This window comes from Podarcis bocagei (genome assembly GCF_964188305.1).
Source record: "Podarcis bocagei genome assembly, chromosome: 1".
NCBI classification, from domain to species: domain Eukaryota; kingdom Metazoa; phylum Chordata; class Lepidosauria; order Squamata; family Lacertidae; genus Podarcis; species Podarcis bocagei.
This window is the reverse complement of record NC_138125.1, coordinates 77536640-77601633: the sequence shown is the minus strand read 5'-3', so window position 1 is coordinate 77601633 and position 64994 is coordinate 77536640. Positions and strand designations below refer to the sequence as shown.

At 44.1% G+C, this 64994-nt stretch overlaps 2 protein-coding genes across 6 annotated transcripts; both read right to left on the bottom strand.

Moving 5' to 3' along the window:
• Window positions 1-2129: 2129 nt before the first annotated feature.
• Window positions 2130-28521, bottom strand: IFITM10 (interferon induced transmembrane protein 10). 5 transcript variants are annotated; one of them, XM_081205784.1, is made up of 3 exons: window positions 28285-28521; window positions 26525-26957; window positions 2130-3207 (listed from the first exon to the last, which is right to left on the bottom strand). In XM_081205784.1, exons 2-3 carry the CDS (start codon window positions 26735-26737, stop codon window positions 3058-3060), a joined length of 363 nt encoding a protein of 120 aa, XP_081061910.1. In that variant the 5' UTR covers window positions 26738-26957; window positions 28285-28521; the 3' UTR covers window positions 2130-3057. The 5 variants fall into 5 exon arrangements, with proteins under 5 accessions (XP_081061910.1, XP_081061911.1, XP_081061912.1 ...); XM_081205785.1 differs by lacking the exon at window positions 28285-28521 and adding an exon at window positions 27990-28207; XM_081205786.1 differs by lacking the exon at window positions 28285-28521 and adding an exon at window positions 27570-27690.
• A 5109-nt stretch (window positions 28522-33630) lies between these two features.
• Window positions 33631-62357, bottom strand: CTSD (cathepsin D). The gene is made up of 9 exons (XM_081206168.1): window positions 62145-62357; window positions 58274-58430; window positions 44650-44773; window positions 42062-42180; window positions 40085-40284; window positions 39017-39139; window positions 38560-38704; window positions 37226-37324; window positions 33631-36618 (listed from the first exon to the last, which is right to left on the bottom strand). Exons 1-9 carry the CDS (start codon window positions 62204-62206, stop codon window positions 36448-36450), a joined length of 1200 nt encoding a protein of 399 aa, XP_081062294.1. The 5' UTR covers window positions 62207-62357; the 3' UTR covers window positions 33631-36447.
• Window positions 62358-64994: the final 2637 nt, after the last annotated feature.

Sequence of the window (64994 nt, the reverse complement as noted above, 5' to 3'; positions counted from 1 at the left end):
TCTCATCATGCAACTGCGTATGCTGGTCGTGTATCCATTTCTTCATTCTGCTGACTCGCTTGTGCCTGCGGCGCTGCTGCCTGTCTGTTATATATTTGATTTCCTTCCGTTTGTACAAGCACGGCTGCCTCTTACTTAAGGTGCGTAAAAGGGGGACAAAGTATGTTAAAAATACAAAGGGATAACACCAGCATGAATAATGCCTTCTGCTACCCATTTTATATAAGGTCGTGGTAAATGGTGAAATTTCACTATAGGGACAGATTGTGCAAGAGGGATTCACACCAAATTGAATGGTCCTCAGTGGCTTCTGATGCTGCTGATGTGGTACCTGGTCTCACTTCTACCACCACTACTAATTTTATTATTTATTCCCTACCCATCTGGCTGCGTTTCCCCAGCCACTCTGGGCGGCTCACAGCACATTAAATTTTTTAAAACATTAGACATAAAAAATTTCCCGATAAGAGGGCTGCCTTCAGATGTCTTCTAAAAGTCAGATAGTTGTTTATCTCCTTGACATCTGATGGAAGGGGGTTCCACAGGGAGGAAGCCACTACTGAGAAGGCCCTCTGCCTGCTTCCCTGTAACCTCACTTCTTGCAGGGAGGGAACCAACAGAGGGTCCTCAGAGCTGGACCTGTGTGTTCATTATTTAAGCCCCATACTTGTCAATGGCTATGTTCTGATCTATAGCCAGCTGTTGCCTAGGCTTGAATTATATATTGCACATACATTGGGAAGGGGATGGAGCTCACTGGTAGTTTCCATGCAAATGATCCTAAGTCCTCATGGGAAAGTTCTCTCGGAGAGCACAAGTCAGTGTGCAGACAACACTAAGGCAGATAGATCAATGCTCAGATCAATGGTAAGGCAGATGGCTATGTTCTTTCTCCAAGGCTGCCTGCCACGCTGCTTCATGAAATGGTGAAAACAAACAGAAGGGGGAGGAGCCAACAATTGGCTATGCATATGTCCGCAGAGCAAGACCCTGACTAATTCCAAACCCTTGGAAAAGAGAGAGTAGCAGCTGGTGGTATTGGGGGGGGGGGTGTCTGTGTTGCCATGCTGGCTTTCTAACATCAGGCATTGCTTCTGGTTACTGGAATAGGAAGGGGGCAAGGCAGCAGGGAGCTCAGCATGGTGTGGGGGCACAGCAGCAGCCTGCATCATGCTGAGCTCCTAAACTGTGCCCCCTTGCCAGACCACAGCTGGAATAGACCATTTTCTGGCAGTTGCTAAGTACCTGTGAAAGCTTCCATGGAAGAAGAAGGAGGAGGAGGAGGAGGAGGAGGAGGAGGAGGAGGAGGAGGAGGAGGAGGAGAGAGTTTGGATTTGATATCCCGCTTTATCATTAGCCCAAGGAGTCTCAAAGCGGCTAACATTCTCCTTTCCCTTCCTCCCCCACAACAAACACTCTGTGAGGTGAGTGGAGCTGAGAGACTTCAGAGAAGTGTGACTAGCCCAAGGTCACCCAGCAGCTGCATGTGGAGGAGCGGAGACGCGAACCAGGTTCCCCAGATTACAAATCTACTGCTCTTAACCACTGCACCACACTGGCTCATGGAGGCAAACAAACGAACTACCCATGAATCAAAGGTACTTTTAAGCAAAAGGACCTTAGGAAAGCCATAGAGGGTGAGGCTTGGCTCAGGATGCGGATCCGCTGACTTCTCCAAAGTACATCCAAATAGTTTGGGCTATACTAACAATAGTGAAACAGCTGCAATCTTTTGTATTTCTCTTTTAAGTGCTCTACTGAAGCTAGTTTGGTGGAAGGACACAATTCCACTATGAGGAAAGAGGCAAATTCTGTTGTCCATTAGAGTACTCCAGCCCCTGGCCCCTGTGGAATGAAAGTATTTATCAAGTGAACAATACAAATTGTCTGTAGGCTTACTAAATTGCTGAATGGCAATGCTATCTTGGGGCAGTTGGGAAAATAATATTTACTTTTGCACTGTGATACTGACCTAGATATTGTAATATTTAAAAAGAATGGTTCCACTTGTTTCAAAAGCGATATTAAATGAAATCCTACCATCTTTAAATTGGTCAACAAAGCCCAGCTTTCTCCTGCTGTGGATGGCATTATGAGGCAGAAACATGCAACCTGTAGTATACAGTGTCTGATGGTTAGAGGTATTTTTATTGAAAGTTGACAGAGATACAGGATCTATGCAAATTTTCCATAAGTTGTCTACATTCTCAGTGTTTCCATGAGGTTCCAAAGAGGACCATTACTTTTTCCCTCCCCTCTGGGATTTACCCTGGAAGGCTCCAGGATTCGTCAGGAGAGGCTAGCGTAACCTGTTTAGAACCCAAATTTCCTGATTTATAAACATTTTTGCAAGCTATTATGGGCTTCAATCAAATAAATATGAAAACAGGTAAAAATGTAGACGGCAAAGGTGTGTGTGTGTATTGGGGGACACAGAGTGGGGAGCGGAGAGGGAAAGAACTTGGAAGCAGTCTGAATGCAACTGATATGTTCTGCAAAGGCCATGCCTAACTCTTAGCAGCAAGCTTTTTATTTTTTAATTCCATTCCCTCTCTTGAGCTTCTGAAACTGTGTACAGACTTAGGGGTATATCCCGAAAGAGGTCTGCCTTTCACCATGCCCAACAGGGCAATCTGCCCCATCCTCTCAGTTCAGCACTCTCAGGTCAGTTATGTTGCCTTCATCTTGGGATCACTGGTGTACTCCTTCCATTTCTCCTCCACCGCAGTCCGCCGTCCCCTCCGATTAAGCCGCGTCGTTTCCATCTCACCATCAAATCCTATTTCTTTATCATGAAAATAAATACTTTGTGTACAAAATGTAAAAGTAAAACTCTCTGCTACGGAAGTTCACATACCAGTCAGGCTATTTGAGGGGTGGGGGTGGGGGAGAGGAGTGTAAAGGGGAGTCCTGATTGTTTCTTCGATCTGTTTGGGGTGGCGATTGCCATTCGGAGGGAGTTGCATGGGTGTCGTCTTATTTGTTTGCATCCCTTCTGTTAGAAACTCAATGGCGGCTTCTGGCACGGGAATTTGGGCAGCAACTACTGGCCACGGTCTAGTAGTTGGTGAGTGGGTATCGCAGAAAGATGAAGACAAGGATGATGCAGAAAGTGGCCAGTGCCGAGCTGGTAATGTTAAAAAGACGGGCAGTCTTGGCGTCTTCGACAGCACCATTCAGGTCATTGAGGAGTTTTTTATCCCGAACCTGGAAAAAAGAAGAAGAACAACCATTGGGTGACATGTCCAAAATGGAAGCCAAGTAATCGGGCTACAGCAAGAGCCACAACCTATGACAAGATCTGCCCAGTGATTTCTGGTGCTTCAAAGAATGTGAGTGGAAACATCTAGTATTTGTTCCTACTGCATCATATGCATTTATTTCCTCTGCCTGGGACTCCCAGCTATCTCCTTTACCTTTAAAGGATCAGGACAGTACTACTGATATACTTCTTCCAGCAGGGTGAACAATAGCACTGCAAATGTGATGACGGGAGCAGGTGAGTCAGCGGGGGGGGGGGGAGAGATGACAGGTAGGTGCTAATTGGCTTTTCCTTGCGAGCACAAAGCAGTATAGCATTATGTGTATAGCTGCTTCCTCTAGGAAACTATGTCTTTGGTCTATCCATTGGTCGCAAAATTTGAGATTCAAATAATGGGGAGGGGAAGATGGAGTGGAGATGACTGGGGCATTAACCGTTGACACGGGCTGTGTGTCATGCACTGGAGGAAACAATCTGTACATAGTTAAGACATTTCATTTCTTTAACAGCTAATGGCAAAAATCCGTGGTCTTCTAAGTTGACACTTCACCAGGTTCGGCCCTGTTATGTGCTTCCTTTGTGACTGCAGCCAAGTTAATTTCCAATGCTCCTTCTGAGCAAAGCACATTATGACAGGGCAATACACAGTTCAGAGTAGGGGTGGTAACCCTGCCATGCACTCCTATTTCAACTGGATCATGGGTATTTATGGGAGTTGTCAGTAGTCAATTGTATATGTGTGTGTGTGTCCCATCCCTCCTAGTGAAATCTGGCACAGGATTCCACTGCAGCAAGAAGCTGTAAGTATATTAATATTAATAGGGTTAGGCTAATGGAGGTCTTATGCAGATCCCATGCAGTTTAACCTATAGCCACTGCAGCTAGACTTCAGGTTTCATTACTACAGAACAGATCCTGCACATCATTAGTACCAGTAACATTGCAAAAATAAAGCAGCATGCTCTGGAGTAGCCCTGCTGGTGCCTCTGTATTCTGGAATAGGTGACTGAGAGAAGGTGGCCTCTACAGAGAGAATCCAAAAGCAGTGTCACTAAGCAATTCTTTCAGGTGTGCAGAAGCTGTAGACATATGGCTCAAGCTTGACGTGACTATAGTTACATTCTATATGCTAAAGTTATTCTGCTATAGTACTTTCATGGGTTATTAGAGTACCCTTCATCAGGTGCTTTTCTTTGATTTGTCAGTGGGTCTATATACACATGGTTGTAGAGCAGTGTCTCTCAAACTTTTTTCTCTGGGCCACACTTACAGAATAAAAAATTGCTTGTGCTACACTGATTTTTCTTTTTTTTTACTGATAAGAAATAGATTGGAAAACACAACCAGGATTGTTCTCAGTATCACTTGATGCTCCTGCTCTCATTTTGAAACGATACCTATCCATTTCCTGCAAATATTTAAAAAAATGTTTTGACACTATACTACCCTGAAATATTGAAATGGTTCTTTGTCCTTGAATCTTCCCGCCACACTTGCCCCCCTCTCCTGCCACACCTTTGAGAACCACTGGTGTAGAGGAAGGATGGGGGGGGGGGGAAACCAATGGAGTCCCATGACCATGAAATGCCAAAAGTACAGCTTGTGACAGTACAATTAAAGTTTAAATGTATGCACAAAAAACAATGGAATCAGTTACAACAGCGGTAATTTGTGATAACTTAATCATCCTTCCTTTGTTGGAGAATAGCAATGTTCAAATCAGCATTAGGAGAGAGTCCTGGGAGACTGAAATGTTCTCTCACGAGTTTCTGAACGTTGCCATTCCTGATATCAAATATGTGATCACCATCATCATCATTGCACAGAGACTGACCTGAAACTCAATTACACAGCAAGTTTAAAATAAGACGCCGGTATGAAACTACTGAATTAGAACTGAATAAGAAGTTTGATTATATCAGTTCTGAGCATAAGTAGAGACTATGGGTTCTTGTCCCACTACAGACATTAATAAATTTAACAATGATTAGGGTATCACTAATTACTGCTGTTGTGAATAGTCACTGAGTTTATTTTGCATACAATTTTAAGCTTCAGTTGAATTTTCATAGAGTGTACTATTGGCACTTCATTGCCATTAGATCTCATTATTTACAAGTGTATATAGTGAAGTGGACTCTGGTCCACGAAAGCTTATGCCATAGTAGCTGTGTTAGTCATTCAGGGGCCACAAGACTATTGCTTTTGCTGCAACACATGAACATGGCTAATTCATACTGCAGGGAGTTACTGCTTTAGTGCACAGGGAAGGCCATGTGATGCCCTTCAGATGTTGTGGTCTACAACTCCCATCAACCTGGACTGTTGATGGTTAGAGCCTTCAATATATAGAAGACACTACATTAGCTACCTCTGCCTTACCGACTCACATCAGGTCATAAGATTGCAGTAAGAAACGGAAGCCCACTTGCAATGAACCAAGCTAAACACCAGGTGTCAGTGGTGAACTATGTATAGCAAACCTACCAAGCTGTAGTGCAGCAGAGCTGCCTAGAAAGAGCTAAACGTTTTAATTGACCAAGTGTCTCCAGAAATCTTCCATGAATTCATGTAAGTCATTTTAAAAAGTAATTTCCTTTATAAATCCCTGAGTATTTACTGCCTTGTGAACTTGACATTGCTCAATGAAGTGATGGCAATAACAAAAGCCACAAGTTCAAATATTCGGTCTGTGATTCCAGCTTGCCAATTTCCAAAGCCTGCAGCTTATTTCAGGCCACGCAGCAACATCCCGTGCATTCTAAATACATGAGATCTTCCATTTTGCTCCCCTTGCAAGGCCGTTCTTTTACAAATACACTCCTTGCTTATCACAGACTCTGCCTGCTGCCTGCTTGCTGGCACAGTTGCTATTGAAGGAAATTGCTAATGTTGACTGAACTGTAAAAGGCGGTAGGGAGAAACTGCCTGTTATGCAAATGCATATATTAACTCCCTAAATCAACTTCTTTTAAGAAAAAAAGCAGCTCCAGAAAGGATTGGCTTTCAGCAGAGAAATAGATGGATGTTTAACCCTTTCCCCACCCAGTGCTCTTTCTCAGTATCTCCTTGTTGGGGATCCAGATGTGTGTTTGCTGCACACATTTCTGGGATTCTTTTGAAAAAGCATATGCTTTAAATATATGGTGTGGACAGTGGTATCACTGCAGGTGGGGGAGTATATTTCCATTTCTGCATTAAATTTTGAAAATTGACAATCAGAAAATGAATAATATGCATTCTGAATATATTAAGAATAGTAGCATATCATTTGTTTTCATTATTTAGTTTATTCCACTTGCAGTGTCTCATTTTCTTGCAAAATGTATTTACAGTGACCAAGACTGCAGAAGTGAAGGGATTTTGTTTGTTTGCAGATAAACTTCAACAGAGTCACAGAGATTTTACAAATGCAAGCCCTTCTATCCCGAACTGTAATCATATTCTTTTCTTGAAGAGGCTACATGAATTTGGTTCTAATCACCAAGACATCAATGATTATTTATTATTTACCCTGCCCTTCCTCTGAACAGCTTGCAGCAGCGTACATACCTCCTACTTTTTACATTCACAACAACCCTGTGAGGTAGGTTAGACTGAGCCACAACGACTGATTCAAGGCCACCTAATAAACTCTGTGGCTGTGGGTGGGTCTCCCCAGTGTAAAGCAAACACTACTACAACTCACTGGAAACAACTTCAAAGATGGTCCCACTGCATTGCTTTGGATGGGCCTGGATTTATTTAATGAAATTGTATTGTGGAAACCCAGCCATTCCATCTGCCTCTAGCTTTGGCCCATAGTCTTCCTTAGATTCACCACCTTTCAAGAGTCTCAAAACAATCTTTGAGGTCAAGTTTTCTTGCCATGGAGATAGCAATAATGGGGAAAGAGCCACTTGTTGACTAGTACTTGTTGCACAAATACAAACAGCACATAACTTTTACTTATCCCCAAAGCAGAAGTGGGGAACCTGTGGCCTTCAGGATGGTGTCAGACCACCACTGCTTTCATCCTTGAGTGGCTAAGGCTGGTAGGAGGTGGAGTCCCAATTTTTTTTTTGGAGGGCAGCAAACCCCCCCTCTTTCCAGTGTAGCATCATGTCTGGGGCGGGAAGCTCCATGGGGGGGCATCATATGACTTCGCACAAAGAGCTCTGGGAATTGTAATTGTGAGAATTCTGCTGGAGAACCATAGCAGCGTAATGCATGGCATCGTATCCTACATTTGGTGAGTTATAAATCAATTCATTGGGGGGCAATTCCTAAGAGTTTAAATCCTTTTAAGTTTGCGGTGAAGACAGATCTCTTGTGCGTAGCTCACAGCCGCTGCACAGTAGCGGCAGCCATCTCTGCAAAAACGTTTTTAAAACACCCTAAATAATGTATTAGCTAGCATTAGTGTCAATTATTATTAGTTACATTTGTATCCTGCCCCTTTCCCCAAGGACCTCCAAACAACATCTGTTCCTCCTCAAAAACTGAGATAGGTGAGATTGTGAGGCCAAGGTAGGCACTTGGCCAAGGCTACCAAAAAGAGCTTCATAACTGAGTGCTGGTTTGAACCTGGGCTTCCCACATCCACCCCCAATCCTATAATCATGACTACACCATCACTGAGGGCTCCTCCAGGTGTCCTTTTCATTGCACATCCATCATGATTTGTGTTCAGGTTGGCATTGGGGCAGTTATCTGTGATCTTGCTTTCAGCACCGTAAAAGTTTGGAGTCAAACGTGCGCCATTGCTTCCAACGGGTGCATGTCCCACAGTTTTCTGCTGAAACCCCCAAACTTTTCATACTACAAAGTCCCAAGGATTTTTGGTCCCACTTTTGTGCCCCCTTCAGATGACAATGAGGTGGTAACACTGGGGATGCGTCACACAACAACTAATAAAATGGAACAATGTGTGAGTGATCCAGTATAAATCCACCACTAATAGACTGCTATTGCATCACTGATAGGTTGCAGAATACACCCACAAACACAAACACACCCACACACATACACATACACACTAGTCTGGAGGGGACCTGCATGATTTCCAGGTGAACGTGCTAATTTCCTTCCATTGAAAAGTGTAATGATTCAGGTAAAATAAAAGCTCTGTCTGTGGTGTTCCATTTGTGATGGCTATTCCACCTATTCAAGCCATCATTTGAGTAATGGATTTGCAAGTGTAGTGAAGATGTTTGCACAGAGTTGCCTCTGTCTGATTAATACATTCTAGCACTATGTGCTTCTTTGCAATTTATTTATTCTTTTAGATCTAACAAAAACCCTTTTAAAAAAATGTGCATCTAGAAATGTATGTGTGTGTTTGGAAACAAATGTGTCATAGAGATTCACTTATCTGAAATCTAGAACTGGTTGCAGCTTACCATCCAGTTTATACTTTGTGGCAAACCTAGGATTGCTGCCACACATTGTGTGAAAAGGTCCTTTGTCTCATTCTCTGTCTGAATCTTCTACACCTCTTCTTCCTATTGCTGTTCTTCTTTCTCCCACATTCTCTATCTATACCTTTCCTCTAACACCTGCTTCTCTGTTGTCAGACTGCTATGTCAAGGCAGTGGGTAGGGGCCAGCCCTGAAGCTATTCCAAAACTGTAGCCAGCTTGATTTTTGCAGTGAAATGCAGACAAAATCTCATCACAAGTCTCTAGGAGCTGCAGGGGTACAACACTTTTGATGAAATAACTGAAAAGAACAAATGAAAAGAGCAGATCATTTAGGACTTGCAGATGCTCATGATAATTAGGAGCATTTAAATGAAAGTGTTCTAGGAATGTACATCTCCCAGGAGCACCAGAATGAACTTTCTCCCTCCTTTTGATCTGCATCTTTGTCATTCCCTCCTGTCCTCCTTTCCCCCACTTTCCTCACATTGCTCCCTTTCCCCACTTCCTATTGTTTTGAAGATTAATATGGATTATCTACCACACTGAATGCTTTTAGGTGAAATAGTGCAGGGTATCAGCAGGGATTATAACAGAGAAAGCAGGCACTCTTTAATCAAGCTGACAATACCTTGCGTACTTTTACATGCCCTTCTGGCAACCCATGTTAAAGAACTATATGCTGCCTCCTGTCACAGCAAAGCTGTTCACACAGGTCTCTCTCATCCTCTTTTCTTCCCCAACCCCCAAGCATATTAGGAGTACAATTCTGGCACCAGCACCTGCTGCTAAGTTTTGTCTGACAGGCAACCAGAGCACTGCACTATTGCTATTACACTGCTACCTCTTGTGATTCCTATTTAACTAGCCATGGCCTCATGCATGCTAATCTATGCTTCCTTCCAGGCACCAGACAGGTGTTGCGAATGACAGCCTCAGGGGACCAGATTCAAAGGAGAAAGAGGCTCCTGTGAGTTTAATAGCTGCTTGGATAGAAAAGGGAATTCCTGGAAGTGCAGGTGGTCCTGCAGCGATGAGAAAAGCTGCCCTTGTAAAATTTCCTCTTTGAAGCTTCTTTAACCTTTGGCCACTCCAGGATGTCCTATTGTTATGATCATTTTGTGGTGGTTGTTTTTTTCGGGGTGGGGGGTAAATATATATTGAGAGAATGCATTTTTAATCATGCACATCTTGCTATTAAGTGGCATTCTAGGCATTTAGGAGAATGGCCCCCTGCTTTCCATGTGGTTCTGGTGGTGTGCCAGTTTGTGATTATGTGGGGGTTAATAGATTCACAGCTGTGCCTTTTATTATGCAGAACTCCTGGTCAGCAGCATTTCTCAAGGTGCAACTATCTTTCTTTCCTGTTCTCATTTAGCCTTGTGTTGCTGTTCTTTCCCTCTCTGTTAGCTGCTGTTGCATAAGGATCGATAAAGGAGATCTTGGCATTGTGCTCTCACCAGGAAGATTCATGGTTTTCCTGGCACAGTGTAGACATCCTGTCCCGAGAGTTATGCACACATAATGTTTCTGCAGCATTTACTAGTAGAATAGCTGCCACAGCTGGGCACAGGGCAGGCTGCTGACAGATTCTCAATTATCTCTAGTGAACTACTTCTGTCCACTGACTCTGTCTACCTGATATAACCCTATCCACCCAGACATAAATGCAGCACAAACCAAGGGTTTGTTCCACACAAACGAAATTATACACCCCCCACCCACCCAATCTCCATCCTTATCTCACCACATTCATGTTATCAAACAATATAAATAACCATAAGATCACACCATAAAAATAATTAAAGCAACAGTCATAGCCAATCGATATGTCAACGCACACACACAATATTAGCCAACGCAACACAAGTAAAAATCCTATTTGGGAAAGTCTGCCTAAACAAAAAAAACACTCTCATGCAACACCCTAGCAGGGATGCACAGTGGCAGATCTCATCATGATCCAGAATTAAGGGGCCACTGCCAAGAAGGTAGGACCATTTACTGCTCTCATAAAGAGGAACCTAGATGATCTTAAAAGGTAAAGAGATTCCTAAGGGCAGAGATGATCTGAGATATACCAAGTCCAGGTCATGAAGGACTTTGTAAATTGAAACCAGCATCTCTAATTCAAGGTAATAGGTAGTCAGTACCTCTGCTGCACAATTACCGTATTGGCCTGAATATAAGTCTCACCTTCTTTTTTTCAAATTCCGACCATGAAAAGTTAAAGTGCAGCTTAAACTGGATTTTATAATATTGCTGCTGAAACAGGCATACAGTAAAATGGGGCGGGTGTGAGTGCCTGCAGAATTTTAAGGGAGTGGCTTATATTTGGGTATTGTATTTTTTTCTTTTTTGCCCTTGAATTTTAAAGGTGCAGCTCATATTCGGGCCAATATGGTAGTTGAAAATTAGACTCCCACCTCCCTAACCCAGCAAGAAAGTGGACTGTGGCAATACATGTAAACTAAAGCCTCTGCGATATCATTGACTGTCCAACCTAGAACCATTAGATGGCAACCAACATTTGCACAAGATTCCAGGCTTCCATCCTGACTTGATCATGATAGTGCAATCCTGTATGGGTCTATTCAGAGTTAAGTACCATTGCTTTCAATGGGGCTTACTCCCAGGTAAGTTTGTGTATATAGGATTGCAGCCTAAAATATCTTGAAATACTGAATTCACGATGAAGTTGCTGTTTGGAGACAAGCATTCCTATGATCCCGGATCTCTCTCTCTCATATTATTTACAGGTGCTGCACAGATTAGCACAGATACATGTTTTCTTTTAATCACCCCTTTTCCCAAAATGACTTCAAATGATGTTATGCTACTAAGGGTGAACTCTTATCAAACCTCAAAAAACAACAACCCCAATATATTTGTCCTTGTAATAAGGCAATGAAAATGGAATGGAGAGCTGAGACACAGATTCCTAAGGCCAAATGTTTCCCAGAGCTTGTAACGAGATTGTGGTAAGTGCACAGAATTCAAAACTAGACCCAGACTTTCTGAAAAGGTACCATTTATTAAATAAATTAAAGTAAAACCTCTGGGGATCCAGTTTCCATTATGCAGCCTTTGGTGTGAGGTTTTCAAGAGATCAGCAAGCAGAATAAAACTATCAAATCTCATTTGATGAATCTACATCCTACTTAAAATGCAAAGGCACATCTGTATGAGAGCCTCACTCGCTTCCAGTTCAATGCTTTAGTGCCAAAAAGGAAGTTTAAAACTAGTCTGCTGAAAAATAAGAGAAAATGTTATAGAAGCCAAGCCAAGCCCCTCCCCATATCTCCCTGTTTCCATGACTTGTACAAACAATGCGTTAGAACTCCAATCTGCATATACATGCAGGTAGGGAAAGGATAGAAAACACATAAGAATGACCTTGCTGGATCAGGACAAGCCTATTTTCTGGCATTTTGTCTTCAAGGGTGATTGCTCAAGATAGCTATGAAAAGCTCACAAGCAGGACATGATAAAGATAGTCATCTCCTTTTATCTCTCATCTGTTGATCAGAGGTGAACTACCTCTAAATGTGGAGCTTCTGCTTTTAGTGTTAGCTTAGAAACTACTGAGAGGGCTTATACTCCATAAATTCACCCAATGCACTTTTAACGTTATCTGCAGTTGTCCTTATTGCTACATACTGTGCAAATGAATACCACAGGCTAGTTTTGTGTTACACAGAGTACTAGTCTGAAATGGTAGGAATACACCATTGCTTCTGTTTATTACAGGCATGGCAATAACCACATATGTATTTACTGAAATTCACCAACATAAGAAACACCAGGTGAAAATAGCTTCCCCACTGTACACAGAATAGATCTTAGAGCTCTGTTGCAATTAGTGTTCTAAATGCTAGCTTGCTGTGCAAATAATCAAACTTCCCTCTTTTCTGAAATATACCCAGAAATTATGTGTTAAAACTAATTTGTCTCTCCTGCTCTTCAAGATGCATCAAGTAGACCGCTTACTCGTTCACTCTTTCAAAATCCTCTCTTGGCTTGCTCTCATAATTCATTACCTTCCAACTACCAGTCTCTGATTTCAAGGCCCGTTGTGACTTACCATATTTTTCGCTCTATAAGACGCACCAGACCACAAGACGCACCTAGTTTTTGGAGGAGGAAAACAAGAAAAAAAATATTCTGAATCTCAGAAGCCAGAACAGCAAGAGGGATCGCTGCCCAGTGAAAGCAGCAATCCCTCTTGCTGTTCTGGCTTCTGGGATAGCTGTGCAGCCTGCATTCGCTCCAGAAGACGCACACACATTTCCCCTTACTTTTTAGGAGGGAAAAGGTGAGTCTTATAGAGCAAAAAATACGGTATATCTCTGCCCATCGGCTGATGATAGACTCCTCAGCCCTTTCTCCTAATTTTCTTCCAGTTTGGGACACGTGGGGTTTTCGTAGGCATGAAGGGGGCTTATATTTCACAAAGTTCTGTGCATTTTCCTTCTACATGGTACCCACACTGACTCCTTGATTTTTGTGATTGTCCCTGAAGAGTGTTGGCGGATCAGTGCTGATCAGAGTCAAAAGATTTGCAGCCACTACCATGGACAGCGGCACTAGAGGTCAAAAGGATAGGGTGATTGCAGGACTGAGAGTTAGATCAATGAGTTTGTGATTTGCCTGGTCAATGCCTCTGGTCCTTGCATTAGATCACTTAAGGGTTCTTCTGAGATCCCAATGGCATAAGGCATAGCACTCAGACCCCAGTCCCTGCTGGGGGCAGAGACATGGGGGCTGTTTTAAATTGCTCTCCAAGCTGCCAATTTATGTGGCAAGTTGTGTGTGCTGCAAATTACCATGTGGATCATTACCAGGTGGTGGAGAGAGGAATTTGTCCACATCATTGTGGAGCTGCTGCACTCAAAAAGCTTGACGCATGGCAAGAACTGCCACATGGAATGATTCAGAATGGCATTCACAGCACTATTGTTCCATGTTCACTAGACCTCAGTGACTTTGAGAATGGGATGTTATGAGTTGAGAAACAATTGGAAGCACGTGAGTGTGGCAGCCAAACCTCATGTTAATTGTGTTTCTGCATTTAACATGCAGGGCTGTTGTTTTTAAGCATCAGTGGTGTGTGTGATGATAATGATGATGATGATGATGATGATGATGATGATCATTATTATTATTATTATTATTATTATTATTATTATTATTATTATTTATACCCCGCCCTTCTGACTGGGCTTCCCAAGCCACTCTGGGCGGCTTCCAACAAAATACAGTGGTACCTCAGGTTACATACGCTTCAGGTTACATACGCTTCAGGTTGTAGACTCTGCTAACCCAGAAATAGTACCTCGGGTTAAGAACTTTGCTTCAGGATGAGAACAGAAATCGTGCTCCGGCAGCGCAGCAGCAGCAGGAGGCCCCATTAGCTAAAGTGGTCTTCAGGTTAAGAACAGTTTCAGGTTAAGAACGGACCTCCGGAACGAATTAAGTACTTAACCTGAAGTACCACTGTATTAAAATACTGAAATACATCAAACATTAAAAGCTCCCCTAAACCTTATTATCAAGATTGTAGCAGGCAGTGAGGAGGAACTGAACCATCTCATTCTTTCTTGCAGTCATAAAGAAAATCTCTCTGCTCTGAAGCTATTATTTGCACTTGAAATTTAATGAGTTTAATGCCAAGTTTACTTTGGCCCTGAATGGACCTATAATAGTGGAAGCAACCAAAAAACCCATAGGAGAACCCAACTGTCCCACATATATCAAACTATGTAACCCATGAAATTATCTATCATCATGCAGTCAGAACCAGATGCATGAAGAAAGGTGCATGTTTAAGCAAGCAGCTTCATATGGCTTGCACAGGCAAGGCAAAAAAATACTGCAAGGAAAAGCACTACTCCATGCTCCACCAATACCCTCCCATAGAGCTGCAACTCAAGCAGACCTGGGGGGGGGGGAACTACTTTCTGGTCTTCAAGAGGCAGATCCCGACCATCAGCAAAACACTTTCACTGAAAGCTGAAATACATGACCATCAGCATCATGTTACATGGAATTATATCACTTTGGGAGAAAGCTAGGTAAGAACCTTCTTCCTAAAAAAGCCAGGATTGGGGTTTTAAAAATATATCTAACCTCTTAGTGTTGAGGTCCGACAAACAACAGGGGACCTCTGTGCTTTTGTACCACATACCACCACAACCACCCCGTCCAAAAATCTTATAAAACTGCAGGTTTAGGACAAAAATCCAGCCTGGAGCTGCTCAGGATATGAAGGTAAAGGCTGCCATCATACAACATTTCTCTGGCCCCGGCACTCTTAAACCTCATCCCATATGTTGCTGCTGTGCTGATGCAAAGGCAGCTCACAGCACTAGGGTTTTAGGAACCTGTTGAACTTAATGTCCTATACTTTAGGGCCTATTTAAGGCAATAATTTAGCTATTCAACATCATTTTATTTTTTTAAAATTTATTTTAAGTTCTTAAATTATTTAAAGTTCCAAGAGCAAACTCTGGGGATCTTATAGCCTTCGGCATGTTGGCTACCTCTCAGCTACAATACTCTGAACTTACATTAACACAAAACAGGTTTTTTCTTCTTCAAGAGACAGCCTCTAGTTGTATTCGCAACTGAGGCCCCAATTAACTTTGCTTGAGCAAACATGTAGCCCCAGTGATGTTAGCAGGCCAAAGTTCTTCACAGAAATTGCTGTTGTGGTCTGAGTACTGCCTGGAGCAAACTACTTCTCAATTAATATACATTGCCCAAGCTTACACAGCACCAGGGGCTGTGTCAAGTAAATAGCCATGCACAGCACTTGATCTCCACTTATGCAGTTTCTTATCACTTTATTCCACTTTAATCAACTTTTGATTAATCTCAGCTGAACTGTGGTCATTGAAACATATTGTGTTTGAGATGACATCACACGAAATGAAAAGCTGTTATCTGTAGTGATCAATCTGTGATTCCCACACACAAGCTGTCACTTGAAGTTCAGTTAAATCAGTCTTAGGATGGTCTATAGTAAATTGGGACAGTGCTTCCGCTTTTCAATACCATTGTCAGGTTTCCCAAAAGATAAAAAATAAGATGTAGTCGTAGCTGTTGTTTTTGATTTAGATAACCTTCTACTGGTCTAGAAGTATGCAAGCTTCCCCCCCCCCCTGCCATGGAGGGGAAAAAGAGACAGTGAAGATTTCATATTGTCATTCAAGGCTGTAGTGCTGGGGTGCTCCTAGGCTTGTTGCTCAGTCTGGAGGGTTAACCTATAGCAGTGGTCAGACATGCTTTTCACCAGGTCCACCTGGTCAGACAGCTGGATATAGATCTGGTGACATGGTTCATGCCTTCTCTTTGTCACCGTACAATGTAATACACAGCACACGGCTGCCCTTGATAATTGTCAGAGAGTGCTAACTGCTGCAGAGCGAAGCCATCCCTTGATGAAACTAGGCAGCAGGAGCATATTACACCAGTGAGAACTTGCACTGTTTCTCTATGGGATCCCAGACACAATTCAGGCGGCTGGCTTTGATTTATGAAATGCTTAACAGCTAGGGGGCAATTTAGCTATGTATCCATTCTGCACTTCTCATCCTGTCTTATCATTAGGATGCCTAAGGGCATTTCAATGCAAACAGTGCACACCTCAGTCACCATTTAACTTACTATCTATTGCAACTTATTCTGCAAGCAAGTCCAGCGAGTATTATGCACAGTCAGGATCCATATTTAGGCATTCGTTGAACTCTGCTTTCTCTGTCCCCATCCCCATTATCCTCTATGAGTTAGAAGGAGACTGTCAGGGTTTAACATTGTGTGTGGCACTTACATGAGCACACCAGGCTCCCTGTTGCAGACAATCACCTTCCAGCTTCTGGAGGGTGACCAGGGCAGCAGTGGCAGTCATCAGGGCAAGGGAGAGATGCTTGCCTGACCCCTGATCACTGCTGTCACTGAGGCATTTCAGGAAGGGAAGGAGTAAGGTGGCTTTGAGATGGGCATTATGCGTATGCACTTACGGAATCTATCTGGTGCTGCTGTTGGTGTGCTTGCACCATGCTGACGTCATCACTACCTTGCTCCTCACCCTTCCTGGTACATCACAGTGATGACAGTGATAGGGGGTCAGGTAAGCAGCACAGTGCTGCCAATAACTACCGCAGGACAGAGTTGGTGCACTTTATCCCCATTCTCTCCCATCACATGTTGATTTAACATAGGAAGCAAGTGCCTGAATAGGATTAGGGCAGTGGGAGGATTGCAAGACTTTGAAAAACTGTACTGTACTCTAGCACAGTAGAAAAGGAGGGAGTGGATACATTCCAACAAATATATAAATAGACACTTACTTTAGTTTTTCAGGCTGCCCTCCATGAGAGAAAAGGGTGGAGCAGAAATCTGAAACACGTTCATCACTCACCAAAGTGCTCATTTTGCTATACACTCTGCCTCTATCTATTCCACAGACCCCTGTGCATAAGCCACAAATGCAACGGGCACTGCCTCCTTTGTCACTCTCTTTCTGTGCCTTTGAAAAATGTTGTGCTTGCATTTTTTCCATTTCTCTCCATCTCTTCCCTGCTATAAAATCAGAGCTGCAAGAGAGAGAAGAGCCCTATGGGCTTGCTGCAGGAATTACTGACAGAAAATCTTCTGACCTGTGCCATGCAGAAGGTCAAAATAATTGACCATAATAGTCCCTTCTGGCAGTGAGAGCTATGAAGATACAGAAACTGTCTAGCCCACCACATGCTCCTGCTGACATTCCTTATATTGCTCTTATCAGTGCACAAGGCAGGTTATTTCATTTATTTCTCTAACAAACACCAGCGGTTCCATGGACTGACAGACATCAACACTACCTTAATGATCAGCTTGTTTCTCTTGCCTTAATTTTAGCCATTTTCTTGGATCTTTAGAATTGCTCTGTTCTGAAAGAGTCAATGGGAGCTATAGATTCTGAGTGCTTTTGGTAAACAGACTTCTATCTATATCCCTCTGGAGGATTCCAAACATTTATTTTACCACTAAGGTTTACATCCAAATGACATTTACATGCAGTAAGCATGGCTCTGATCCTGCAAAGTATGGAGTACCTCCTTCAACCTTCCATCTTTACTGAAGCCTGCACTAAGCACTTCTGCATCTTCTGCATGAAATTTTTATGGAGCTTTTGACTGGCTAGCTCTTCTTCAAAGCCTAGATTATAAACCTGAGGAAATGAGAGGTTATAAGGACTGTAAGAATTGGAAAACTACACATCATCCAAGACACCTGTTAAGGATTTTCTCTCTCTCCTAAATGAACAAGTCTAGCTCATGCTGACATTTGTTGTTATTGGGCTGTAGATTTCAGAATATCTGGCTTAACTCTTTGCCCATAGATGAAAGCATTCTTCAAACTACTGTTATGGTGCACAAGAGTCCATTTTATTAAAACAATAAATAAATTGGGGTGAAGGATGAAAACAAGCTATTCCAAGACCTATGCTACAAGAATTTTCTAAAGAAAACTTTCCTTTCTAACCCAACATCAACCCTTTGCTGCCTGTTTCAATGTACAGACTTATTCCTTTAATTAACCAGGCATTTACATCATGGGTTAAGATGAACAAATTGCCAATACATTATTTGCACTGTGTATTCAGCATGCAACTTTTTCATTGACTTCAGATTAAATTGCTGCACTTGCCCAAATGTCCCAGTTCTCTGAGCGATGTGAAATTTCAGGTGCGAGCAGTTACCCATTTTTGTGTTTCTTTGGCATGAAGTCACTGGGGCTTAAGACATTTTGTAATGTTTTTATTCATTTTCAGCTATACATGGTGAGCATAGATGGAAGAGTTCTGCTTAACAATTCCAACAGACACTCAACATTCATCTGTCTCCACATCAGCTTCAGTGGAGCAGGCTGCATCCTGAGATGTTCCAGATCTCCACTTCAATTTTCTGTCTTCTGATCTGCCTGGCTCAAAACTTTAAGTCTCATAATTTTATTTTATTTTTATCAGACACTAGTTTACTCACTTCTCTTCCTGCCATAGAGGAAGAAGACTAAGTACCGGTAATTTCTGCCTGTCGCCTATGCCTTTATTGGTCATCTTAGCTCCCACTGAGACACACCAGTTGACAATGGAGTGCACTTCCAGGGGTGAAATCAAACCAGTGGAGAATCACAATGCCTGCTGTAGCTGCAGAGACTGGTAAATGCTGCCTCCTGCATTGTTTTTGCTGCGTTAGAAGAACTGGTGTCCTTCCTGGGGCAAAAGCCTGAGCAGTGTATATGGAAGTCCTGGGCTGTCCAGGCCTTGCTGATGTGGTCCAAAGGAAAGCAGAGCAATACATTTGGCACCAGCTTGGCTGCAGGAGTTGCCGGAAGGAGGCGTACAAGGCACCATCCAAACGTCCTAGGGACTCCACTCCAGATTTGTGTAGGGTTTACTCCTTAGCCTTTTCCTCTCTCCAAGATGTCCCAGAGCCAATTGGGGAGTGGGGTCAAGGGCAGGAAAGCCCCATTGCCATAGCAGAAGTTCCTGCACAGGTTTCCACTTGTAAGTTGGATCCAGCCTATTGAATTTGGTGATATTATTAGAAGATTCCCAACTTCTGTCAAAGGTCTTTTAAATCTTGTATGCAATTATCCTTAAAAGGATACATCAGCAAAACAAAATAATTGTTTCTAAAGCACCTTGCCATAACACAAAGCAGAAAACTTTGTGAAATATAAGAGGCTCCAGAGATGATTGAATTGGACTCAAGGCACATTTAATGCTTGTCTACACAGAGTAATAAGTTACCCTTCACTATTTTTACTACCACCTCTTAGGACTTCTAATTGACATGTCTGCTTTAAAGGAACACTATTGTTTATCCAAATCTATGTTTTGCTAGGTCTGAAACCAAAATGGTATCTCCAATTTCGCAGCTCATGATCTGCAAAAAGGAGCAGTAATTCTTGGGGGCAGGGGCGCTGCAGATACGCTTAAAGTATCTACTATCATCCCAACTGCAGTCCTGATGACAACTGTAGTTTCTAATTCTGACTTGCAGATTAACCACAGTCAGCCCAGTTGGATCCAGGGGTGGGGGAAATTGGTACAGATGAGAGGAGCATGGGTGGGGGGAGAATCAGAGGGCGTGTGCAACCTGAAGGTAGCCAGACCATGATTTGGCATCAAATGCAAACCAACCCAATGACTACCAACTCAATTTAAGATGTATTATACCATTCTGAAAATAACAGAAATGAAAAGTACTTTTACATTTCCCTAATCAAATGCTTCGAGAATAGTGACATTTTTAAAGATCATCGAATCATCATAGAATTGCAGAATTGGAAGGGACCGTGAGGGCCATCTAAGTCCAAACCCCTGAAACACAGGAATCTTTTGCCCAATGTGGGGCTTGAACCCACGACCCTGTGATTAAGAGTCTCATGCTCTACCGGCTGAGCTATTTCTCAAGGGACATAGATGTATACAGATTTATAACAAAAGGCCATATGTAATAATTGCTGGGGTACATGGAGATTAGCAGCTGCTCTATGTTGGGGTTGGGTCAGAGGCACCTCAATGGGTGGATTCCCTTAACGTGACTTAATGTGTGAGGAAGGCTTTATTCTGAAGTGAAAGTACATGTTTACTGGCCAGTATGAGGGACAGTCCATCTCAGCACCCTCTGCACAGAGATGCACTGTACTATCTGCAGGGAGGCTGGGCAACAGTTCTATTAAGTTCCCCCGTTACCTTCACTCTCTGCTTTCAAGAGTGGATTCTATGTCACCTGACCCCAGTTTTATTGACCAGAATTTGTTTCTTTTCTTCCACGTAAAAGTCAATAGCTGCCACTGACTTCTATGGGAGAAAGTATGCAAACACGGAGCCCCCTACCTCGCCTTACCTCAAAAACTGCTCATCCCAGTGCATGGTGCAGGCTTTGCAACCTCTCAAGTGTACATCCGACTCAAGTCCCACCTTTTTAATTAGTTAAAATAGTTTATCATTAATGCTGTTGCCACTGTCATCATCATCTATCTACCTTGTTTTTTCCTGTTAATTAGGCAATAATAAAAACATACAAAATACAACATAAAATTAGCAATAAACCACAAGCAGAAGAACTGCAAAAAGAAGCTAGCAGCAAAATAACTTAAAACAATGAGTACCAGCAGATTAACTACAAAAGCAGCAGTGTCAAACAACAGGCAGCTAAAATACTCTATTCCCAAAATGCTTAGGGGGGTTATAATAAAGAAAAGGCCTTTACATTCCTCTAGAAAAACTGGCAAAGAAAAAAAGATAGAAAGACCTATTTGGGGAGAGAATCACCATGCCTGTGGAGCAACTGCTGAAAAGACACACTTTTGTGTAGAGAACTTGTGTGGAGAATTTGAGCTAGGGATGTATCATTCAATTTAATAAGCCTATTTTCTTCTTGATAGCTATGTTAACACTTCAAATGACTTCTAAGTTGTTCTAATTTTATTTCTAATTCTTCTTCATTCTTTATTATTATTTATTGTTATTAATAATGACAAATCTTAATAAATAATGGTATGATTCACCACCAAAGTTTCATTCCGTACCTAAAATTCTGCATCTCCACCTCAGGTTCCTTGCCACTTCTTGGGTTTCGTGGCTCACAGTCTCCAAATTCCTCTTGCTGCCTCGCCCGTTCTGTTGGTGCCAAGACTATTGTGACATTAAGGCAGGGTGTGTGCGAGAGGGGTTTTTTTAACCCCAAAATCCCATGGGCCGTCTTAACTTTGCCTATGTGTGTTCTCTTCCCTTCAAGCTACGTGCTCTCCCGAGGCCTCTTCTTCCCACGAGGTGAGGGAACTGCACACAGACATTTCTCTTGGGCACAGAAAAGCCATCCCAATAAAACCTAAAATGTGTTTGGGCTGTCCCAGAATTTGCAAAGAAAACTGCCTCTAACCATGAGCACAATGCATTTCCTCTGCCAGTGAACAGCTGTAGCATATCGGCAGCCCCCTGCCTCACAAAATACTTAGAACGAAGGCTTATAGATCATATGCCTGGCATTACATTCACACAGATGAGTTCCAGAACTAGTCTTTTTTGGAAATGTCCACACTTATTTTCCCAACAAAACACATAATGAGAGAATAAGAAACTCATCTCCACAATAACCCATTTCTGGGTTTCTCCCTTAGAAACCTTTTTCAACATTTCTGTCAAAACCCAAACCCTAACCCTTTACCCTCCACAGGCAAGTTCTCTGTTCTTTGTCTCCAACCCATTGCATAAACACAAGATGTCATCTAGGGCACAGTGAGCTCTAGGTTTAAGGTGGTCAAGCTGCAAAGTGCCCTCTGCTGAACCTCTCCCTGTGCTGATAGTCATGCACAGCATTGTACTATTCCATTGTATTATTGTTATTAATGCCACCCAACAACACACATCTCAGGTGTCAAAGGCCAAGGCAAGAGATGCATCTTCAGCATCCTACAAGAGCTGTCTACTGAATGCCGGCAGCACCTCTGATTCCTCTCCCCTTAATCAATCTAATATCAGGATTTTCCTCATTTTTCTTGTCCTTTGGGGCAAGGGTGTGAAGATTTGTCAAATTTCAGCTCTTTAATATCACAGTGACAAGTGAAGGTCAGGTTTCCTAGCAATGGTGCCATATAAAAAATAGGCAACAGGTGCTTCAGAAGCTGCCGCATGCTGCCATCTCACTACTATCCATGCTCCAAGGTGGACCAACAAGGGCACATAAAAAGGCATTCTCAGTGGCTTCCCCCTTTCCCTTGAATGCTGTTGTACAATAATTTTGTTTGGGCTGGCACTCAGAAATGGGGGGAAAGGGAAGGAAACATAGACAACCAGGGTAGCTCACACTCTTCTGCAACCTCTTCAGAAGCACCCCATGGATTCTGATCCTTAAAAAAAAAAAGGCAGCATGTATTGCTAATGCAGCTACATGGTAGACTGCCAGCAATAAGAATTTGCTGCAAAGATTGTCACTGAGGAACTTCACACATAACTAATGCCCAGCATACATTATACCACTCTCCCTCTCATTCATATTGCTTGTTCTTATTTAGTGTTGTAATTTCCCTGTTCTTGATCACTTGGAAATTTGCTTAAAAGCAGTGTTCACATAAGTTTTACCAAAAGCCATAGGAGGACCATTTACCAGTGCTGTGTCAGGGACCCCAGGGCCTGATTCCCCACCTTATCACCTGGCCTGGTCTCTACCTGCACCTGGCTTGGTCAGGTGGCTGCAACTGTGTGTGTTCAGACCTCAGATCAAGGAAGAGAGTGGTGATCTGCAACATCCAACCCTGGAAGTAGTGGGCAGTATGACACATCTGGGAATGCCCAGGTCTGGCATAAACAATGGGAGCTTGGACTTAGTTGACTCTTGCCTGGTTAGCAAACTATCCTCTGTGTGCTGCACCTCAGGCTTCAGCTTCCAACCTCAGCAACTGACATTGGGCACCTTGGAGCAGAGAACATTCCTTTTGCTCCAGGTCTGGTCAGCTGGCCCTCTGACGGCCCTGGCATGTTAGTCCTGTTTGCAGGCAGATTACTCCTGAAGCACTGAACCAAAGACATGCTGGATGTGCAGAAAACCAATGAGGACTAAATAAGGTACAATGAGGAATGAGAAGGTCAAATACACAAGAGCTAGAAAGTGAAAAACCAAGATGCCACCTGTGGAGATATGCCCTATTGTTTGAAAACTAGTAAGATATATGCAATTTGGGTTTCAACAGAACATGGGATACTTTGATAAGAGCCATGGCAGGACAGGACAAGGAAGAAACTAAGGCTTGAGCCATGGTGACTGAAGGAAGGATAGAGAATAAGAGCCTAGCAGCTTTGAAGGAAGTCTGAGTATGGCCCAGAAGCTTGGCACACAAAACTGAGGTCAAATTCAATCTTCACCTTTCTACTCCCATTGCTACAAAAATGTTAGTGCATTTTGATCTGCACATTTTTCAAACTTTTCTCTTTTACAATGAGAGCTTGAAATGTGATCCCCCCCCCCACACACAAATGCTACACTGAGATACACAGAAGGCCGGCCTGTTGTGCTACATTGTCTTGCCTTTGCCCAAAGTTAACACAGAACAGCCACGGCCTGTTTGCTCTGACATTCTTTTCCCATCTTGCAAGACGCTTGTGAGGAAGGCAGATAACAGTACCAAAAAACCCCAGCAACCCACCCTACAGCTTGAGGATTAAACTTGCAACAAGGGGGACTTTGTGAACAGAATGACCTTCTTCCCATTTCTAAAGGAGACTCTGCTCTCAAAGTTTTGAAGCCATGTTTTGAAGGGGGTGGGGTGAGCCATATAACTTTTGAGCCGCCTGCCAAAAAATTGCTAAGCCCTTGTAGAGCTGTTGGCATACAACAGCCTATTAACTGCATCCGACCTCCCAAAATCTCTTTCATGAGACTGAGGGAGGCATCTACAACCCTATTTCACATGTAGTGAAATGGAGAAATACAATAACACAAGCAAGGGGGGCAAGTTATTCAGCCCCCAAATAATATTTTTTTCAGGGGGGGGGGACACAGGAGTTTGTTGGAGCAAAGCCAGGTATTTGGTGGCCAGCTTGTAATACCAAAGAGACCGAGGGTGCAGCTAGCTTGGAAACAACCCTATTGCTCTCTTGTGGAATTCACGGTCGCTGGAGTTATATGCAATTAATTGATCTATTTCTGTGATGAAATCCCTCTGAATAGTGTAAATGCTGTCTGCCAAAACACATCCGTTATATTCCCCTCTGGACCTCAGATATATTAGAGGCTACACAACAGCCCCTGGGCCTTCTTTATCCCCACATCCAGGTAGCTATTCCCCCCCATATGTAAAAGGGGAAGTCGCCATCCATTCTTCCTTGATAGATGATCGCAATTTGCTTGTTGGCTGCACCGAGCAGTGAAATCCTGGAGCCCAGCTGGCTCATATTCACCCTGCAGTTATGAGGAATAATTACAGCAGGTCTGGTGTGCTCAGAGGGTAGTGTTACCTTAGAAAAGGTTACACAAGCTAGAGAAGCTACATGGCCAGAATTTCATCTCCCACTCCTGCCATCTCCATTCCTGTTTTGACCAAGCAAGCCAAAAGGCTTTTATAGCCTTTTAACTGGCTGTAGGTTCCCTTTAACTCAATTGCCTGAGTGCATCATCTCCTACATGTTTGCTGATTTCCCTTTTTTATTTTTAAATCAAAGCTCCTATTTCTAGAGCCACCTTCCTTGCCCATATGACATGTACCATCCCCTCTGTCTTCCACCACTCCAGCCAGCAATCTTGCTCTCCTAGAAGGTCTCCATTGCTGACCTTGTAATTTACAAGGCCCGAGGGAGAGTGAAGCATGAGTTGCTTTCCTCCTCCTCGCCTGGGTATTCTAAACAGCAGCAGAACAGCAGCTGTTTCTTTCACCCCCTTCTTGCTCCCACTTGCCAAAGGAAGAAGCTGGCCTAACGCAGCAGGGGTTATAAGAGACCTAGAGGTCCCCCGAAGAGCAGAGTAAGAAGCTGACAAGCGATTCATCTGTGCTTAAGGCTGCTTCCCAAGGGTTTCTCAGGTCTTCTGGTTTGCAGCTGCTGCATTCATCAAACGATTCCTTTCCATCGAGAGCCAATCAGATCCCCAAAACAAAAAGGCTTCTCACTAAGGGTCAGATGCCAATGCCACAAGTTCGTAAAAAGGACTCCCGCTGATTCTGATTAGATTCTTATGAAGCATTCTTCCGTGGAGCTCTTAAAATATTGTTTTCAAAGATTACCCTTTGCTGAAACTAAGCCACATTCTCAGCTTGCAGAAATATTCACCGTCCCTCCACTGCAGGCAACAGTATTATTACATGCTTCTACATCAGTTGGACTCCAGATGTTCACACAACAGTGATGCAACAAATTCAAGTATGCATCTACTTGGAGAACTTCTACTTGGAGAATCCAAACCACATTCCTAGCTTTCATGAGGGGCAAACATTCTAAAACCTAGCTGTGCCAAAATATTCTAGCCTGTTAAACTGGGAAACAATTCAGTAAAAGCTGTATTAAAGTTTAAAAAGTCCTGCATGAACAGATAATGCTTCATGGAATATGAGTGTTAGTGCAGTCCTGTTAGCACTGAGTTAAAATCCCTAGTCAGTCATAGATTCACTGGAAAGCCAGAGAAAGCAACAATTTCTCAATCTCAGATTATCATCTACAAAAAAAGGAGGGATATTAATAACCTACCCCATAAGACTGCTGTAAAGAATAATCCAATACTATTCATGAAGGGCATTACAAGTAATGTAGAAAATGACACAATGATGGATGGTGATGGTAGGGATGGCAATGGCACGAAAGAATCCCTAACTCACCAAAATACTTTTAATTACATTTCTCCCCGGCTAGCTCTTTGTCTGCCAGTTGTAAAACTCATTTGCCAACCTTATTAACCATGAAATCGGAAGAGAGATAATCACAAATCTTCAGCAACAGCCAAAGCCAATTCAGATCTATAATGGCTGATTCTTCTCATCTTACCCATCCAGATTCCTATGTTATTTTCACATAAGAATGCCTGCAGGTTATTAGAATGCTCCTTTTCTTTATTCTGTTGGATGCCATTCACAAACCAAAATATTCATGCTCCACAGCCAAAACATTTGTGCCCCACAAACCAAAATATTCATGCTCCCCTGGAGAGAAAGTTCTTCTCCCGAACCCAACACATTACGCCTGATAACATGCAAGAAAGAGCAGTTCTCATCAGAGAGCTGCAGTAAATCAGCTTCACTATAGCGAGCCCAGGTGGAGGGGCACAGACTTTCTCCAGCTATGGCCCCAGAGAGCCTCACTAAAAAGGGCTGAGATCGGTACTTACTTTCAGAGAATATGCCAAGGCAATGAATCCCAGACAGCAGAAATTGAGGTATACAAAGTTGAAGATGGACCAGAGATAGTAATCATTCACCTCGGTGGTGTCTGGGTAGATTTCAATCACCGTGGTGGGGTTAGTCATCGTCTTCTTCTCTACAGAGTGTTTGCATTGGACAGGTGGCCGCAGGCTGTCCCCTTTGCAGCTCTTGCTCTCCATGAGGCAAACGGCAGAAGAAGGAGACAGGACCGGCGATCCTTGCTGTGCAGGGGGCGTCTTGGAGATGCAAGCAAAGCACCCCTGCTGGGGGGCGTGGGGGGGTCTTCGAGTCCAAAAGGCCCCGTCAAAGGGACATGGAGGGCCCAAGGGGGGTTCCTGTGGTCTCTCCGTGGTGGCAGCCCCCAGTTTACACAACTATATCCCGGCAAAGTGTGATCCCCTGAGAAAGACGGGGAGGAAGGAGGCAGGCAGGCAGGGAGGATCAGAAAGGAGAAAGAGGTGGGAGAAAAACAGAGCACAGTGCAAGGATGCAGGAATCAGAAGGGAAGAAAAAGAAGAGGGGGAAGAAGAGGATTAAGGCAGGGGATAGGGCAGTACACAATTGGGGAGGAAAAGAGGAGCAGAGGAGAGGGAGGACAGCATATCCAGGCAGGGAGGGAAGAGAGAGAAGACTGTTTACACACATGTACCAACCGCCAAGGAGTATTTCTCCGGCACACTGAGCAGTCATTAATGTATGCAGCAGTGTAACAGTTCCTGGTCTCCCTGCAGCTGGGTGTCCCAGCTCCCTCCCGCAGTCTACTCGGCTTCCCCTCCCTCGCCTCCCACACAGAGCAGCCCCAGAGTTCATCAACACCCCGGGAAAGGCAGGGGAGCTTGACCCATCCGTCTCCTGCTTTCTCCCTCTCTCTTTCTCTTTCTTCTTCTTCTTCTCCCCCTCAACCCCATTCCCCACTGTCTTCTGTTGATCCCTGCCAAAGTCCTTTGCGGTATTGTCTGACAACAACAACTCCTCTCTGTCATTCCCTCTCTCTTGCCCCTCCTCACTCACTCAACTCAGCATCAGCTTCCTAGACACTATCAATGAAGATGAGCATGGATTTTTTAAAAAAAAAGAGAGAGAGAAAGAATTCCAAAGAAAGGAGCCTGGGCTGGGACTAGCAGGCAGTTCCGATCCGCTGCCGGCGTCCCCCTCGCTGCCTCCCCCCTCCCTCCCTCCCGCGGCGACCCTTCTCCTCCTCCCCTCCGTCCATCTCGTCATCCGAGCTCTCCTGTCCCGTGCCAGGATCGAAGCTGGGTGCTGGGAGCCGGGCGGGCGAGGAAAGCGAGTCTGTCGCGGGAAGAGGCTGCACAGCTGCGACAGATCAGCCCTGCCTTGTCTGTCTTTTGGTCTCTCTCTCTCGATTTTGCTGAGTCCTCATCTTTGCTGGATTCCTGATGTAATTGACTTTCCCTCCCACCCCCCTTTCACCTGTCAGCAGTTTTCCCGTTTGGACAATGTCGCGCGGTCAGGGGTGGCTGTGGGAAGAGGAGGAGAAAGGGGGGGGTGGAGAAGAAGAGGAGGAGCAGGGGGGTGTCAGCCTCAAAGAACCCCCCCTCTCCCTCCCTCCCTATCCCACACGCTTTCCAATTGGGAAAAGCAGCCTGCTGATAGCCCCACGCTTGCTTGCCTGCCTGCCTGCCCATCTAGCCGCCCATCCATCCATCCATCCATCCATCCATCCATCCATCTCCGGAACAGAGGAGGAGGAGGCGAGACTACTCACAAGGAGGGACTCGGGGAGTTGCTGCGTCTCCAGCTCAGCACTGCCTCCGGCTCTTCTTCTTTTCCCACAACTGGAGTTGGTGGAGGAGGGGAGAGGGGAGCGGGGACAGCAGGGGAGGGGAGCGGCGAAGAGGTCAAGCGGCATCTCTCTCCCCTCAATTCCCAATCAGGGCAAGGCGCGCGCACACGCTCATTAGAGCCTTGAGGCTGCCTAGCTCCACTTCACCTCGGCCAGGCGCGCTCGTTGGTGTGCGCTCGCGCGCTCTCCTCCCCTGCTGCCGCCCTTCTGGCCCCAAGCGCGCGGGGTGTGTGTGTGTGTGTGTGTGTGTGTGTGTGTATTCGCGGGCGCGCGGGCGCGCACGCGGCGACCTTCTACACGGGAGACCAATAATAATAATAATCAAACCCACTCAACTCCCACCTACCTTGTGGAAACGCGGGCCGCCCCCCGCATCCAGGCGCAGGCATCGCCAGTTGAATGCCTTCCAGTTGGTCCACAGCGGTGTTTCAGAAGCAGCGGGGAAGCTGAGGGGCCACTTGTGTCCTAGGCGTGCAGAAAGTCCCTCAGGCAGCAGGCCCGGCCCGGGCCTCCGTGACCGACGCGCATGCAGAAACGGGCACGCCGTCCAACATGGAGGTGCGTGGCCAGCAGCACTGAGGGACTCCTGGCCACCCCCGCCCCGTCCCCTTCTTCGGTCTCCTGTGGGGAGGAGGGTGTTGCCCTGCTGACGCGAGCGCCGAGGGGCAAGGGGCGCTCTGTGCGCTCCAGTCATGGGGAAGAGATCGAAATTGGATAAAGATCGAATGTCGCCTGCGCGGGCGGCGGACACACGCAGACACGTATCTGTACAGTCGTGTCAGAAGCGCCCCGCTGGCCCACGGAGCTGGGGAACCAAGAGAGAAGTCTGGCAAGAGAAGGGGAAATAGGAGCTGGGACTCGTTTCCTGTGGAAAGATGAGGGAGGTCAAAGAGTTAAGGCTAAACGAGAACAAAAAAGTTGAGGCCTCAGTGGATTTGAGGGTGGCGCACTCTCCGTACCCGCCCAACACAAAGCAAACCCAGGCGACATCCCAACTGGAGAGAATAGTGCATAGGAGAACACTTATATTGCTAACAATTACTAGCATGAAAAGTTCATCATATTTTGAACTGAAACTAATAGTCTGGGTTAAATGTAAACAAAAAGCAGGAGTATCTTTTGCTATCTCCATTCTGGGTTTCTTTTTAAAAAATAAAACAAAAGCATCACTTTTTATATCCAAACGGTCTGGGGGTAGTGCCAGTCATTCCTGTTTTTTTTTTCTTTTTTAACAGCCTCTGTTTCGGGTACTTTCCTGAATTCTTGCCCTTCTTGTCAAGGTTTTGGTCAGATAATGTACTGTGGTCCTTCTATTGGTTTGCTCTTTTCAGACTGGGATTTCTATCCAGAGTAATTCTGTAAAATGAGTTTCCTATACGAATCCCTTTATTCTCTGAAGTACGCCACTTTCAGTTTGACCTTTCTATATATTTTAATAGAACCATGATAGAGTATTTTGACTGATTTTCACTGTTCACCAGATTCTTTGTACTCCATTTGCGGATAAGACTATGGGAGCTACATTGGTTGTGTCAGAGGGCAGCTTGCCTCTGAATTGAATACCACTTGCTGGGAATCGCAAGTGGGGAGAATATTGTTGCACGCAGACGCAGGTCCTCCTTGTGAACCTCTATAGGCATCTAGTTGGTCATTGTGAGAACAAGATGCTGAACTAGATGGACCTTTGGCCTGATCCAGCAGGGCTTCTTATGTCCTTATGTAACTTTGAGATTCATTTCATTTCAGTATGTTTTCTTACAATAGCTGGCCAGACACGGACAGGAAGCCTACAATGGGGACATGGTGGCAACAGCCCTCTCCTGGGGTTATTCATCAGTGATTGGTATTGAGAAATATGCTGCCTCCAGATCTGAAGATAGCATGTAGCTAACAAGCTGCAGGAGGCAGTGGAAGGCAGGAGTGCCTGGCGTGCTCTGGTCCATGGGGTCACGAAGAGTCGGACACAGCTAAACGACTAAGCAACAACAACATGACTATTAGTAATCTTATATTCCGTGAATTTGTCTAATCTCCATTTAAAGCTAAATTGGTAGCCATTCTCATATTTTCTGTTAACAGATTCTGTTGCTTTTGATTTTAAGTGTGCAATGACCAGCATCTCTTGGAAGAAACTGTTGTCCAATGCCTAACAATATTTCCTCCAGGAATCATCCTCTCAGCTGCACACTGAGATTCTAAAAGCTCTGACTGGGTAGCCTGTGCATAGAATAAGGAGCATCTCAAAAAATAAAAGAAAAATGCTGCTTTGGAAGCTCTCTCAGTATGCCCTTGTTGCACGGCGTACTCATCTGCTTCTAAATAGATAACAATACTTTGCATTTATATAGCATATTTAAAGAGTTCAAAGCACGTCACGTGCATCAGTAACCCTTGCAACAGCTCTGTAGGCAGGCCTCAAAGAGTAAGTTCTATCGTACCAAGGGAAGGCTATGTCTCTAGTTACCACTTAACTGGGGGTAGGAGGATAGTCAGGAAATATCTTCAGTTCCAATATGACTTCCTGAGATACTTTATTTCCTCTCAGCTGATAGCCTTGGGCCTGTGATTTGTTCCATTTAATAGGCAGGCTGAGTTTCATTGTAGTCTGTCTCCTTTAAAAAGTGCTTATAATAAATGCCAAGAGGTTCATTTTTTATATATCAATTACCTTTCCCATGGGGTTTGTGGATGGCTTCCATGAAGGATGTGTAGAATTATGTAGCCAAGATAGTACTACCAAGAGAGAGAGAAAGAAAGATGTGTAGACATATGTATGCTAGTGAGCATATAGTGATATATTTCTGACCATGTAGATCTTGGTTGAAATCCACTTTCGGCTATAGAGACCTTGGGCAAGCCACTGTCTCTCTGTTTAAATCAGCCCAATTCTAACCACATAAAGTTATTGTCTGAGGATACCAGTAACCCCATCTATGCCAACCTTAGTGCCTTTAAGGGAAGGTAGGATGAAATATTGAAAGATGCTGGTTGATATGAAGTATCCAGCTGTCTTCTAAGAAGTCACAGGATGGGATCGCGAGGGCAGCTTCAAAGAACCTTCAGATAAGGAGAGGTAAGCAATACAGAACAGCAGCAATCCATCTCTCCTTTCTGCCACCTCCTCAAAATGCTGTACTGTGCATCAGTAGGTGGGTATGCTTGTGCCTGCTGCCTCCATGAAGTATCTCTGTGTTGCCCCACCCCTCCTCTCTAGATAGAGGCTTTTAAACTACACTTCATTTTTATTTCCCATCCCAAAGGAAACTGATAATAAATAAACCAAAGGAGTAGAAGAAACGGAAAGCACTTACGGAAGTTTTGCAAGTAAAAATAGTTTCCTAAACAATAAAATGTCTTTACTAGGAGGTGAAACATTCAGTTTGAGGCTGTTGCCATTTCTTTTATCAGAGGTGGGGGAACTGGTGGTCCTCTTGCTTAGCAAGGATAGTGAACTTAAGGCTTGGAGGCCAAATGAGGTCCTCATTCTTGGATCCTCAGGACTCTCCCAAGCCATATCCACTCTCGCTAGGTCACAACCCTCACCAGCAGCCCTGTTTGTACCCTCATGTGTTTTTTTGCCTCTCCTTGCCTGGGAGAGGGATGTCCGACTGTGTGTAGAAAGAGGTTTTTGTACAAAAGGTAAAATTAACTCGTTGCTACACCCATGTTTGCTTCTGGCCCCGTTCACCACTGGCATGATGTGTCCTCTATAAGGCTGAAAGAGTTCCTTGCCCCTGCTCTAGACAGTGCCAAAATACAGCTCCCATCAGCCTCGGCAATGAACAAGGATTGACATTTTAGTCCAACATTATCTGGAGTTCCACATGATACCCATCCTTGTCTTATGTAGAGCTAGTCAATAACCTCAGGTTACTCCACTTCTCACCAAGTTCACCTATTTACTTTTAAGTTCATCATATGGCAAGTAGTAGACCTTTAAACAACGACAGCATAACTATTCTCTACAGCAATTAAATGCATAGGGTCTGCTCTCTTCTGTATTTTGCAACGCTCCTTGGAATTGCTCTTTCCATACTGAGAATTGCTTGCCTACTTTCTTTTGTGTGCCTATCACATATGCTAATGTTCAGCAAATTTGTCAACAAGGTATTCAAAGTAAGAAAGAAAATAATAATAGAATCCATTTCACTGCACTGATTTGATATAGCATATATGGCAGCAAACAGTATTCCTGCTGAGGCTGTCAAATGTTTATTTATTTCAGACAGGCATACAAAACCATGCATGACACAGAAGAAATAGGTCATGTGGCTGCATTCTGGTAGGGAGACCTGTGTTTTTTAAAGACAAGCATAGCCTCTGTGTACCAACTAAACATTTGTATCTTGCATATATTTAGCAAATGACCGGGTTGTAGTCAATTACGTCCGGGTAGACCCACTGAAATCAATGAACTTGAAAGTTTGTCTAGTTCACAGATCTGACTTAAGTCAGATATAGCCTACCATTAGCAAAACTTTGAAGTTGCTTCTGTAGCACAGACATAAGCAACAATTCTGTTTGGGGCCTGTGGTGGTGCTATACGTGTGTGGCTTAATGAAATTTAGATTAAGAACCAAGAGTGTATTTGGAAAGGCAATTGATTTGCTTGCTCCATGTGGGAATTAGGCATCGTAAATCAAATTACTCAGAGCAGAAAGCACCTCTGCCCACTCCCCTCCCTCAGTCTTCTCCAGTCAGTGTCTTTTGCTACTAGCTCTCCCCATCTTAAGAAGCAACTAGGAACATTTTGCAGACCCTAGCACAGCAGCAGCAACCTCAGCTTTCAAGAAGCAATGCACTTCTCAAGGAAGGTGTAGTTTCAATAAACAAAATGTAAAACCAACTGTGATGTCAATCGTGTTCTTTTAAAAGGATATATCAATTCCTAGCAGATGGGCTATGTGGGATGTACAGCCATTGCATAGTGTGTTGCCAGCAGCAGCATTGAGGACCTGGAAAAGATTAGTTTGTTGCCTAAATAGAATTACATGAAACCCAACAATTCTATTGAAAAACCTATTGGTAGAGCAGCTCTGGAAACTACAGGGCCATTCCATTAAGAGGGGGATGGGGATGTAATCACCCTTGAACTTTTTTCAAAGTAAAGATGCATAGGATTGTGCTGTAAGCATAATGATCTGTGCCTTCTTTTCCATTCTGGATTATCCTTGGTTTCTCAGCCAGTTTGGACATTGCTTGTACTGAATGGATCATCTGGTTCCTTGGAAAATACCACCCAAACCATTCAAATGATGACGCAAGATGGAATGTAGAGGAGACAAAATTGTTTATTTTTTCATTACAATTTTTCTATGACAAATTGAGTGGAGAGATCAGCTACAACTTGCATCTGCCCAACAGGAGAGCCACAAGAGCATCTTACACATTTAGAAAAAGCAAGCAAAAAACAAGGGGGGAGTGGCAAGCAGCTCTAAATGTATTCCAAACAAGCGGATTCCTCTACTGAACCTTCCAAAGGTCTGCAGAGAACGCTCTCCTCCTTTATAGACTATGCCACCTGCCTTTTAAAGGGGTGGTGGTGGTGGTGGTTAGGCTGCTGTTAGCAGTTGCCTCCAAGAGACTGAAACATATACCATTACCGGCCAATCAGCCCACTCAGTGCTAATGAGCGAGATACTTTTTTATATATAATATACGGCATTCATGATAAAATCTCTTCAAGACAAAAGACTTGTGTTCAATCTTATCCTGATATGAATGACCACCTAAAGGAAATTTAAGACACTTTCTATACAGCTTCTCTTAATAAGAGCTTTGGGCACTTAAGTTTGAAATGAAAGTTCCTAGAGTATTTGTACTTGATATTACTCAGTGAGAAGCTATTCAGTGACCTTGAATTACTAGTTCAGGGTTGAAGACTGTTAGGAGGAGCTAAGCAAGGATTTTAAAGAAGTGTATTTCAATATACCCATCGTAACTCAGGACATGCTACAACTCCCTTCCCCAACCTGGTAGTTTTAGATGTTTTAGACTGCAACTCCAACCAGCCCCAGTCAACATGGTGGGCACCAGGTTGGGGAAGGATGCTACAGTTTTAATGACATCTCCAATATACTTCTGTATCTTTCACAAGCTTACAGACACACCATGGTTTTTGAATGGCAGCATCTTGTTAGCAATCCCAAGCAGGTGTAGCCTTCTCTAGATATCCTGATGCTTATCTGCATTCCAAAGTATTCAACCCAACCAGGAGGGTGGGGTTGGGGTTGTAGTCTAGGACATGCAGCCTATTCACAAATGTATGTTTAAATTCCTGGTGCCTTTTACTCCCCCGTGTTCACCAGCTTTTCTATTGTGTTGCTCTTCATGAACCAGATTTCATCTAGTTTAAAATAAAGCATCTTCAGCGAAGTGTGCTTGGCTCTGCATCAGAGCAGCTCTTTGTTTAATCTAAAAGTTGTGTTCTGTGTTATCCGTGCTGTCTCGCAACCTTAGGGCTGGGCTCCAAAATATCAATGGAACATTTCAGATTTACTAAAAAAGATACTGGAAGACTTCATTTACCAACTAAACAATGACGTTCCAGTTTGTTCAACTAACATCTACCTAGCTTACCTCCACCTTCCTGTCCCGAAGGGCTGCTCCATGCCTTCTGGTTGCCAGGCCAAAATAGACGCCACTGCAGAGGCAGCTCTTTTTATAAAACACTTTCCATAAAAGTCTAGGTAACCAGAATCAATCTGTGCAGAGACCAAGCTTCTCATAGCAGAGTAAGTTTCATAACAATGGTGGGGAACCTTTTTGGCTCGGCGTGCCAGATCTACATCTCCCCACAACCCACAGGTCAACTTTGACAGGTGGATGATCCTGGCCACCTGCCAAAGTTGGCCCATGGGGTTGGAGGGAGAGAGTGACCAAGCAGGATTCAAACCCCTGCCTGTCAGCTGTTGAGCAGGAAGATCAGTCGTGCTTTCTGCAAGGGCAGGTTGAACTTGCCCCACACCCAAGGTTCCCTGTTTTATCAAGAGATCTACAGGATTTTTCTGTGCTGAGAAACGAGTGTCAGAGTAGCTGTGACTTGATTTAATAGTGGGGTGTGGGGAGAGGCCATATTTGACAAGTTGATGAATCTCCAAAGCAACCTTGAGCAGGAAAGATCTCACAAAAATCATGGTCACTTTCCTTACACCCGCAAAAGAAGCTGGGAATTATGTAAGGTGTTGGAAACCAAGAAAGAACTTGTAACAATGTATCGTGAAACTACAGTACCTGAATGGGGTTGCTCAGACCAAAATCAAAACTGTGGCCATTTATAAAATATGAGATAGAGAACCCAATCATACCTTATAGAAATACCCATTTCCACAGTTATAACTTCCCAAGGACTCTCTACTCATTGGAGCCCATCTAACCCAAAGTGATGTGGACCTGCTACGTTTCTTTTAAAAATGCAAATCAGGACAATTTTGCTATATCCCACATCCCCACAATGCAAGAAATACTACGGGGATCATTAGCCCAATGCAAATTCCGTGGTAACTTCCCAACTACCTAGCACTTCCCCCATAAACAACTGTGAAAGATTCTGTTCTCTATGTTGCCTTTATATATATATATCAATAAATTAAAAATGGGGAACAGCTAGGCAAGTGAATCTAAAAGCATGTATAAAGGGTTCTTTTTTGGAGCGGATAAATAATAGAATTGTAGGATTGGAAGGAACACCAATGTGTTCATCTAGTCCAATCCCCTGCAACTGTGTTAATTTAAATATGGCATTTATAGTTCTTATGCTTAAAAAGGAATAGCATGTCAAGTAACCAGATGTTTGAAGAGCTCATACAATGCTTGGCTCCTTAGGCATGTTTTTATTATAACTTTTCTATGGCCTGTATCATTCGAGGAAGGACAAGTGTTTGTTCAATGGTCACTAGTAGCTTTTCAGATTATTTTTTAAAAAGATCTCTGCTCCTTCTTATTTAAATTTTAAAGTGTCATTTTTTTTTCCTTTTAACTTTCCTGATTTTGTTCCTAATGCCTACAAGACAAGACACAGTAGAAAACTCCAGTGTGTTTGTGGGTGAATTTGGAGAGAGAGTGGGAAGTGGTTGTCAGCTGCATTTATGCGCTGCCGGAACTTTTTGCAAAACCAACGGCATCATTATCTCGATCAAACACGGTGTAATAACCGCCGATGAAGACATCACCCAGGATCCAAAGAGGTCCACCAGGTGGTGGGACATCCAAGCCTGAAAATCCACTCAAGCAAAGAGTTTCTCCTTGAACAGTAACCTACAGGGAGAGAAAAGAAGGTGTGGGTTTTTTAAAAACAAGAGAGTGAGCAAGCAAGAGCATATTAGTCTTCTCTATAGTTGCACCTTGTTTGCTTCCTTTTGCAGTTTAGTGTTCAGGAGCACCTAAAGAGCCACCAGTTGTTGAAGAAGATCATGCATACAATCCCTCTTCAATATATATATAAGCCCAAACATATCCTTGTAGAAAAGCCGTGGTCAAACAATGTTTTATAGATGTGCATTGACCACTTAAGCAGCATTTATTGTCCCCCACAATATGTATTAGTTTTCAGTCCTCTTCCTGCTCCTCCCCAAAAAGAATTTGCTCACTAATCCTTCACTTAAGTAATTGGTATGCAATGAGAGAACTCAGTCTTAAGGTTTAACTAACTACCATGTAAAAAGACACAAAGGCAGAGTCCATTGTGCTTTTAAGAGTCCTAGCTATTTCCCTGAAGTGCACAGGATCCAGCGCAGATATAACAAATCTATTACTAGATGTTGGATGAACATCAATAAAAGCATCCAGGGGACCCAAAACTGCTGCGTCTAGGATAGGTTGGTGAGCATTCTTAGGATGATCTCATAAATAGTTTTGAACTTACCTTCAAGGCATATTGATCTGGAGTGAGGGCATAGGATTTCCCTCCCAGGACCAAGTTCACAGTGGGAAGGGAAGACAGCTTATCACATGGAAGCATGTACTGAAAAATAAAAATAAATTGGAAGTATAAGAACCTTGTTGTAGAGCTATGAATTTTGACTCCTGAAGGTGTGTAGACAAGAACTAGCTAGTGACTCCTACACTCCACTTCTCCCTAAAAGGGACTTGTTTAGGCTATTCTTCCTGGAACAGGGGCACCCTTGGATTTTTCCTGCTGGCAACAAACATCTTGTCCCCAGCTGCAGTACAGGGGCAGCACTGAGCCATTATTAGGATTACAGTGAACGTTAAGTTCTCTATAAAAATCCCAAACATTACCACTACAACTACTACTACTACCTCTTACACTTCAATTAGTGCCACATTCTGATGCCTTTCCCACAAAAAAGGCGTATATCTGGGCAGTTAAACAGATGGAAGATCCATATCTTGAGTAGACCTACCTTGCTGCACCTTTTAAGAACTACACAGACAGGAAATTTATCATTATTCAGCAATTCTCAAAGTGCTGAAGCGGCAGCTGAAGCTGAACATAGCAGAATTTCTCCTCCTATGCTATTGGCTGAGGGAGTTCTCTTAGACCCAGCTTACACAGCATGCAAGCTACAAATAAGCCCTTTGAGTGTAAGGGGTTCAGCCCTCACTTGAGCCACATTTTAAGCATTCTTCTCTCAGCCACTGGTCTGTTTGCATGTAATGACAGGATGTCGATGGCGCACCTGCAGAGGCTGCTGATCACAGGCATGCTAACATTACACACAAGCGCCAATGCGAAGCACAACATGTGGGATGTTGACACTGTAAGAAGTCCTGCATGCTGTATAGGCCAGACTGGAGTATGGACCTGAAAATCCTCTGAGGTGGAAGGGAGGGTGTATAGAACTTATTATGGCTAATTCTTCCTAAGCAGGTTTGGTTGTGGGGGGAAAGCTGCAGTACTGTAACATAAAGGTCACCCAACATATGAACCGCTTTGAACTAGTAACCAAGCTGCTTTTGAGGTAGCAATCCAAGCTATTGGCTGCATCTGAACCCAATTGAGACCAAAACCAATATATAAAAAGCAGTGCTAGAGAACCTGTGACCCTTCAGACGCTGGACTCCCAAATCTCATCAGCCCCAGCCAGTGTGGTTAATGTGTGGAGTTGAGTAGAGCCGGAGCCTAACAACATCTGCAGGGTCCCAGACTAGCCAGCCCTGATAGAAGCAGTAGTCAGGCTGCACATATGGATGTCCCAACATTAGACCCACCACCTCACCCCATTCCCACATTACCTGTCCTTTAATGATTGGCTTAGCTCCAATGGCTTTCTGCAGTTGCTTAATTTCATCTGTTGGGCCTGTGATGAGGGAGGTCCCTGTGTCTACAATAGCTTCACAGCCATCTTTGCACACAGTCAGGCCATTGCCAACGTCAACCCTGGAAGAAGACAATTCCCAGATGTTTTTTTTAAAGAATTCAATTCTACCCACCTTTGTGCAGTTGGGTGTAGCAATATCCTCAGCATTGGGGACTGAAATTCTTCTGTGCTACATGGCACAGCATGGAAGATTTTAGGAGAGTGGGGTTTTCTCCCCCCCCCCCCGGAGTCCTCACTTACTGCAAGCCCTACATGGTGTTACACAGCTCCCACTGGGGATGTAGAACAATGTTTTGTTGCAGGCAATCTATATGCTAATAAACTATGGACCCCCTTGTGCACCTGTGAAACAAATGAGAGAAGCAACTCACTTGTCCATGTGGATCTGCCAGTAAGCTTTGCGAGTGACGTTCACCCAGGTGAAGTCCCCAGTATAATATTGTGGGTCCACCCCACCGAAAAGCAATTCACCTCCAGTGGCTCCTTTCGGATCCCTAGAAGAGGCAGCACACAAGTGGAGAAGGAAAATGTTAGTACAAAAACGGAGGGAGATCCATAGCTTCAGAGCAATACACTCAATGAACTGTGGAAATGTAAAGTGGAAAAAACACGTAAGGACAAGGATACAGAAGTGATGTAGGGCAAGGAAAAGGCCCCCAGAATCTAAGGGAAGCAATGCCATCCATTGTGTACTTGGCATATTTCTTTAAGTCTGGCTTTCAACAGCTCTGCTATCCTAAGCAGTCCTACCAGTGAGAAAGCCCAAACTGAACTCAACAGATATCTCCCCAAGTAACACGAGCACCAGATCGGGTGGCAATCCTTTATCACGTACACCATGGTGGTCTATCTAAAGAGCTCAAGACTGGTCTGTGTATGGTTTCCCATAGGGCTGCACTGCAAGCCTTCAGACCATTCTGAGCCTGCACCTGTGTCGTGCTCATTTGCTGGTTCCCTGAGCCCTTTCACAGTTGTGGGCATACTCTGCTGGGGAAACCCTTGGCCCATACCCAGTAATAATGGGGCATTTCTTATATGATGCTGCAGGACTCTTTATTCATGATCAAGTGATTTGCACCATATAGTAATCAATATTATGCACTGATATTTTTGTGCAAATCTTGTATTGTGTTGTGGTTTTTTTAAAAAAAAGAATAAAGAATTGGGTGTGAGTCACAAGACAGAAATGAGACAAAGGACATCAGGACATTTCTAAATGACAAACAAGAACTTCTTCCCTTGTCCATCACACCCTGATATTCCCTCTTCTCCTAATGGATGCCACACATAATCTTTCCATCTTCTTAAAAGGGCTTTATCTTTACGCAGCAAATGTAGGCACCACCACCACACATATGAAATAATTAAGACGTTTCCTTTGGGGATGGAAAGGCCCTTTGGTCCTTGGCACACAAGTTAAAGCAAGGTGACATTCTCACCTGTTTAGATAAAAGGAAAACAGGTTCTTCTCCATTAGCGCCTGTTGCATTGCATTGTCAAAGAAAGGCAACACTTTATCCACAGAGATCTTAGGGTATGCCAGGCCAAGGATGCCATCAAACTTTGCAGCAATGAAAGTGATACCAGGCTGCTTGACAGCTTCACCAAACAACTGATTCTGGACAATCAGGTCACCAATCTGGGAGAAAGAGAAAGGAAGGTTGGGAGAACCCAAAACATACACATTTACACCATTATTGGTACAAATATGGTATCATTCTTCTGGTAGTAAGATAAAAACATGCTCAAGTGGTGCCAGGATCTCTCCCTTCTCAATACATGCCATATAAAGGCACATGGAACAAGCAGAGCAATCTTGAAAAACATAAAAGCTGATAAGGAGCATGCAGTTGCCTTCTTAGAAGCCATGCAACTTCCATTATCTCGCTATTGTGTTCATTTTGTAATTTTTAAGCGATTAAATTGCTTTTCTAAAGCTCAAGGCTGTGAGCAACAACAAACGCGAATGTAACAAAAACCCACAAACACAGAATACAGGAACTAGACACAGAAGCAAATGCTTGCTGAAAAGAGGAAGTTTTATCACCTCTCTGAAATCGCAGAGATGTTAAGCTCTGAGCTTCCCCCAGGCAACAATTTTCAAACCTTGGGAGTCACTGTGGCAACAGCTCTGCTTTTTTCTGCTCCTGCCCTTCCTTGCCGCAGAGCCACAAAAGTGAGCAATGCCAGGTGAATCTGACCAAAGGCGGCACAGGGTGTGGGAAGGAGAAAGAAATACCATCCAGGGCTTCACATGAATTCATCTAGGCTGTTTCTTCGCCACTCAATTTATGACCAGATATGATGAAATTGTGAGACTTGGCAAAGATTTTGTTTGGTATGTCAGAATTGTTCTTTCTAATCTCTTGCTTGTCTTCCTCACTATTAACATTCAGGAGGAATTTTAAAAACATCCCTGCTCACCCAGGCATTTGATGGTTGAAAGATACTGTTCCTAGCAACCCTGAAATTATTAGATGTGAGAACATGTGGCTATTTTAATATGGTTTTAGATGCTCTTGAAGTTTTTCCTTGCTTTATTTTTTAATTGTGCTGTTATATTGCTTTATGGTTTGCCACCCTAATTGCCTTTGGGGGGAAGGGCAGGACAAAAACTTAGTATATGATTATGATTATTCTGATTTTTTCTGCTCTGTTAGCAAACGCTCCTAAGAATAAAAAGGGACAAGACCACTTTGCCCTGTAAAAGTTGCTTCATCAGCCAGTGATTACATGCATATCACAGTTAAGTCTCCCTTGCTCCCCTTTCCTTATAACAAGACACAATGGCTGAAGCTTTTTCAGAAACTAAGTTTCAGTGCTTGGTGCTAAATGCTGCTTAAAATAATTGTATCACCCTAGTCTAGCAACTTCCATCAACTTAACCTGGACAAGTACAGGCTCCCTTAAGGCCACAGCAGCTGTAGTTTACTTTAGGAGGATTACGAACAAACCAAGGCAATTCTTTCCATACACATGTGGCTTTAAAACTGGCCACTAAAGATGGCAGGCTCATAGAAAGGAGTGGCAAAGAGAGCTTCTGGGGCCTTTCATGGCACACCACGAGAAAAGCTGTTTTAATGTGCAGCTACAGGACAATAAATTTGAAACTAACTTCTCCTACCTTGTCTTTAAAAAAAAAAAAAATGCCACAATGCTGTCATTTACTTTCTGAAGCAGCAAAACAAACCCACAGTGCTCTACATTAAAGCTGATCACTGGCTAGGCAATCTATGTTTTGCGAAAAGCACATCCCATATGCCTCACAAACTTTTGGTACTATCCCCAGGAGTTCCTATCGCACTATGATATTTTAGTACTCTCATATGGTGGTAGTGGTGGTAGGCTGTTGTTGTTTTGCTAAAGACTCAAAGCTTTAACAGCTTGGAGAAGTGAATTATTGGTGATGTACTAACCGTTACATGATCTTGGCTGAGAAATCCTGACAGGCTCCCAGTACCATAATGGATGGCAAAGTCTGTACCATTTTTCACATACGAGCTGGACTTGGAAGAATCATATTTGTGATGCAGCACTGCAGGGGGAAAATAACACGACACACACATATACATAAATCCACATAAATCCACACACAGTCTACCAACTTCGGACACTTGACAAATATTTGAGGAGACACCAACCCCATGTTCCAGATCAAACAGAAACTATAAGCCAATCCATAACTCCTTTCTCACAGCTTTTTAATTAGTGTTAGGAACCAGTTTTGCAGCATTTAATTAATTGGAGGGAAAACAACATTCCCCCCCCCCCATTACCTTCAGTTTTCTTGATTCCTGTATGTAAATACATTCAAGAAACAAGCAAAAGGCAATTGTGCTTTGATGCAGACCTGACTTAAGAGATGCACTTGATGACCTCATGCTAGAACCCCCAAAATGGATGTAGTATTTATTCTGGAAGAAAAAAAACCAGGACAGACACGGACAGTACCCACCCTGTAGTGTCACTTATCAGCCAACAACCCAGAATATGGACAATTATACGTTTCATTTCAAAACAACAAATTTCTAGGCCAGCCAAATTGTTCTGAAGGGCTAGAGTGAAATACTGAATAATAGCAAATAGCAAGTTTACTGCTAACCCTGATTATGTGCAAGCTTAGGGACTAATGGACTGGACTCATTTTATAAACGGAGGCCATGGTTACTTAATAATCACAGCTATATCACCTTCTGAACATCTTAAGTGGAGAAGCAATGAAGACATCTAGACGGCATATGAACCTAGTCTTCCTCTATAAATGGAACTTTTTATGCCATGCCCACAATGGTATCAGGGATGTTTAGGAAAGCAACTACAGTTAAATTGTAGCCCACCGGGGCTTCCAGAGAAAGGTGGTCTTTACCAAATCTTAGCTAGATCTGGCATGGTTGTAGCACAACTAACTCTGCCTGTTTCAAGTCCCATCTGCTGGGAAGAATCATTTTTCATTCCTCTTGAACTAAAGGGACTTGCAGAATAGGGTAGAACGACTGCCAACATGCATCTCTTTACCTGAAAGCATTAGCACAGAGTGCTTTCTAAAGCTCTTCGAACACATGGAGAATTAAGTGGAGAGATCCAATTTGGCTGCTAAATTGGATTTGAAAAGTATATTTTGGGATTCAAGTATACCTGGCAGGTTTATTTCTTGAAGATTCTCAAGACATGAAAAACCCGGGTACACGTGCTGAGCTCACACACTTTTCAAGAGGGTTGAAAGAAGTTTGAGGGGCTTCATTTCCTATGAGGCACCTTTTTTTTTGGTCCTATGCATTTCTAGTCAAACAGGCTTTACAGAATAAAAGCTTGCAAAACCAGCTGAGTGTGCATAACAAGCGTAGAACACCCTCTTTCAAACCACCTTTAATAAAGTCATTATCCGTTTCCCACCTAAAGCAAGGGTGGCTAACAAGCAGCCCTGCAACTACTGCTGGAATAAAACGCCCACCAGCCCTCCCCAGCATGGCCAGTGGTCAGGGATGTTTTAAAACTCCCATCAGTTTCAGCCAGCGGAGTTGCTGCGCACAGGTAAGTTCAGAAGACGTGGTCACCGTGATCTCTACCAATGTGCACAAGGGTCTCATCAGAAGCAGAAACAGCTGCATTTAATTCAGTAGTCTGGGGAGACTCTTTAAATTAGTTAAGAGATGGAGTATATTTTATTATCACTTTAGGCTCTCAGAGGTAAAAAAGGTGGAATGGTTAGCAGACCTGTGTTGCCACCAACTCTGTTTAAGTCAGCCTTTCTCAACCTGTGGGTCCCCCAGATGTTGTTGGACTACAACTCCCATCATCCCTGAGCTCTGGGCCTTGCTAGCTAGGGGTGATGGGAGTTGTAGTTCAACAACATCTGGGGACCCACAGGTTGAGAACTGCTGGTTTAAGTGCTCTGACAGATCCTCTGGGAATGACAGCATAAGTTCTAAATCAGTGCTGGCTCTCCAGATGCTGCTGGACTACAAGTCCTATCGTCCCTGACCACCGGGTCCAAGTTGGCTGGGGCCAATGGGAGCCGGAGCCCAGGAGCAGGTTTTCCACTCCTGCTCTAAATGGCAAAATGTTATTCAGAACTAAAGGTTATATTTAAATTTCAAATTGCTTCATATTCCTTGTGCAAGGTTATATGCCTCAATAATATAAGAACAGTGACAGATAGATTTAGCTGACCAGTTTCCAACGTGCTGAGGAGCATGCATCGCAGGAGAGAGAAGTACACTTCTTTGCCTCTCAAGCATTGGTCAGTTGAATCAAAGTATTCTTAAAAAGCAGCAAGGAGTGGGAGGCAAGTTGGAAGCAATATTAAAAAATAGTGGACAGGAAGTACCAGGCTTCTCAGAATGAAGCACAGTACACAATCAATGATATGGCAAATAAAATTCTTTTTAAAAAGTTAGTCATTTTCATGCAAAGTAAGAGCTTGGCATAGGCTTTATCGCATAAATACACTATAGAGGATTAATGGATGGTGCTACTTAAGTCAGTCAACTGAAGAGATACTTACAGCAAGCAATGTCCATCAAGTGGCACTTGACAGAAGGCACCCAGAGGTTGGAAGAGCCAGTGTCAAAGACCACAGTAAACTTCTGTGGGGGTGTCCCAATGCCAATCTCTCCATAATACTGAGCCTGCAAAATGAAAGTTGAGATGAGAGGACAAAAGGTAAGAAGCTGATGATTCCAGGCTAGCACCAGGTTTGCAAAGAAATAAAACAAGCATCACTTTCATGGTACTGGATTGCCAAATACAACCCTCATTACCCCACAGTATGGAGGATTACTACTAAGGGATCATTCTTACCACAGTGTTATTTATAGGATTGAGATAAGTCAGTGGCTACCGCAAAAGAAGCCACCAAACTTACATAACTACCCCACGCCCATATCAAGCTGCATAGAGAGAGAGGGAGCAAGAGTGTGCACCAGGGAGGAATAATGATCAGAGTGTCAGACCAGGAGTAAGCAGACCCAGGTACAAATTCCCACTAAGATATGAAGCTTCCTTGGGTCTCTGTGAGCGAGTCATTCTCTCTCAGCCTGAACTACCTTACAGGTTTTCTTGTGAGGAAAAAAATGGGGCAGGAGGGATGGAGGCAATGAAGGTTGCGTTTAGACCCTTAGAGGAAAGGAAGAAGATACAAAGTAAATAAATAAAAAGAAGGGGGAGTTGGCTGTATCAAGATGAGGAGACTCTAGATGCAAGTCTCATTTGCTTCCAAAAGATGTTGCAAGGGTCACCAGCTTGCATGTTTTTGCTGTATATTTTTTGCGTTTTCGTGGCTTTTTTGTTTTGTTTTGTTTCCGTGACTGTGTGGAACCCAGTTCAGCTACTGATTGATTGATTGTGTGACTGCAGTACATTGTTTATTGTTTTCATTTTATGGATCAATTGTCTCATTAGATAGTAAAATTCATGTTAAATTGCTGTTTTAGGGGTTGTTTTTAAAAGTCTGGAACAAATTAATCCATTTTGCATTCCTTTCTGTGGTAAAGCGCACCTTGGTTTTGGAACGCCTTGGTTTTGGAACGGACTTCCGCAACTGATTAAGTTTGAGAACCAAAGTACCACTGTAGTTATTATAAACTACACTTTGCCTACACTTTGTCATTATGATTGATATCACATGTGGGGCTTAGATGAGGAACCTGTGGCCCTCCAGAGGTTGTTGGATTACAACTTCCACCATCATACCCAACCATTGGCCATGCTGGATGGAAGAGTTAGAGTCCAGCAGAATAAAGAGAGCCACAGACTGCTCATCCTTGGCTTAAACAGGGCAATGTTTAATTGCCAGTGTGTTTGGAGCACAGAGATGTATTATGCCTCTCGATTATTCCCAAGAGTAAGGCCTTAGCCACTCAGAGCCAAAAGATTTCACTCCAACCCTAAGAATGAATTGCTACCATTCACTTATGTGGAAGTACTAAAATGCTCTATTTGAACAAGGGCTAAGCCAACTCTTTACTGCAAGTTCATTCCCAACACCCAAAAATCTAGCAAATGCTCATATGCGATGGCTCCATGATGGATACAACAGGATGTCATCATTCCTCTTCCCTGGTTCCCTTGGGAAAGTGTGCTTGAATTTAAAACAGAGTTTTGTATCCCAAACATGCCCCAAACTTATATGCAAATCTCTCAGCAAAACTTCCAGTCATATATTGCAACAGAATGTCTAACTCCCTTTAGGGTGTGTGGGTGGGTGGCTAAGAATGACAGAAGGTGTACCCAATTTCATCCGCAATGTTTGGGGGTTACCGCCTTACAAAGGTAGATTCAAATGTCCATGTTTTGGTGACAATATTTAAACTTCACTTGGCTCAGCCAGTAACTTCATATTGCTTACCAGCACATGTGCTTGCCTATTCAGAGTTCCTGGGGCACAAGTGCAGAAAAACTGGTGGATGAGAGGAGCTCCCAAGGCAACAGCCAATGACACAGCCAACAGCTCCACCACTCAGGGTGGGAGGTGCTTTTCATTCCTCTGGTCAAACTACTTGGGTACAAAAATGTTACCTGCGTTCTGTGCCTACAGCCTGTGGAGATTAAAGGAAATTATACTGCCATCTCCTCCCTGGCACCTCACATTAAAACCATTATTGTATTAGGGCAGGGTGTGTTTTCTAACCTAGTACCTATATAGCACGTCATATAAGCCAAAGATATTGGCTATTACTCTTAAAGCATAGCGGAGAATTAGAGGCTGTAAATCACCTTGTAATTAACCAGGACTGCTGCCTTGATATTCATTTTGTACTTAAGCAACTTTTGTTTACAAAGGCCAGTGTTTTATGCAACGTTTATCTGTACAAATTCTCTCTCACACACGGAGGAATAAAGTCCTGGATCAGTATTTAGAAATCATTATATTCCATTCTTGTCCATGCTCCTAAAGCTAAAGTTGAGGTGCCACATGGTCTCTACACATTTTTTTTTTAAGTATGCAGAATCTTTGCTGCAATGCGATAAATCCTATGTATTGCTCACCTGCGCTTCCTGGAATAGTTGCTATACTATGAAGGAACCACCATTCAGGCAGAAGCCTGGCAGCCTTTGCACTCAAATCAGAAGGGTAGTTTAAGTACTTGAACCAGGAAGAGGCTCACATTCCAGATGGGAGGAATTAAGCCATCTAGAAAGAGGGAGCGGAGTTCAACTAAGTTTTGGTCAGAGTAGACCTACTGAAATTAATGGACCTAACTTGCCACATTTAATTAACTTCAATGGTTTGAGTAAAACTGAATTGCATCCCATCGAGGCATGGGGAACCTGCAACCCTCGAGACATTGCTGGGCTCCAACTCCCATCAGCCCTAGCCAAGGCTGATGCAATTAAGTCCTCCCAGCATCTCAAGAAAGATTTCCCATCCTGCCTAAGGAGCATGTGAAGCTGCTTATGCTTAGGATGGTCACTTACCAGGACATGCATGTGATGGGAAGGAATTGCTACGTATCCATTTACTAGCATCATTTTGCAGATTCCTCCATTAGGACCTACACTGTTGTGAAACACACAAACCTATTTTTGGGGTGGGGGAAGAGACACAGGAAGGACTCTGGAAGTGAGACACTGCCACTGGAAGACAAGCAGTAACTCCCTCCCTCCTCACCCTGAAACAATGAGTGGGAATTCTGCAAGCAGCAACTAGAGCAATGACACAATTGGTTTGTGCTAACAGCAGCCAGATGGGTCCTACTGTTTAACATGGTCCAACAAGCGGCAGGGTAGAACTAAAAATGAAGTAGCACCTATCCTATGAGAGGGCACAGAACTTGCACACTACCCCTCCCCAAGGTTTTTCCATACCCATTTTTGCTATGTGTTAAAGGGAGAACATTTGTAACAAAGGTCCACACACACCGCCTTAGCTCCTCTAACACACTGAGTAAATGGAGGTTACTTGCTCCTCATCCCTCTCTAGGGCTGCAGCTACTATGGCAAGGAATATATTCCGGACTCCTCCAACTTTTAAACAAGAGGGAGGGAGACTCTTTTACGTTTCCAAAGACATCCTAGCAAACCATGCAGTCAGAATTTGACTCAATTGCTCAATGAGACATAAACATGTTCCCTTTCTGCTCCAGCATAAGCACCAGTGAGTGCAAAAGTAGCGTACATGCTGAACCAACAAGGATTAAGTAGGTCTTTACGCCTTTTGCTTCCAGTGCATGTACTGACCATAGAAAGGGGGGGGGAGGGAGGGGGGAGAGGACTTTCCAGTTGCAAAGAGCTCTTCATCTACCACAATCAATATCCTGTAGCCTGCTGAAATTTGCACTTAATGGAAGAATGCTTTGGATGTTTCCTCCCTCCTCAGCTGTCATGGCCATAGTATGCAACGGATAATAAACCTCACTTCCCTGACTTCAAAAAAAACCACAAAAACTTATTGGAGCAGGATTCCTACTAAACTGATTAGGTAAAGCTTGCTGTTCCCATCCGCTGGCAATTGCTGCACCTCAACAGTGGTGAAAGCTGCGCCTCCTCCCATTTTTGCTGATCCAACAGCTATTACAGAAGTTCTGCCTGGAGAAAGAAGAAAGGGTGGCCACCCAATGCACATGGCATTTTTTTTTGGCTCCAGAACAGGTTTGTGAACTTTGCCAAGTGTTTTCCTGGCATGAGTAGGCACAGTGCACTTATTTTTTCATCTTGAGAACCACAAGCATTTTTTCCTACTCATTTACATTTGAATGTGTTGAAAACTGCTGATGTGGAGCTGCTGGTTGCTTATACCCCTCTTCAGGTATACCTGCCAGGAGATTGCTGCAATCCACAGCAATATCTGGATTGGGATCTTCAATCTGGGATGAGCAATAATTGACTGAAGGCTGGCAAAAACATAGTTTCTCTTCTCCTCCCTACCACTTTTGAAAGCAAACTATTAAAAGGGGATCATGAGCTGCATTGATCACAGTCTGTTAAGGCCGTTTCTAAGCTGTCTGCTGCAGACATAGGGCTGCCACTATATATAAAATGCACAGAGAAAAGAAGAGGAGGAGGAGGAGTTTGGATTTGATATCCCGCTTTATCACTACCCGAAGGAGTCTCAAAGCAGCTAACATTCTCCTTTCCCTTCCTCCCCCACAACAAACACTCTCTGAGGTGAGTGGGGCTGAGAGACTTCAGAGAAGTGTGACTAGCCCAAGGTCACCCAGCAGCTGCATGTGGAGGAGCGGAGACACAAACCCGGTTCACCAGATTATGAGTCTATCGCTCTTAACCACTACAGCACACTGGCTCTATACCAATTCCCTAGCATTGGTGTCTCTACTGCAGTGTTTCCCAAACGTTTTTGGGCAACGGCACACCTGTTTACTGAAAAAAAATCTCGCGGCACACCACCATTAAAGCCCCGCCCCGTGACGTCAGCGCGCAGCGTCACGCCGGGAGGGACGCACAAAAGTGAAAGTTTTTCCCCTCCCCCTTGCCGGGGAACCTCCAAGCTTTGGGCAGGCAGGCAGGCAGAGCTGGGAAGGGGGTTTCCAGGGGACACGGCAGCTCCTCGAAAGGCTTCTCTCAGCTGCGCTCAATCCTCCTCGGAGAGGATTTCCCCTCCGGTCCCATGCCTTCGTTTGGGGCATCGCTCCGGCTGCTCCCTCTCCCGCCGCGCAGGAGCGATGCCTCTCTCTGGCTCTCCCTCGGCGCAGGCTGAGGGAGGGAGGGAGGTGCGCGTGTGACCCGTCTCTGCTGGGAGACCAAACCCAGCGAGGCAGAGTCGCACGGAGGCGCCCAGGCAGCGCTGCCGGCTGCGAGGAGGAGCGCCAGGCAGCAGCAGGAGGCGCGGCCTCTCCTCGCCGCCGCCGCCCCGCCTCTCGCCGCCCGACTCGCCCGCCTCCCTCCAGGCATCTCGCGGCACACCAGCCGATGTCTCACGGCACACTCGTGTGCCGCGGAACACCGGTTGGGAAACACTGCTCTACTGAGCATTTACCTGATGCCACCACTAATGCACCTAGTCCATCCTGCCTCTGTTCTGCACTGCAACCCCTAATAGTTGCACCTGGGAGGCTTCTGTGTGTGGTCATCCATGCATTATACAACTAGAATGGTAGAGTTGGAAGGGACCATAAGACTCATCTAGCCCAACCTTCTCTTTTGTCCAGTGTCCACAACCCTGAGATTTAGAGTCACATGCTCTACCACCTGAGCTATCCCTTTGCCAGCAAAGGCAAGAGTTAAGACATACATCAAGTGAAGGATTTCATATTTGGGTGGCTCACTTGAGTTCGGCAATTAAAGATAAGAAATTCACTTCACTTCTCCCTGCCTAATATAGACAGGCCATTGTGTAACAGCCACCATGGGGACTGCTTCTAAAGAAAGATGGAATAAAGCCAAGACAGGTATGAAGCTGTTACAACACCTAAACAGATTGGGTTGGTGGGGGGCAGCCTTACTCTAAGTAATATTAATTGGAAAGCTGACTCAGAAGTGTCTTGTTCTTGCAAATTGCAAATGAGGTGGTGTTTAGAGGAGTGGCAGCAACCTGGCTAGGAGGGCTAAGCCTTAGGCTAACAGGGAGTTCCTCTTGGAAATATACAGAAGAATGATCTCCACCTGCACATCAAGCCAGAAAACTGACAGAGCGACTTTTCCCAACTTTAATTTTGACCACTTTAGAAAGCTTTCACAGTTACAACCTTGACCACCTTCGCAGCCTTAAGGAAGGAAGGGTGAACATCCTATCGGCTGTAAACAACAGTAGCACCCATGGACCTGCCATTTTTTGTATCCACGGAATGTGTCTAGTGGCGTTGGGTTCCTTTTGCTTTGGGTGCAAGAGGTGCTGGATTCACATCCCAGGCAAAACCTTGCAACTTTGCATTTCATAAAGGGAGAGCATCGAGGTTCAGGCTCCAACGTAGCCAAGTAGTAGGTCTGAAAACTCTGGAGAGCCTCTGCTAGCCAGGACAGACAATAGGGAGGTAGATGGGCAATGGGTTGATGCATGGGAAAGCAGCTATAAAAGCACCAGGAATATATATTTTTGCCTGTGTGAATGAGTGCGGAGTGGTCTGGGTGTGTCAGAGCGAGCTTCCAGTCCACTTCGAGAAGATTGCCCAAGTTTGCTATTTGCCAACAGCAGCAGAATTTAAAAAACCCCAAAACTGACAGAAACAAGATTGCAAAAGTCATGAAGCAACTTTTCCTTCCACTTTTGCCATTTTCAGAAGGGAAGGCAAAATAGGAGGATATAACAAAGATTCAATGTGGTGAAAGGGGGACAAGACTGACCAGCTGATGTTGGAAACAACAGCATCAAGCTGAGGTTTGGGGGGTTTTTTTGTAGAAGAAAGAAAGAAGAACTAGATGAAGCCAACCACTTCTATATTGGACTTGTCGAATTCATCCAGATCTCTATTCTCCAGACTTCCCCAACCTGCTGCCTTCCACATGTTTTGGACTACTCCAAATGTGCGAGGGCTGATGGGAGTTGTAGTTCAAAACATCTGGCAGGTCCCACATTGGTTTAGTGTGCTGCCTTGTTCTGGTGTAGCAGCCAACTAGTCCAAAGCAGCCTCACTTTGTAATGGTGGCTCAGCATAGCCATGGGTGTGCCCCACCCTAGAGGCTAAATGCAATCTAAATTAGGACTGGGCTGTAATTTTGAAGAAGTCTTTTACAGTACTCAAATGAGAAGTCAACACTGCTTCCCATATTAAGCTCAAATATCAACCTATGTAAACAATCCCCTTGCTTGCAACATTCATTTAAAAAAAGGGGGAGGGGGAGAGAGAGAATCTTCCAGATACATAATTCTAGCAGAGCAACACCCAAAACTGTATGCTCCAACAGGATCTGAAATGTGCCCAGAAGAATTAAAGCTTTCCCTAAGAACACAAGTGGGACCTGCAAGAAAATGTGGTGTAGAACGATTCCGTTCAGGATTCCAACCACCCCGTTCCCCCTCCCAACAGGCAGTCAGCATTCCATGCCCACTGAGCATGCTCAAGCTTCATCAAAGCATTTTTCTGGGGTCCCTCCATGGGATTCTCTTGATAAAAAGAGTTGTTCAGGTCTGCAGTTCCATTGGAAGGCGACTTAACTGGGCAAATGAGTTAGCAAATCCAGTTGTATACATGGGGAAAACATTGTCGCATGGCAAAAGGATTTATAAGCTTCTGGACTATGTGTGTGTGTCACAAGAGAGAGCTCATCAGTAAGCTATTATTTGCACAATTATCATGTCAGGAGCTCTGTTACAGTTTATCTGTCTCATGACTAGACTTCAAAATAGATACACAGCCCTTTTGTAGATAAAGCTAACTGAAACTAGCTGGGTTTTTGTACCACAACCATGAACCCCCCATAGTCTTATCTCCTCATGGAACAAGACAAATGGGGAGCATTGCAGGGTGGTAAGAAGGGGGCGGGGAGCAAGTCTTAGATGTAGCACTATTCCAAAGCTAGCCCCAATCCAGCCTATGCGCAATACCCAGCACACATCAGAGGCAGGAGGGTGAAGCCTTGTTGTCACCTTTTGTTCATTTAAAAAAGAAAAAAAAATCACTGGTAGCGCAATCAAACTTTTACAGTGCTTAAGATCTCATTTGCCATTCTTCACAAAACAGGAGATAAGGCACAAAAAGAACCATTTAATATATTCTGCTTGTCCCAAAAGTGAAAGGGATATATCTGGGAGCAATCTATTCTCTCCCATCACTTTTCTCCAAGCCACTAGTTTTGAAGCTTGCAGTTTAGACCCAGTTTTGGGGAGAATGCCTACCATCTACCTGTTAAATTCAGCGACACTTACTGTTGCGGGGACAGGAATAGAATTGTTTGATGATCAGTTGCCTATTACAGCTGCTACAAATTTCAAGTGCTTCTGGTAACAGAAACACTTTAAGAAAGGCATTTGTAATTTCCTGCAAAAAAATATACATTTCTCATGCCGCGTAACAAACCCAAAAGCCTAGCATTAAAAAAACTTGGGACGTTCCTTGAAAGTTTCTAGATAATTATCATTTTCTGAATATACAGGGAGAAATTTAGCAGAGAAAGTCCCTGGTATATGTTCTTGGAAGGGTGAAGTATAAAGGAAGCAAAGCAAGCAGAATATCTACTGATTGCCTTTCTCCAAGGGAAATAAGGACAATCAGGTTTGTGATGCCTGCTCTCCTCTCTGGTCCATCCTCCAATATCTTCAACTGCTCCAGTGACCTGCAGTCTGGAGGAAGTTACAGATCCTACTCTTGAGGCACAGAGGCACATAGTGATCCACTACCATTGATAATTGCCCCAAACCCATGTGTTATTTCTACATGGCAGGCAATGGAAATGAGGAAAGGTATGACTGCTTGAGGGTCTCGAGTAGTTTCACACCCCTGAAGAGCAGCCAGTTGCATTTCCATGCACAAAACTCGACATTAAAAGTATATTACTACCAGCTGCATGCTGATACAAGCTTTATGTAAACTGTTAATTATAGGATGGGGGGGAAGAAAGGCATATATTTGGTAATTTCTTTTAGGACCCTGGGTTACAGAAGGTTTTAGTGTGGCCTTGTAGCAGCTGAGAGAGAATACTGACCCTGCTCTAGGTCAGTGCAGTAGTAGCCTGAGAAAAGGAGTACACAGGGGCTGCCACACACAACTCAGAGCATGCGCTTGCCATTTGCAAGGTGGCAAGAAAAAAATGGCAATGCAGTCCAGCACTATTTTCTTCTTTCTCTAATAACCGTAAAAAACTTTCTAGATGGACTTCAACTCTCATTAGTTTGGAGGACTGATCTACACATTCAGAGAAGCACATGATCCAGTGCTTTTAAGGCTGCAAGTATTTCAGGACACAGGTATGGGCTCAAGTGTTTAAACAGCACCATCTGCCACTTGAAGTCAAGTATGTCATGGGAAAAGATTCCAATCCATGTTTCTCTCTGGTCTGTTGCCAATACATGCAATCTGATAGGTTCTATTTGTATTCATTCCAAATGTTGAAATTCAGTTTTTTTAAAAAATGGCATGAGACAAAGCCTTCTTCAAATGGGGAAAAAATGGTTTCGGATCAGCCATGTATTGCACAACCTTCACTTTGCACATTTCAACATCAGAGGTAGAGCTTGATTAAACACTTCTGTCCCCCTGCTTGTAGAACTCCCTTGGGATTGGCAAACAAAGAGGACAAGTCACAGGAGAAACTGGGTGGCTGACAAGAGCCTGGGGCGGGGGGGGGGGGGAGAGAAGCCAAGATACTTGCTTTCCCAAGAGACAAGGCACACACAATTCAGAGCACAGCAAGCCCAGGCTGCACCTCAAGCAGGAGAAGCAGCCCCCAAACTCTCAGGCTTCAGCTGCTATACTGGCCACTCACATAACTTCCCCATCTGTCTCAACTCTCTCCAGACACAAGGATGTCCCTTTAGGATGTTCAACCTGGATTTCTGCAAGTACTGTGGCAAAAACACTCCGCAAGTCTAACAGCAGGTGTTTGGTAATTCTGAAGGAAAAACAAAAGCCATCCTCCCATATTTAGAACGCCTATCATGAACAGAACGCTGATGCCCCACCCTACTACAGGCCTCTATGATTGGGTCAAGGAAGTGACTGACTGTGGCAAACTGTGAATGCAAGAATTAAGAGAAAGGGAGTAGCAAGCGTGTGGTGATGGGCAGAAGTTATGTAGTTAATTTCAATTCAGGAAAATGTGGACAGGGAAAGTCAAGAGACCATATGGAAAGATCTTTACAGTCTTGTGATTTTAATTTGACAATTTTAATAAGACAATTGGATCCTACTGCTTATAGGTTTTACTGTATATTGTATTGTGGTTTTAAATAAAGAGGCCACAATATAACTACCTTCCCATGTCAGCAGTGGCTCACTTTCAAAGACAAGGGTAGGGAAGCTTTTCTGATAGGATGGGCAGATCTTCATCTCACCCAGCCCAGCAGGCCAGTTGACAGGCATGTGAGGTAGCTCACCTGCCAATCACCTGCCATCAGGTGATGCTTCCCCCGAAGCCCTGATTCTCAGGACTTCAAAGCCAGCAAATCACAGGGCTTTCAAACAGCCCTTTATAAACAGCCTCGTACCAGGCAGCACTTCAAAGGAGGAACCAGGTTGTTCCTTCAGTCAAGCAAGGTGTGCTCCTACCCATCCATCAGCTGATGGGAGAATGGGAAGATGCCTTCAAATGCAACACACAAACATCCCGGGCTTCTACTTCAAAGCTCTGTGGTTTAAGGAGAAATGCTGGGTGTGCTGGTATTGGAGGTACACTCCATTATGCCCAAAGACAACCAGAAGCTTTGAACTATGAAGTCAACATTCAGATGGATTATTAGAATACAGTTATTTACAGAAGTAATTCTATGGCATCATATCATAAAAACTTTCTATACCACCTTATCATAAAATTTTAACAGCATGTATTGTGAAAATATAAAATGTCATTTTAATAAATTAAGTTTTGAAAATACAGATAATCAGTAAGGTGACTGCATGATCAGAAATCAAATATTTCTGGTCATGAATTTAATGCCTGCTGGCATTAAAAAGTCTTCAAGAGATGCTTGAAAGTCAGAAGTGAGGATGCTTGCCGAAATGGTTTCGCAGCAAGAGACCAGTGACACTAAGTGCTCGACTTCTAGTTGAGGCCAGTCAGGCTTTTTTAACACGGTGTTAAAACTGGACTAGATGGTCTACAAGACTCCTTCCTCCAACTTTAAGATTCTACCTGATGATCATCCAGCAGAGCCTTCCATACCAAGCACCATTTGGGCTTATTCTCACATTTGCTAAAATGACCCAACAGTTCACCACCTGTACAGTGGTACCTCGTGTTATGGATGGGATCCATTCTGGAGGCCCGTCTGTAACGTGAAATGCCCATAACTTGAAGTACTGCGTCTGCACATGCGTGATTTAGCGCTTCTGTGCATGCGGCGAAACCTGGAAGTAACCAGTTCCGGTACTTCCAGGTTGCTGCGGGATGTAACACAGAAAGACGCAACATGAAGCAGACACAACACGAGGTATGACTGTAGTTCTAAGAACCACTCAAAATATTTACATGTAAATTCCAATAAACCTGGATGAACTTGGTTTTAAGATTGAGCGTCACATTTTTATATGGAATCTTTTCTATTACTTCTCTATTGATGCAACTTGGCATCATAGCACATCACCTAGACCAACCTAATCATGAAAATCTGCTAAGAAGTGCAAGTTGGCCTTACACACTTCCCTGCTCCAAAAAAGCACTATTACCTCACCAATTCAGATTCTGAATGTATTCTGTTTACTTATCCCTTGGCTTGCAAGCCAGTATTACATTATGGCATCATTAAAGGGCCAGTGTGGTGTAGTGGTTAAGAGCGGTAGTCTCGTAATCTGGGGAACCGGGTTCGCGTCTCCGCTCCTCCACATGCAGCTGCTGGGTGACCTTGGGCCAGCCACACTTCTTTGAAGTCTCTTAGCCCCACTCACCTCACAGAGTGTTTGTTGTGGGGGAGGAAGGGAAAGGAGAATGTTAGCCGCTTTGAGACTCCTTAAAGGGAGTGAAAGGCGGGATATCAAATCCAAACTCTTCTTCTAAATCAGCAGGAAGGAGGAAAGATGGCTGTTACAGCACTTTACAAAAAAAAAGTTCAGAGTGGGAAACGGTCTGCAGAGACTGTAGCAAATTTCATTTCAAGCTACAGTGGCCTCTTTTCAGAGTTCAATGGTGGCACTTTCTCTGCGATTTATAAAATGGCAAGAAGAATTCAGCGACAAGTTATGACATCCTAGCACTGATGGGTGCTCTGCATCAAAATCCTATTAGGGAAGAAGACTGGACCAACAGCTACTGTGAATCTTTGTTAACTGGATTAAGTTTCAGCCTGTTCAGGTATGAGTCATCCTTTTAAAGTGTGGAGGAAGTGACGTGGGGAGCAGAAGGGTTTCCCAAGAGGAATGCAACTGAAGCCAGTGGGATTGCCAAAAAACTAAGTTCTGCTCAGAAGCTTCTAGTTCTAGCCTTATACTCGGTCCTGTAGCCCATGGTTATCACACTGTTAAGTCTACGCTTGGCCTTCCCCTGCATGTGAAGACAGGCTGTGGCGGATTCAGCAGGCAAGACCAAGAGTGGATCCAATGGTCAAGAAGGTGCTTCTGCATGTGCTGTAGATGGAAGTGAGGGTCAGGTGGGGCTCATAAACCTGGGAAGGTAACCCATCTAGGAGAAGATCCTAAACCTCCGCTGCCTTGTGGGATATCTTCAGGAGAAGAAAAGGCTACGGAGTAAACACCACGCAAATCTGGAGTGGAGACCCCAAGACGGCTGGATGGGGCATTAAACACCTCCTTCCAGCAACTCCTACAGTGAAGCTGGTGCCAGACATATTGGTTTCCTTTGGACCACATCAGCGAGGGGGGGCGGGGGTCTTGCCTTCAGGTTTTTCCAAACACATTTCCCAGGCTTGGGCCCTGGGGGATGTCACTTTGGTGATGCTAATGCAGCAGTTTGGCATCATCCCTGGAGGCGCTCTCCACTGTCTCTTGAGACAAATGGATGCCAAGAACAGCAAGTCTTCGCTTGCTCATTGCGAGCGTTCTTTCTTCAATGTCAAGATCATCCGAGTCATAATGGCTATGATCCTACATGTCAAGCCCTCAGGAGCATCCTCCATATCTTATCCAGTCTTAAGCTTCCTTGATTTCCTCATACCCCTCCTACACATTCCCATTTGCTTCAACAATTACCTTTGCACAAGGCAAACAGTCATTATCAGCCTGCCCTATCTCCCACAAACACACGGCTTCTCTAGAAAAGGAGGCCATGCCCCAAGGAGTGCAGCGCTTCAGTGGGAGGAGAATTCACATGGTGCTGATACACTGAAATGCTTCTGGGATGACAGCACAAGTTCTCTGCATGCCAAGCCTGCCTAATGAAGAGGAGGATGTGCAGTTGTGACCCTGAAACACTGAGTGTCAGGTGTTTACAAATACCACTATGGATAATTTTCAAGGTCTGTTTTAAATGTGACCTTCTCCCTAATGGTTTTATTCACTGAGACAGGCAAGGACAATAGCAGGGCTCCTGGATATTGCTCTACCACACAGATCCCAGTCACCAAGAAGGAAGAAACAGTCAAAGCATTAGGAAGAGTGACAATCAACTACTACAACTACTATACTTACATCCATGTAGTTCTTCAAAGCTTCTGGGGTTGGTGCGCCCACACCAGCACCCCCAAATTTGTATTTCAGCATTTCCCCCAACTCATTCAGGTCTTGGACATTGGTCCCATATTCTGTGTAGATGCTGCGCATGGAGGGGAACTTCTTCAATGGAATTCTGTCAAGCAGAAACAATTTGGGGACCATTATCAATATTATCTAGTTTCAATTACAGTAGTACCTCTGGTTAAGTACTTAATTCGTTCCAGAGGTCTGTTTTTAACCTGAAACTGTTCTTAACCTGAAGCACCACTTTAGCTAATGGGGACTCCTGCTGCTGCTGCGCTGCCACTGGGCGATTTCTGTTCTCATCCTGAAGCAAAGTTCTTAACCTGAAGCACTATTTCTGGGTTAGCGGAGTCTGTAACCTGAAGCGTATGTAACCTGAAACGTATGGAACCTGAAGTATATGTAACCTGAGATACTACTGTACACAGCCAAAGATTATCTCAGAGAAGTTCAAAAGAAATACATCTCTCTTTGCAGCAAATGCAGCAACTTTCTCTTTTGTCTTCATATCAAAAGAACAAGCAGCTAGGTTCTCCATTGGGGTTTGCTTACTGACATGGCTCCTGTGAAGTTCATGGATCCTTGCTAGTCTACCCCTACAGGGAATTTGGCAGCATTTATGGGAACCTCCCTACTGGATCCAGTTTTGAAACTTGATTTCATTTTTTTTTAATATGTTAGATTATGCTGGGAGGCTATCCTCAGGGAAATTTGCCAACTAGCTTTTGATTATAATAATCTTAAATGACACCTTTCATCTGCAGATGCCAAGCAGCTTTTAAAGCTGACAAACGAAAGTACCAAAAGATAGCAGATTAACAACTGAACACATCCTGTGCCTGATCACTTTTATCACCCAAAGAGCCATATACGGTATGTGCCCCAACAGAGTATAGCAGCAACTATACTTCCTCTTATAATTCTTATTCCATGTCATGCATCCATAACCTGGTGCTCTTAGTAATAACAAATGCATTAACAACAACCTGCCTAACACTTCACAACTTTTAGCTTGTTTGCCTTTGTGTAACAAGATGCAGCCTCCTGGCAAGCTTTTATCCCGAGGAGGATAAAAGAACCAGCTCCAATAAATCACAATGCTTCTTGTCTGGCAGTTTGCTTGAGCAGCCTGGGTAAAGGCTTTGGAACAGCAGCATCGCCCCAAAGCCACAGGATGCTGAACAGACATCAGAGCAAGAGTTTCTTTTCGGCTAGGAGTCACTCATACTTTAATAAAGAAACAGACATGCACAATTCCAGCAAAGCAGTTCAACCCAAACTGGAATTTGCAGAAAATCTAGGTTAGGTGTTTTCCGGTATATCCTAGGGGGTTTGAGTTCAATGGAATATATCTGAAGTCAAGTGTGTATGGTATACGCAGTGTTAGATACTACCAAGAGTCAGTGGAACTATCTGCAAGTTTATGATCCCTTCAGATGACAGTAGCCATAGAAGCAGAACTACACAATTTTTGGCTGGCTTGAGTGGCCAACTTTTCTTCTGCTTCTTCTTTTGCCACCATCTTCGAGCATGTATAGAGATGGAAGGAGGGAGTCAGCAGCCAGCTTCTCACCATGCCAGGGAAGAAGTAGCAAGATCTACACACACACACACACACACACACACACACGGGAAAGGGGTGGAGTGGAGTGATCTTTCCCACCCTGGAACTTATAATGGGCATTTGAAACTGGGTTTTTTAAAAAAAGTTTTGATCAACTGTGTGAAATACACTTGACCTGAGTATTGACTTGATTAGGACAAAGATACACTAATCAGCAACAGATCTGTTACATTGCTAATGGCAAATTAGTTTTATTTCACTGGTCCATAGCTAACAATCACTTATATACAGAATAAACTAACAAATTATAACTTCTTGCAAAAACATAAGCTACCACCTGGCATTCTTGGTTTCGTGGAATATTTGAAACAATGGTCTACTAACAATAACTGACCAGCAGGTTGGCCAACCCAGCATAAAGCAAGAGACTGCTCCCACTGCAGATTCTCTGCAATGCATGGAAAACAGAGGCAGAGAAGGTAAGCATGTCTCATTCTGCTGGGTATTCAGAGACAGGCGGACAAGAGTTACTTGTCACCACTGCTGAAACACTTTTGTGGATCTCAGGAGATGAAGTGACCTATTTCAATTACGGCTCATTCTCGGAACGCTCCCTTTCTATGGGTATGACCCTTTCTGAAATAATTCAGTCTTCTCTGCAACTGGCTATGGCTCATGTTTTTAGCTGTTTCAACATGATTGGAACATTTAGTACTAACAGAAAGCAAAGACTGGGAAAGCTATAACTTTGGTCAAGCTAGACCCAAGTTTTAAAGCACTGCCAACCACGTAGGAGGCACTTTCTACATGTCAGAACATCAGCCATCAAACTCGTTTGCTTACTATGAACATGTGATGGCGTTAGTCTTTATCCGAGTGCCATCTCTTCAAACAGGTGTTGTCTCATGTGTGTGTGAAAGCAGGGGTGGGGTGGGTGTGAGAAACCAAGTGAGCAGAGTTTTACAATGCCTGTGCCTATAAAAATCTACTCTTGGAGCTCTGTTTCTTATGTGATCCATCAGTGGGGCAGTGTCTCAATGTTCAAGGCTCCTTACCTCAAGCACTTGGTGCTTGCAGTTTTTCTGAAAGTATGTATAAATTAAGCAGCGCTTTCACATTCACTAGATTAAGGCTGGGTTATTTGGTTTTTTGGGTAACATCTATTGTTCTTAACCAATTCTATTGCTTTTTTCTTTTTGTAAACCACTCTGAGGTTGCTATTTTTATAGTCAAGCAGTATATAGACTGTATGAAATAAATAAGTCCTGTTAATAAGTATCTGAGAAAGGAGAAGATTCACAGGCCACTCAGGACTACTTCTCATGCTCAAGTTGCAACCTTAGGTACACTAACATGGAAGTAACCCTCACCAAACTAACTGGGTCTCTCTCAGTAAACCTGCACAGAATCGTCTTATCAAAGACAACTTGCCTACAGAGCATAATACCTCCTGAGGGTGTTACTTCTTCCAATAACTAACTTCCTGCCACACATCAACTAAATCTTGGTTTGCACAGCAGCTTGATCTCTAAAATCCTCCCTCAAATCTTGATGCCCCCCCTCCATTACATTTTAGATGGAGTTGGCACAATGAGAGCCAGGAGTATCAAAAAACTGGGTACCAAGGGGGTGGCAGAAATTATACCCCGACAGCAACAGCCTGTATTCTTTGCTACATCAGCCTACAACCCTAACCCCTTACAAGGAAGTGAATGTCGTGATATTTTCTTAAAAGATAAAACATGCTTGGAGGGGAGAGGCCTACCAGCATATTTGGGCAGATGTACACACGGATCCACACATTAACCCTCCTTTGCGGCGGCCCCAACCTTCCTTTTGAGTGAGTGTCCCTTGTGTTTGAACCCTCAACACTTCCCCTTCAAGGAAAGGATCCTGCTCGCTCGTCTGAGAGCCCTGCAACCGGGCAGATGACAGCAGAGCCGCCCAGCCCCTCCAGATCCCGCAAGGCTGCAAATCGAGTTCAGCACGCCACGAGCTGAACTTGACGGAGCCCTCGAGATGTCCGCTCTTTCCGGACACGCCCTCCCGGGTGAGAAGCCAAGCCGGGATCAACACGGTTGATCAGCAGACACGGGGCTCCATTTTACTCCAAACACAACAACCCTGTAGTTTCCTCCGGAAGGTTGCAAAGCTTTCCTTATCCCCCCCCCCCCGCCGCCCCATCTTCTTTCCAGTCTCCTCCACCAGCCAAGGAACCCCGAGCGCTTGGCGACTGTGCAAGAGGAAGGCGACCCTCACCTGATGAGCGCCGAGCTAGCGACCACCAGGGACGCGAGCAGGATTAAAGAGCGGAGCCCCATGACGACGGCAGCGGCTGGGCTGGATCGTAGCAACTCTCAGGTACCGACGGGGAGCAGATGCGCTTCTCGTGCTGCTCCAAGTCCGGTCTGTTTTGCACACCCGCAGCCCTCCCGGTATTAAGGGGAATGACTGAGCAATACAACCCCGTGACTGCTTGGTCAGCTGACCGCCCGAAATGTGCATTTCTCTCAGTCACGTGGTCCCCGGAGGAGGAGGGGGAAGGTCTTTAACCCGGTAAGTGCCGTCAGGCACCAGGAGAACTGCTCCGGTCTCATTACAGCAAAAGCTGAGCCAAAAAAGCACATGCCTGTTTACGCACATGCGATTTCCGCGAGAGTTGGTTGGCTGCAGAGGAGGAAGTCCGCGTTAAGCGCTGGCGCTGCTGCACCCGGACACCCCCAAAAGTCACACGGCTTTGCTTAACATTAGCAAATGTTGGGTTCCTGTTTTTTGTCACGCACCTGATTCACAACTTAGCATTTTGTTCTAAAGTAAACGATGATCCGCACTTTTCGTTGCTTTTTGTTTTTGTTTTTTCATCCTTGGACATCAGCACTGCTGCATGTCCGGGAAGAGAAAAAACTTGCTCATTTATTTTTCTTTTTTTAAGAAAAGCTAAATCACCCTTTGTCCTGATTCCAAAGTGGTGGTAGAATAAGAACAACCATATCCTTCAAGCAGAAACGGAGAGGTACAAATTAATAAAACTAAAAAGCAGACAGAGGCCATAAAGCCAGCACTTAAGGAAAAGTCTTGACCTGGCACGGAAAAGATTGTGGTGCCAGTTCCAGTCTGACTTCCTTCAGGAAGCCCCCTTCTTTGCACATACATAACACACTTCAGAAACTCAAGTGACACCGGAAATGCTTTCGGGAATATGCTCTGCTTGTGTAAGCTTTGCAGATTTGTTTTTATTGCAGTGTTGTTTTACTGTACTTAAACCTACCCTGAGATCATATTGATCAGGGCATGCTAGAAATTCATATATAAAATTAACTAATGGACAGTATTATGAGCAGAGCCACATCTGAAGATTTTAATGCACAGGCAGGCTGTTGTGGGAGGTGGCACTCTTTATTGTAAGTCCTTGTAACAAGTGACAACAGTCCTGAGGTGTGAGGGATCATTATTGTTTATTATTACTATTATTAAATTTGTATACCGCTCTTCATCCAAAGACCCCAGGGCGATTCACAACCGAAAATGACATGAGAAAAGATGAGAAAGTTCTCTATGGACTTATAGTGCACATGGAGGATCATATATAGAATTAATATATAATAATTATTAAAGATTTTCTGGGTTTACAAAAGTGCATGCCTTGTCTCTTTTTTCAGGTTGTACAGTCTTACTTACAAATTAGTTACATATGTTGTGAGACCTTAGTGTTGACTACAGTACAGTGGAAGCTTGGGTTGCGAACGTGATCCGTGTGGGAAGCACGTTCGCAACCTTCAGCGTTTGCAACCTGCAGCGCTGCGTCTGCACACGTGCAGGTTGCGATTTGGCGCGTCTGCGCGTGCGCAAGCACCGAAACCCAGAAGTAACCCGTTCCGGTACTTCTGGGTTTGGCGCGGTGCGCAACCCAAAGCACCTGTAACCCGAGGTATGACTGTATAAAGTTGGGGAAGGGGAGGGGTGGAGTGGTAAGGCTTATATATTTTTTTATATAGGGTGCGCGTGGGGTTTCGTGTCAGCGTCAACTGGGTAGGTTCTCTTTCTTTTCGCTTGTTACATTTCCCTGGTAGTGAGAGAGGTTGGGGGCCCAGGGTATGGCTGGTTGTCTGTAGTTGGCTGCAATGAGGTTTGCTTGCCTTTATGAGGGTGGGGAGGAGGGCTTGTTGGGTCAAGTGAGACAGATTGATTCGTATGCTGTCAGTGGATTTTTGTCATCGTCTTGTTGGGCTGTGTATGTGATAAAGGGGAGCCATACTGGGGTGAAGGCGTCCTCTTCTATTTGTCCCCGTGTCAGTTTCAGTGTATTGGTTAGCTATGGAGGATAGTATTTGAACATATGAAGAGCCGGCTGGATCAAGCCAATGGACTGTCTAGTCCAGCTTCCTGTTATCACAGTGGCCAGCCTGTGGGAAACCCACAAGTAGGATTCACACACAAGAGCACTCTCTCCTTCTGTGGTTTCCAGCAAGTCGGGCAGAGCCAAGCCATCATTTCTAGTAGCCATTGGCAGCCCTTATCTATCTGAAATGTTAAGAAGCCACTGTCGGAGATGTGTGTGGTCAGGCATCTTTCTAACAGTGGGCACATCACTGAGAGATGCCCTCTAGACCTGCTCCCTCTCCTCCACACCAGTGTCACCTGCTTGTTTACTTGTCTTCTCCCTCTGGCTCAGAAGCCACGAGCAAGAGGTGAGGAAGATCAGTGAGTCAGTCTCTCTGCCTGCCAAAGTGAGCAAGAGCCTGGAGAAGGGCCAGCCTCAGCGTAGTTACAATGGTGATGAGCAGACAGCTTCAAGCTTGAGGGAGCCCTGGCCCTAAAGTGACTTCTAATGGGCCACTTCCACACTGGTGTGCTCCCTTAGGATTATCTGAGGTATATAAAATTATGCATGGTATGGAGAAAGTAAGACAGAATTTTTCTCCCTCATAATACTTGAACCTGGGACCATCCAAGGAAGGTGAATGCTAGAAGATTCGGCACAGACAAAACAAAGCCTTAGTGTTTCAGGTTGAACTGCAATCCAGATCAGCCTGCAAATATTTTCACCAGTGTATGAAATCATTGCTGTGGTAGAATGTGGCCGTTAGGCAGATGAGCCAATGTTAACTC

Coding starts and splice junctions, on each gene's coding strand:
- CTSD (XM_081206168.1), bottom strand. CDS start 62,206: ATGGGGCTCCGCTCTTTAATCCTGCTCGCGTCCCTGGTGGTCGCTAGC. Junction 58,431..62,144: donor GCTAGCTCGGCGCTCATCAG/GTGAGGGTCGCC, acceptor TCTGCTTGACAG/AATTCCATTGAAGAAGTTCC. Junction 42,181..44,649: donor CTTGATGGACATTGCTTGCT/GTAAGTATCTCT, acceptor TTCCCCCTGCAG/TGCTGCATCACAAATATGAT.
- IFITM10 (XM_081205784.1), bottom strand. CDS start 26,737: ATGGAGAGCAAGAGCTGCAAAGGGGACAGCCTGCGGCCACCTGTCCAA. Junction 3,208..26,524: donor CCTTGGCATATTCTCTGAAA/GTAAGTACCGAT, acceptor TCTTTTTTCCAG/GTTCGGGATAAAAAACTCCT.